Below are 72089 nucleotides of genomic sequence, written 5' to 3' on the forward strand. Positions count from 1 at the left end.
TACAAAAATATATCGCATTTTGCATGTAGGATTTAATTCTATAATTGTTACTAATTAAATTTGTTTACAAAAAATGAAAATTACAAAAATAGGCATCTTTTGCATTTTTAGCATTTAATGTCCAAATATACAATTTTATGCTTAATTATTACTTAATTGTGCGTTAATTGTTATTTGGAGTTAATTTGCACTTTTATAACTTAATTTAGTTCTTAATAATAGTTTAAGTATTTTTATAATTTAGTTTTAGAGAAATAAAAGAAGAAAAGAGAGCGAAAATATAAAGAAAGTCGGAATTGGGCCTCGTCTTCGATTTCAAGCCATAGGCCCAAAAAATGGCCCAATCTTCCCTACGACCCAGTCCATTTCGAACTGGGTCAACCCAGTCCATAACCCAAAAGACCCAAACCCCTTGTCTTACATTTTTACAACACAAAACAAAACAAAAAAGGAAGAAAAAACCCTAAAAACTAAGGAAAGCCATCCGCCCCCCCTCCCCTTATCTTCTTCTTCTTCCTCAAGTTCCAAGTTACCCTCCCATGTCCGCCCGTCGACCACCGTCCAACAGTTGACGCAGCAACAAAGCTGCTCTCCGACCACCCATGGCTACATCGTCTTCATCTTCTTCTTCTTCGTCCGAAATTCCTAGCCCTATCCGCCACTGACGAAGCTCGTCGAGTTCAAGCTTGAGCTCGACGCTCATGGCTGACCATGCTGCTTCTGTATCTCAACCAAACAACCAAACAAACACAACCCTCGACGAGTCAGCTATTGTTCGAAGTTCCCATCGCCGATGCTCGTCATGGCCAAGCCCGTCGCTGCCTTCGTCGTCCAGCTCATTCCGCCATGGATGAGCTTGAGGCCAGCTGCTTCTGTCGAGTAGTTTGAGGACAAAACAAGCCTCAGCCGCTGCTGCTCTTCTTCGTCTTCTTCAGTGAGCGTAGCCATGGAAGTCGTCTCCGAGTTGATTTTCTGGACGCCGCTGCTAGGTCGTCGCCGCTGCTGCTTGGTCGCGGCAGTGGCTTCAGCTGCCCCGACGCCGCCTCACCTTCGTCCTCTTCACTTCGGTCTCGCATACACGGATGAGTTTTGGTCGATGTCATTCGTCGTTGGTTAGTCATTCGTTGTTTCAATCCGGTTAGTAGTTTTTGAATTTTTATTTTTGTCCGTATTTTGTTTTGATATTTTTCGAATCTAAAATCGACGAATGTTTGTTTTATTCATGTCTATGGTTAGATATTTGATTTTTGGTTTTGTTCATGTTCATGTTGTTTGTTAAATTAATTTTCAGATTTCAAAATAGAAGTTTAATTAGTTGTTTTCATGTTTATTTCATGTTTGTATTATTGTTTAAGTAAGTATTTGTTAGTTTGATGTTTGTTAGATTCAAATTGAAATTTAATCAACTATTTCTTCAATTTGTTTCATGTGTTTATGTATTGTTAGAAATTGTTAATATTGTTAAGTTCAAGTTTAAGTTCATAATTGTTTCTTCGTCGATCTTGTTATTTGTTTAAAGAATTTAGTTGTATTAAAGGAATATATTGTTTTAATCGTTTAATCCGTCATGTTTTGTTGTCTTAAAATAGATTCATTCATGTTCATACTTTGTTTTGGATGATCTTGAATCCGAATTTTGTATAGTTTGATTTCTTGTTTACCATTTATGATTATTGCTTGAATTGTTCTCATAATCTTGTTTTAAGTTTAATATAAGAATTGTTTGTTGTAATGTTGTTAGAGTTGATTTTAAGTTCAATATGATTGAATTTAGAAATCTTCATACTTTGATTGTTGTTGTTGTTGAATCCGAAAATAGGATTGTTTGTTGCTAAAATATTGTTCAATCAAATTTTAGTTGTTCTTTGTTGTTCAATTCGTGTTCATGTGATTTGTTGTTGAAATGTTGTTAAAATCGTGTTCATGTGATATTGTTGTTATGATGTTCATCCATGTTCATATTGTTGTTTGAACATTGTTAGAAATTGATCATATTGTCTATATTTTGGTTAAGTTTGATTAATTGATGTGTTATAGCTGATGGGTAGTTTGGTAAATTTGTAGTACGTTCAGGGGTAGTTTGGTAATTTCAGTAAGGTCGGAAGGGGTAGTTTAGGAATTGTACATTTTGAAATTGTTTATTTGAAGCATGGGGGACAAAATGAAATGGGGTGGGTTGTGATATGATTATTTAATATAAAGGGGGGACAAGATTTAAATTAAAGGGGAATCTTGCATTATTTTAAATAAAGCATGGGGGACAAAATATAATGGGGTGGTGTGATATGTTTATTTAATGTAATGGGGATGAGTGGAAAGATAATGGGTTGGGTAGAGAAAAAGTATTGATTTTAATTAATTAAAAGGTTTATGGGATGTGTTATATATGTGAAGTCTTGAAGACAAATGAAGAAGAAGAATACAGATAGAGAGAAAAAAAAACGGACAGAGAATAGAAGAGAAAAAAAATTCCGAAAAATATTTAAGCTTTCAAAATAAAAATAAAAGCTAAAAAATCTACTGCTTTCTTTCTTTGTTTGAAATTAGTATTAATGGTTGTAGTTTCATTTAAAGCTTAAAAGCTTTTGTTTTTGGGATTATTACTCCACCGGTCTGTTACTGGGTTGTTACTGTTGCTGGGCAGTTGTTGCTATTGTACTGTTATTATTGCTGCTGATTCTCATCATCATTTTCTTTTGCTTCCAATATCAGGTACATATCTGAAAATTCATGTCATGAAAATCTTCAACATGGCAAGTAAATGAAGTTTGATTATAAGGATGTTTTCTACTCATTTAAATTTTATTAGTTTAAGTTTCAGTTTTGTTTTAGTTGGTTAATATAGTATTAAATCAATTGGTAGATTAGTTCTCTTTCTTAATAACAAATGGCTTAGTTATTTTAGGAACGCGATCAACTCATTTCTTTTAATATATGAAATAATGTCAATGATTTTTTACAAAATATAGAGTTAGTGTTTGCAAATATTCGCATAGGCAGAATATAAGAATTGGTTTATTTATCTCAAACCCAATCTTCGTAAGCAAAATTAACCAAACAATTATAACTTTGGACTAAAACAAATACATGAGAAGGACATGGGATTTATAAACAAATCGTGGCATCTTATGTAAAAGATATATAGAAGAAGAATTCGCCTTAAATGAAACAATGAAGATTCTGCGGGAAACTATTAATTTGTTTATCATTTTAAGTTCTTTCCCAATTTTATACACCATTCGATTTATGGACATCCAAATGTTGTATCCACAAAAAATGTTAGTTTTAGATACATATTGTCTGTTTTCTTCTTCACGCCATTAATTCTTTAAAATTTGAGATATATGATTCATATGTGTAAAATAAGGCTCGCGGTCAACACGTAATAACAATTTGTAGAGAACCTTATCAAGAATATTTTGCGTGATTAGGGATGCGTTCGCGTAACCTGATTATATTTCTAAAAGCAATTCGGATTATGCGTTCGCGCAACTTCGAACGAACATTTAATAAAAAGGGGGCTCTTCGGAGAATATCAATATTAATTTCATATAACTCGAGATGTGCGGTTCAATATTTAATTATACAAGAGCGACGAACGTTCTTAATTTTATTTTTAGCACAATTTCGAACTTAAGTCTTCTTTTTTATATAATAAAAAATTTCGAAAAAAAATAAATAATAATTATTATATTGTGTATACGTACGCGTGACACGATTTTCACGTTAAAAAATATTAATATATAAAACGAATACACGTACGCGTGATTCGATTCGAAGAAGGGTCTTTAATTATAAACAATTTAAATAGAAGCGGTAACAATAAAATCATGCAATAAAAATCTATTTAATAAATCAAAATAATCAAGCCAAATATAACAGTTGAGCGACCGTGCTAGAACCACGGAACTCGGGAATGCCTAACACCTTCTCCCGGGTTAACAGAATTCCTTATCCGGATTTCTGGTTCGCAGAATAATAAACAGAGTCATATTCTCCTCGATTCAGGGATTAAAATTGGTGACTTGGGACGCCTTAAAATTCCCAGGTGGCGACTCTGAAACAAACAAACAAATCCCGTTTCGACTGTCCTTTAATTGGAGAAAACTCCCTACGCACCCTCGCGGGGCGGTAAAAAGGAGGTGTGACAATCATTAACAGCCGTCAGAAGCAGCAGCCCAGTAAACTGGGGCAAAATTTTGAGAAGGACCCTCAAAATTCTGGAGCAAGAGAAGTTGCAATGGTTTGAACCACGTCGCAGTCGTTGGTTCATCTAAAGAAAACTATTCTTAATTATGTACTTATGTTATGCTTTTACTAAATCATGCATGTTTTTTACTAAAATTGCCTTGTTTAGCAATGCTACCCCAGTGATCTATACATCACCAGATCAAAGCCGAGCAGGTCCAGCAAAGCCAGCGGGGATACGAACTAACCTTTCCCCCTTTACAAACTCACGATTTTTTTGGATGCAGGCACTTGGGTTGCAAAATCATCAAATATAATATACGCTCACTCACAAAGTTTAGGAATACAACTCTCCGACCCGTCGCACTTGCTCACAACTTCTATCCGCACACAACAGTGTCCCAGCATGTACAATATCCCCAGCAATCACGATACTGCAATCCGCTATCAGCTAAGAAAACTCTATTGCCATTTGCCATTCTTACTTCCTGCATAAGGCTACCATTCTGCCTTCCGAGGTTAAGCTCTACCTCCACCCGCATTTTCTGCATTGCATAAGGCTACCATTCTGCCTTCTGAGGTTAAGCTATACCTCCATCTGCATTTCTTGCATTGTATAAGGCTACCATTCTGCCTTCCGAGGTTAAGCTCTACCTCCATCTGCATTTCCTGCATTGCATAAGGCTAATGTGTTAGAAAATAAACTCATAGATATTCAATTTAATGGGTGGAACACCCCATAAATCTAAGTATATTGGGAGAAAATTGCAGTTACATTTGACCCAAATTTTAGTAAAACTTATGAATGTAACTTGTGATGACTTTCATTAAATTTTGTTCCACAACTTGGTTGACTTCAAAACATAATGCACGGATATCATAAGACTAACATAACTCATAACATAACCTCATTATCATGTTAATAATCCAAGTCTCACCCCAAAAGTACATGTTATAACATTCCCAACATCTCGACTTTCGACGAAATATTATTTTCTTCAATTCATTTAGCTTCTGAACCTTCCAACCCTCTTTGTACTTGTTGTTCATGATCCTCATTATTTGTAACCTCCGAGGTTACATGATTAACTTACTTTATATACTTTCAAAGGTGATCTCATTTTTGGTCCTACATTTGTTTGCTTACAATGCACTTTTACGTACGAAAATACAGGGTATAACATCTACAAACAAAACCATACTCCAAAACCTTAAGAAAAGGTTGACCAATGCCAAAGGAAAATGGAAGGTAATTTTACCCGAAGTCCTGTGGGCATACTGTACAACCTCAAAGTCTAGTAGCGTGGCCACCCCATTTTTGTTGGTCTACGATGTCGGAGCACTAATACCGATCGAGGTAGGAGAACCGAGTCTCAAGTTCCGATATGCGACCGAAAAGTCAAACAGTGAGGCTATGAGCATAAGTTTGGAACTATTGGATGAAAGGTGTGAGGTCGCCCTCGTACGATTGGCCGCCCAAAAGCAATAGATCGAAAGGTATTACAACCGGAGAGCCAATCTCCAACACTTCAATATCGGAGACTTGGTGTTAAGAAAGGTGACACTAAACACCCGAAAACCTCAACGAAGGGAAGTTGGGACCGTATTTGGAAGGACAATACTAAATTATCGAGATTACCGGTAAAGGTTCGTACAAACTCGAAGCAGGGAACGATGAGCAGCTATCGAACAACTGGAGCGTGACCCACTTAAAATGATACTTCTGCTAAGGTACGACCCCATTCATTCTTTATATATATATTGCAAATTGGACTAACACTTTCAGGCAACAACCAAAGGATAATGAAGTTGTTAGGCCTGAAAGCACGCATTGCACTCTTATTTTCTTGAACTAGTTTTGTCCCAAATGGGTTTTCCGGCAAGATTTTTAATGAGGCAACAATGGATCATGCTAATTTAGAATTAAAGATCGGTTTTAAATCGGAGTCGATGATCACATTAATAGTATCCAAGCCCTCTCGACGATCGACCTCGAATACTAGGGGCCATCACCCTCGGGTAATGATTTTTAGCAAGGAAAGAAACTTTGTGCTTGAACAGTCTGGCTCGGTGGATAGGATTTATTTTAAAGGCCAAATGGTCGAATGCACCATGCCCGTATAGACCACCTAAGCCATAACATGAAGCTTGTACATACTTATAATCTTTAATATTATGCACGGGAATGAAAGAAAGTTCCTACCTTGCTGATACATATTTTGTTCTTTAAGATTATTACATTTTATTCCTTAAGAATATCGAACCCAAACGCCGCCTCTATCCGGATCCAAATTCCTTAAGGATATCGAGCCCAAGGTCTGCCTCTATCTATATCCAAATTCCTTAAGGATATCGAGCCCAAGGCCCGCCTCTATCCAGATCCAATATATTGCCCCCACTCGGGGTCTACCGTCTGAAACAAACTCGAATGGATCGGGATGTCAAAACCCGGAGGCACAAGAGCCTATTAGGTAGTGCTTAAACTTAACAGGCTACGACCACCCTAAAAATGGCTCGGAAACGTCCAAAGCCTGTAATTAAAACATAAGGACTTCAAAATTCTAAACCTATTCGAAGGTTACCCTCGGCTAGATTATAGTCTAAAAACATTTAAACGAGCATTTTAAGGAGAACTTTCGGTCATCCCGAGCCCCCAGAAGTTTCAAACAAAACTTGCATCGAAAAAAAGTCTTGTTCGGACCTCCGTAAAATGACTTATTACTACAGGCATTTGAAATCTTTGCAAAAGGGATGCTAGAGGTAATAAACTTGAAAATTGCCAAGAAGGGAGAAACCCCTTATATATATATATATATTCCAAAATGTTTTTATGAAGGACAATGAAAACGGCCTCAACAAAATAAGTGTACAAAATGCAAAAACAAAGACAAAAATTCCTAAGGCACTCATGCCTGATCTTCACCAGAACCCGCCTCATCACTAGAGCCGTTGGGGTCTTCTCCATCTTCGGATTCGTCGGAGCCCTCGAAACCTTCTTCATCCTCGGGTTCATCCATCTTCTTGGCCTCAACCTCGAGCCTATTCACCTCTTCGATCTCGGCTACCAAGTCGAAACCCCAGGCATGGATTTCTTCAACGATCTCCCTCCGAGACAACCGCTTCACATACTCAACAGTAACTTTCAGGCGGGCGTCGGATGCCTCAACATCAGCCGTATACTGGGCTACCATCTCTTCAGCATCAGCCCTGGTTGTTTTCAACTCGGACCTCATTATTTCGAGCTCCTTGCCAAGGGCATCCCGTTCAGTAATTGTCGATCCTAATTGAGCTTGGAGATCCTCATTTTGTCGAGCTCGTTCTTTGGCCTTCTCCTTCGCCACTTGGATATGAACTTCTACTGATGCCAGCTGCTCCAGGGCGGCCTCATTTTCCAAAGCCAGCCGGTCTATTTTTCCCTTTCAGACATCAACCATGGCCTTGACCTCGTTCATATTGGCCCGAAGTTGGTCGATCTGGTCAATCTTCTGCTGAACCTGCAAAGTTTGGTCGTTAGTTGACATGGCAAAGTCTTCATTGCCAACCTTGAAAACCTTTACCTGTTCCACCAAGTCGGCATGCTCCTTCTGAGCCGCGTCTAACTCGGATCGGAGATCCTTGATGGCCCCTTCGTGTTGCTCGCTAAGAAGTTTATACATGTATCTTTTCTCATCAAGCTCCTTGGCCTCAGCCTCGAGCTAGTTAACCTCAGCCCGATATTGAAGAAAGCTTTCATGATGGAGTACCGAGGGCTGCAAAAAGATAAAAGGAAGAAGACATGAGAAATATCAAGAACTAAGTTGGAGGATAAAAGAGTGTAATGATATCTTACCCGATTCAGCGCCAACTACGCTTCGTTAAATAGGCACGGCACGCCCACCTCATTCATTTTTGCCTGGTCATCTTCGGTTACCAGGCACCGGAGGTAACTTGCTAATCCCCGAGAGCAAAAAGAACATGGGCATCCTCCAGCACGGTGATGATTATCGACCTCTTACGTTTAGGATCCGTGCTCAGGGCGGGAAACTTGTTGATCAACTTTGGGCTCGAATTCAGCCCGTCAATTTCTGAAGACGGTTGCTTCCTCGGCAACTCTAGGTTGCCCAACCTGGTGAAGTCTTCCAAAGCGGTCGAGTCCACACCCTCGAAAGGGGATCGTCAGCACTATGAGTCCCTTCGTTGGATCGCTCCTTCACTGTTCGAGCCTCCTCAAGTATGGACTCGATATAGGAAGGCAACCTTGAAATATCTATAAAATCGAGCACCTCCTTCGAGGCGTGGCCGACATCCCGAGAAGTATCGGCCCCGATATCTTTATCGACCTTTCTAGTCTGAAGGAGATCGGCCTCATGAATCTCCTGTTCAACAACTACCCACTCCTCGGGGGAGCGTCGGCCCGTGGGCCACGAAAAAATCATCCTCCTCAGGCTCGTCTCTGAGCCGAAAGAGCAAGTCCAAGATGGGTGCTCGAAAGCTGGAGCTCTCCTTTGGCTTACGGGTTAACCTTCTCATTGTTTTCTTCTTATCTAAGATCCGGGAGCCCGGAGTCTTCCTTTTCTTCTTCTCTCTTGCTGCAGCCCCAAGCTATCCCGAAGTGGAGGGATCAACGAACAAATCCTCGTCCCTTACTGAAGGCCTAAGTTCAACAATCTTAGGCAAACCTGCGAAAGGAAAAGTGAAGAAAAGAAGGTGAGCACGATACGAATAAGAGAGGCATATGTTACCTATTTGAGGAAGGGTCTTACCATGAGAATGGGCTTCCTAGCGGCCCCTCGAGAGTTTGCGATCTATGAGCAAATACCCTCGATCCACTCCTTGAGCCGAGGGACAACGTTTGGGACTCGAGCAACAGCTGCACCACCACGAGTACTAGTAAGGAATGAGGAGATAAACATGCAATTAATGATTAACGGGAAGCTGTACTTACGAGATGCATTCCACTTCTCTAGGAATGGCATGAACTCGAGCGGGATCAGGCCTTCAGTCTTTACCCGTACAAAATGTCCCTGCCAGTTTCGGTCCCAGTCCTTATCGATACTCGAGAATGAGGCCTTACTGGCCCGGTGTGTAAGCTTTATTAGTCCTCCATGGAAGATTTGGGGACTACATAGGTGGAGTAAGTGGTCGATGGTGAACCGGCAGGATTCGGTCTTGTTCACGAAGTAACGAAGGAGTATCACGATCCTCCACGGTGATAGATGGATCTGACCGAGGCATACTTCGTACCTCTTGCAGAAGTCAAGAATCACCGGGTCCACCAGACCTAATGTGAAGGGATACGTATAAATACTTAGATATCCCTCAATACAGGTAGTAATGGCCTCCTAAGGGTCGGGACCACTATGTCCTTGCCTATCCAGTTGCTGTCACGATCCAAATAGAAGGGACCGCGACGGGAACCCGATGCCTTACCCAACCGAATACCAACGTGACGTATCTTTCTTATCATACCATCATGAGTAAATGGGTCGGAAGGGCCGTCATAATATAACCAGAATAAAACATAAGGGACTACTTGACATAAGACAACCCAATATGTAATACAAACTTATGCATGTGACATATGGTCCTATAAGACCAAAATGAACACTCGTACACTGAACATAGGCTGACAAGACCATACAATCTTTCATATATATGACATCCATCTACAAACCTCTAAGAGTATATACACATCATAAAGGTCGGGATAGGGGCCCGCCATACCAATCAATACATGTCCAAATCATACTAACTAAATAGGCAACTGCGGAGCAAGTGAAGTGCACCAATACCTTCCGCTAAGCTGATAGCCTACTAGGAGGAACGTCAACCTGTCTATCGGGACCTGCGGGCATGAAACACAGCGTCCCCAGGCAAAAGGGACGTCAGTACGAATAAAGTACTGAGTATGTAGGGCAGGAAAACATAAACAAGAACAGTAATGTAAATGAGAGATAGAGGAGATACAACCTGTAACATCTGAGTGTCTCTATCACGACCGAAACAGAAGGGGCCGCGACGGGCACCCGATGCCTTACCCAACCGAGTACTAACGTAACGTATCTTTCTTATCATAGCTTACATACAAAATAAAGTTTAAATTGGATAAACTAGTTATTTTATTATTTTTCTAATATTTAGCACTTTAAAATTAATTAAAATATGCTTAATAAAAATCTTCTTATTTGAATTACTACAAAGGAAATTCTAGTATTTAAGATATCAAAACCAATTAAAAATTACCTTATACAAATCAAACAATTTGTCCATAAATTTTCCTATCTTTTGTAGGTAAACCGTGCATATCATAGTTTTATAAAGCATTTCAATGTACACTTTTCTCTCAAATTAAATATTTAAACTATTGATATACATTATGTTATATAATTATTATCTTGAAAAATATACTTATGTCTGTAGGCATATAAAATTGTTGAATTTAAATTCATAAATTAATTTAGACTATATTTTAAATTTAAGATGTATATTAATCCATATAAATTTAATGGGCTAATATAATTTGATTAATTATATAAATCCAAAATATACATGAACTTAATAAATAAGTTCAAGTTTATTGGGCCACAAGTGATGATGCCAGTTTAGTAAGCCCAAGTTGTGATCCCCCTAGAGCTCCAATTTAGTGTTACGTGTCAAATGACGTGGCACGCCAAGTCAAACGGAAGAGCTAATAGGATCATGTCACATGTCAAATGATAAGGCATGCCAAGCCAAATAAAAAGGCCAATAAAACTGCGTCACATGTGCTTCTAGCCAATCAAATGTGGCATTGTCGTGCTTCAATCAATTGATCGGGAAGAGTTTGTTCTCCTCACAACTCTTCTCTTCCACAACTATAAATATGGGTCTTCATAACTCAAAAAGCGGACCGGAATTTATAACAAGAATCAAGAGAGAGCTCGTGGATCAAACACTGCAGATTTCTCTAAAAGATACAAACATTCAAGTGTTCTAAGGATTAAAAGATCAAGACGAAGATTCAAAAATAATCTGCAAGTCCTTGGAATAAAATACATCAAGATCAAGATCAAGATCAAGCTTCAAGCACTTGAATTAAAATAAAATAAAATTCAAGATTTCAGAGGATTCATAGAGATTGTAACATTCATATTGTTTAAAAAATAAAATACTACGGTTGTTGCAATATTTTTCGGTCTCAATTATTTTCTTGACGCAAATTTATTGTCTATAATATCATCAAAGTATAGTTTATTTTTTGACTAATTTTTTTTCATGTTAATTTTCCTAATATTCTGATCTTTAAAATCAACTAAAGTTTTATTTATTATTTTTTTGTATAATATTTCACAACTATACTCAATAATTATTTTAACCTGCAAACATCATACACGAGACAAATAGAAATATATTCTATATGAGAACTTACTTAATAATTGTAAAATATCATACAATTAATGCTTATTTTCTTGCAAACTCGAAGCAATGCGGATGAAACAATAAAAGTTAAAATGTATTTTTATTAACATTAGCATTAATTATTTTTCTTTTTTTCTAAAAACATTCCAGCAAATGACAACTTTCTATATTTTTCCTATATATTAAGTTATTTATTGTAATTTATTAACTCGACAGTAGTCATTTTTAAGTTTATATTAATTATCATTTATCAAATTTTTTGTAGGAGCTACACGCCAATTTCATTGTTTACCCGTAAAACGGTACAGTTGAATTTATACGTGATTTATAAATAAGTAAATCGATTTGATCCCAAAATGATAAATAAATTAAACAAGAATGTAAGACTTAGCGTTGAAATCAAGATAAAGGTAGCAAAAATTCTGGTTCCGGGAGCATAGCTTCCGCTTCGGACGTGATTACCATTTGCATTGCTTTTAATCTGCCTTCGGCCCCGAGTATCGCTTTATTATGTGAGAATTTATATGAACATATTTTACCGTATATACTCTTCATTCCTAGTGATAAGACCAAAAGACTCAAATTTTCAATTTGTATTATTTGACAAATTATCGTGATAAAAATATTATTTACTTGTTTTTTTTTATATTTAACAAAAAATTTCTATAAGATATACGTTTTTGATGGTCCGAAAAAAATTAGACGGGCTGGGTTCGGTGGCAAGGGCCCATACGGAAGGCGTGAGCTTATGTTCTGTCCTACTATATTTGTTGAAACGATAGAGGCCATTCTAAAAATTGTTTGGCCCATACGGAAGGCGTGAGCTTATGTTCTGTCCCACTATATTTGTTGACACGATAAAGGCCATTCTAAAAATTGTTTTAACATGTATACGCAGACTTATAATGAATATATAATAATTTTTTATATTATCAGGTCACCTTATCTTAGTGATATTTTAAATAAGATCACAACTCATAGTATTACAAAGTTATATATCTTATTTTTATTTTATAATTCAAACACATTATTCAAAACTATTTTTAAAACTATTTAACATGAGAACACACGCCCTAAAACTAATCTATATTATTATAAAAATACGAATAAAATGTTGGATTATAAAAATAACCTTTTAATATTAAGCATAATAAGTCATAATAAAATGACATAATCGGAATTCTAGACATTAGCCTTGTAATCTTATTAGTTTTAGGATATAATAATGTATTTTAGGAATCCTACATGATTACCTTTATGAATCCTATTAGTATAATAATTTTTGGGAATAGATATTAGCCTTGTAATCCTATTACTTTTAGGATATTACTTCTTAAAAAATTCATATTACTAATTTAATTTGAAAACGTATTATATTGTCCAAATCTATTTAAAAACAGGAGAGCCTATATATGATTATAAAAGCATTGATATAATATTGATAGACCAAAATAGCTCTAAAATATTAAACTGAAGAACTCATAGGTAAAGGACATAGCTATAATAACTTTTTTCTTGGACTACAATATTTTAAAAATTGACCAAAACAGAAATGTAAAAGTTAGCTTGCCACAATTATACTTATGATCTCAAATAAAAAATATTCAAATGACAAGAAATATAAAAGTAAGAATAGATCCAACATTCAGTGACTTCTTGCTTCGCGTAGAAACGAATAAGAGCATCCAATAAAAGATGATTTGGTTCTTCTAGAACACTTAGTTATCAACCCCAATGGTAATAGTAGTGCATTTAATAAGGAAAATATATATATTTTCATCATTAAAAAATGCAATTTGTGCAAATTACAGATAGAAATTAAAGAGCTATCTTAGCTAGCAGAAATGAATATGTTGATCAACTAAATAAAAGGTTCGTTGCTAAGTTTTATGGTAAAAATAAAATAATTTTCAGTTTTGACTCAACGGTAGATGATGCCAATAATAACTACTAAGAAGAATACTTAAATACTTTAATACCAAATGGCCTTCTACCGTACATGTTTGTTGTCAAGTTCATTATTTTTTACGTGTGTTAGTGTCGCCGTATATATAATAAACTAAATTAAAATTAATCTTCCATTGCATATAGGTTGATTTTGAAGAAATATGTATGTCATTCTACTGAAAACTTAGATCCGTTGAATAGCTTATGTAATAGTACACATATGGTGTATAGAAGTTTTGACAATAACGTCATACATGCAGAACTTATTATATGGGTCAATATGCTTCTAAGTATGTGTTTATCCTCGAATTCAACTTTCGTTTTCCTAAACTAAGGAATATCCTTTTAAATTTGTGTGAAAATAATTTTCAGTATATTTATATTTTGTAGTTATAATAAATAAAGCACAACGACAAATATTCTAAATATTGAACTATATTTACCACAATATATTTTCCTACATGAATAACTATATGTTGCACTTTCAAGAGAGATATCAATATCGACAACAAGAGTTCTAGTTATGACACAGTAACCAAAGCATTAGAAGGAAATATATACAAAAAGACACCGTCTATAAAGAAGTATTCGATAAGATACCATCGCATTAGATACCTTTAAACTACAATACATAATTATCTACTTAATATGACTAAAATTGATCATTTATGTTAGTTCTGATGATATCCTTTCATTTTGAATTCACGTATTATGCTAATGTAACAATATTTTTCGACATTTAGAAGATTATTGTAGTATTATATATAAAATTTCTCTCATTAATTTAATTTATTATTCCTTCATATAAATAAATATTTAAACTATTATGTGTCATTATTAATCTGCAATGCACATTTATAGACACTAGTATTTGTACAAATGTTTATGACTTTGGTTTAGATTTTTTTCTTTTTTAAAATACTTGTCGTCCGAGTTGAACCGAGACCCGGTTCGATATACGCTGTCTGCGTGACTGATAAAACCCGAAGGGACGAAGATATGCCCGAGTCGGTCCGGTTCTGAAGTTTTCCAACTGTTTAAGAATTCGAAAATAGGGTTTAGCCTAGGGGTTCTAACTTCTTAGTTAGCTGTATTGGCGGTTGAGTGAACCTTTTCAATGCTAGGGTTCAACTGAGGGATTTATGCAAGCAGTAATGCCTAGTCTCCGTGCGAATGCGTAAATTTCTCAAAAGTAAAGATTTTAAGGTTTTTATATGTACGAATCAACATCAATGGCGGATGATGTAATGATAAAAGAAGAGCTTACAAATCCCTGCTGTATATCTGTAAGCATTTCGAGTTAGGGTTTCTATTTGCTTTACATTCAATTTTCTTTTGTTTCTTTAGTTTTTGGTTGATTTTTGCACTGTGTTTGCAGTGGAAAGAGAAGTACAGTAAACTGAAAGACGGCTACGCAAAGCTTGAAGATAGGAGAAATGCGCTTCGTAAAGGTCTCTCCATTTACGAGGAACAAGTTTTGAAGATGCAATCTGAAAATCTCTCTCTCAGGAAAGGTATTTTTACTTGTTTTACTTTGGATTCACCCTTTACTTTCTGAAAATGAGTATTTTGAGTATTAATTTTAAATTAGAAGCATAGAGAAATTTATAAGTTACAAAACAAAAGGAAGCAAAGGAATAGTTTGACGGTAAAACTTACTCGCACATGGTCTTTACATCAAACTAGTGAAGGCTAGACATGTGTACTTCATACACTGATTTACAACTTAAACATGGTAAAATGATATGCATGCTCACTTTAATTTTTAACTGCTTTGTTTGGTTTGGTGTAAACATCGGTGCACGTAAATATTTACCTAGTTTGACTATACCGAGCTGCTTGGTGAATTTGTCGAGCTGCGCATAAGGTGGTCCTGATACCTCATTAAGAAAATCCCTAGGAGTTTTAAACCTTTATCTTTATTGGCATCATAGTATCTTGGTGTGTAGTACTTACTATACACAGTGAGAATATGTGACCTCCCAATAGCTTAAGTGTTTTTTGATTTTTGAAATCGTAGTAGCAAGTTTTGAGTTTATCTTCTGTCTGAAGGTTAGTATGTTAGGAGTTCTCTTTAAGCTTATCTAATTTTAGGCATACTCTCTCTGGTCTTGTTTATCTTTGCTAGTGGGGTTGTTCCCCTTGTTGATTACATGCTCTGTTTCTTGTCATTGACAGACATTGACTTGCTGCTGTATTTTGTTCTTTTTTTCCAGCTGTTGAGGATGAGAAACTTAGGGCGAACAATGAAAAGGAGGAAAACATAAAGGAATGTGCTTTAAGGGTTTCTTTAGAGAGTGAAATTGCTGGGTTGAAGAATGAGATTCTTTCCTTGAAGCAACAATCGGTGGCTAATGATGGAGGTAGAGAAATTAGAGAGCTTAAGGAGCATCTCACTGAGAGAGAAAGCAAGGTAAACGAGCTGAAGGTGCTTGTCGATAAAGAAAGAGTGAGAGCAGAGTCAGAGAAGAAGAAGGCTGAGTTGGTGAGGAAAAAGGTGGACGAGTTGAGGACAAAATTGAAGGTTGAGAAAACAAAGGCTGATGAAGAAAGGAGACTTGCTGATGTTGAAAGAAAAAGAGCCGAAGGAAATAGTCTTAATTTGGAAAATCTGAAGAAGGAAGCTGATCAAGTGAAATCAAAGTTAGCTTCAGTGACTTTGGAGTTTGAAGATGCTAAGAAGCAGCTGGAGGCAGAAAGAGAAAACACATCTAAAGAGAGAAAACGTGCAGATGCAGCAGTGGCGAAAGCTGCTGATCAAAAGAAGATTGCAGAAACCAACCGCAAGATGGCCATGGATGAAAAGAGCCGGGCTACTGATCTATATCGTCAGCTTGAACATGATAGACAAAAGATTGATAATTTGAAGAAAGAGATCGGTGAACCCATGGCATCTGGTAAAACGGTTAACATCATACCTCGTAAAGGGACAACTCTAGGAACTGCTCAATTCTCACCTGAGCTTGGTCCAAAGGCAGTGGAGAGAGATGTTACCATGGTAGATGTAATTGGGAATTCCGATGCAGACCAAAAAAGGCTCCAGGAAATGGAAGAAAAGGTGGTGATTGAGAAAAAGCGTGTCAAATCAGAGATGAAAAAAGTGGAAAAGCAAAGAAAGGCTGCAGAAGCATATAAAAAGAAGGCATCAGAAGAAAAAAATCGTGCTGATCAGCTTTCTGAAGAGGTCAAAAATTACAGAAAGAGGGTCGAAGAACTGCAGAAAGAAATTGAAAAGCTAAGTTCTGCAAGGTCTTCTGTTGATTGTCCTCTTCGTGCACTTGATAGTAGTGTGCATGTTGAAACTGCTAAAGTTAAGCTGTTGCAAAAGCAGTTGAAGCTTGAAAAGATGCTGGTAAAGCATGCTAAAAAAGTAGCTAAGTTCGAAAAAACCCGTAATTATATACTACAGCAGAATCTAGTTAGCTTAAAGCAGGAGCTTGTTCACTTCTCGAGACGTCTAAACATACTGGACGGTTGCTTCTTTCAAGGTGATGAGCATGCCCCAGAAAAGGTTTGTTTCTCTTGTTCTTGGCATTGTTGACGCTCATATATAGTAAGGAAGGTGTTTTTGATTATGTTTTCTCAAGAAACCTTGGGGAAGTATGTATTTTACTTGGAAATTTTCTACCAAAACTGGAGTTGGTAAGAACAGAAACTGTGACTGTTTGAACAATTAGTTTAACATTTTCAAGAATTTGTTGAGCTTCATTAACATTGACTATTTTTGAGGTCATGCACAATCTTGCAGAATGTTTGGCAGAATCTTGAAAATAGTATGTGATATGTTCAGAAAGATCACTCCTATTTACCTGCCCCATTTTCAGATAAACACCCATTTAATTTATATTTGGTTTGTCTTTATTCCTTTTTTCCCCCTCTAATTAAATGGATGCAAGCTCTATTTCGATGGTCTCTTAATGATATGATCTTCCTGCTGTGCAGGTTTGCAGCTTCAACTTGAAAAGCAAGTATTCTAGTTTGGTAGCTTGTGACACGCACTGTCATTTTGGAAATGATTCCGTGCAGTTAGCTGCTGTTGGGTCTGATCTGTCCGAGCAAAAGATAGAATGTAATGTACGTTTGCTTCCGATGTCTGGAGGGAACAACCCTGTATCATTATCAGGTATTAACTCTAAATTGGAGCCTTTACTTAGAGGTTCCAGCAAAAAAGTGTTACAGAGTTCTGCCATGAATTCCAGTTCGGCATCATTTTCTGATAGGCTATTGGTGGGCTCACAGGACAAATGTGCTTCCGTCACAACATCAGCTAAATCAGCTGAAGAAAAATTGGACGTAGAACTGACCATATCCAGTTTGCCTGGAGATGCAAGAAAAAAGTGCATTGAGAATGTTGTAGCAATTGCTGACAGTAATGTCAAGAGTCCGATCAGTTGTATTTCTACTGAGAGGAGAGGTCCACATTATAAGAGGATGAGGAGATCTGTTGATGCCACTAAATCTAATGGAAACTTAAATTCCGGGGGTAACAAGTGGCAAAGGCAGCTTTCAGAGAAAACCTCTCTACATGATGGTAAGTTGAATAGTAGAACAGATGGACCTGCTGTTGAGAAAAAGCATTTGGTAGCTGACATGCAACGCGATACGTGCAGCGAGCATTTTATATCTCGCAAGAAAAGAAGAACATCCTGTGAACTAGGCCTGCATCCTTTAAACAAGAATAGTGTGGAAAAGACAAAGCTTGACAGCTGTGGTGTCCAATCTGATGTCTGCACACGTCCATCTCCAACTGTCTATAGCCTTCCAGAAACTGCCCAGGATTGGAAGGATGGGAAAGATGATGATCTGGGAGATATTGATGAACTTGTCCGTGGTGATTATATGAAGCTTCTCAATTTGGATAGTGATACTGATGAAGAGTCTTATCGTCTAGCAATTGAAATGCCTTTATCGCCTACACTTCCTGAGATTCAGTGCCATAGCAGTGAGGCACTTGAATCGATTCGCTCACCTTTATGTCAGGGATTCTCAAATGCAATGGGGACTCTGGTTTCATCAGACAGTTTTGATGTCATCAATGTGGAAATCAATTCTAACCAGTTAAAACATTGTACCTTGGATCCTTCAGATAATTTATCATTTTCCAAGAAAAGAGATCAGGTTGATTCATCTAAGAGAATAAATCTTGACACAGCTTGTAAGTTATCCTGCAGTTCCTATGCAAATGCATCAGCATTGTGCAGATCAGATTTAGCTGCTCCTGCAAGTGAGGGGTTGCAGATTCCATTGGAAAGGAGAGTGGTCTCATTATGGGATGGTTTTGCCAAGTATTGTGTCATCTTTTCAAATAACAACGACGAAAATAGCATTTCCAGTATTTACCGTGCTACCAGCAATTCTCATGCTCAGTGCTCTGCATCATCAGATCCTTCTCTTAGGAGTATTTTGGTCACTCTTTTGAAACTTGAAGATATCTCAAACAAGTAAGCTAGCAGTTCTATTGTTATATATTCGCCCTCCTAGTTGGGTTTCATGCTTACTTTGCATTGGACATACCAAAATCGTCCACCCATACTTTTTTTTTTTGGATCAGGGATATCCACCTATACTTTGTTCTTCAGATATCAATATGGCATAAGCAAAGTTCTCTATGCTTAAAGTTGTACTTCCATTTTCTTTCATATGTTTACAAGAGCATGTTTGGAAAGCCACTTAGCCACCTTGTAATTGGATTTGGGTGTAATTACACAGTTTTGGACCGTTAGTATGGCCGGGTAATTAATTGGGTGTAATTGACAGGGAGCAATTACACTCTCCAATTTTCGAAAGAGGCGAAATTTGTTGGTAATTCCACGTATAATAACAAGGCAGCTTTTCAAATTGTCTTTTATCTTCTTTTCCAAATATTTTACTCTTTTTGCACTCATTCTCTTTGCTTCAAATATATGAGAAAGACTTGTAAAAACAATTTCATGTGCTACTTGCGTATTTTTCTATTAAGGGACACAGGGACCGGGGAAGGGCCGCACCCCAAGGGGTGTGATGTAGACAACAACCTACCTAATGCAATTATTAGTGACTGTTTCCACGGCTCGAACCTGTGACCTATAAGTCACAAGGAGAACTTTACCGTTGCTTCAAAGTTCCCCTTCTAAGCTTAGTTTTCTATTCATTGACATAATACTAATTATAGAAAAATACTTCATGTTTGTCCTTTGTTATTTAGAAAATACAAGTAGTCATGAATTTCATATTATATTCACATGGGTAGGAAGATATCAATTTTTCTTTATGATATTAATTACCAGTTTATAATTATTAATTACATTCAAAAAGTATGTATTCTGAATACCTAGTAATAAATAATAGTCAATATTTCCTTTATACATATATGTGTCACACACTAAAATTTATTTACTTGTTTATCTAAAAAGTTTATTTTAATTTTTATTGTTAACGTTTATTAATATAAAAAATGTCTAACTATGTAATTACACTTGTGCAACCAAACAAACCGGTCTTGTTAATTATTAGGCTGTTATACAATGATTTCCTCACACCCTAAGAGTTTAGAAGGTAAGATTTAGCCCAAAGCCTACAATTATAGAGAGAAGATAAAAAATGATCTAGCCTAAGGTCACATGGCCATGAATAAAATTTTCAAATATATGTCGCTTGACAGACTGAATTTTAAATGTGTGTCAATGGTTACAGCAGTATGTTTTATGCTCGTGCCAAATTTGATAGTCATGTTTACTTCATGGTAGTGGGATATCCCAAAATCATGTGCTTTTCTCCAGAAAGAAGTACCTTGCAACTGTGTATATATTTTGTTCTTGTAATATGACGCAATGATGTTACTCTTGTCAAATTTTACTTCCAACTATTAGAAAGAAATTAGAAGGCTTAGTGAGCTCACATCTCGGAGTACTTGACATCAATCGTACATATTATTACCTCTCATATGAATAATGGATGGACTGTACTAACTTTTTCTATTCAACTTCCGATATCGGAGTATATGTCAAAACTTATTCTGTATACTTGAACTGCAACCTCTTCGATAATTTTAGGTCATATAATTTATTCTGTTTTCTTTTCTAGCTGCCTTATTTTGTTTTGCAATCTGGAGTGTCTACATTTTTTAAGTTTGCATGAGTTTAAGATGCTTCGAACCAGCATTTGATTGTCATTCTTAGGCACGTACAATGCCCTTAGTTTATGTGGATTATTCTTGTCCTTTGTCCTTCTCAAGTGTTATTCCGCTGCTTCATTAGCATAGAAATGGGTTCAAATGTGAATACATGTTGATTTTGAAACAAGAGCTAACATTTTATCTTCTTTCTTGCCACCTTTTCCAGGGAGAAGACCTGTGTCTTCTTTTCACTCTTACTGCTCTACATTTCTGATACTGCAACGAGAGCCTTTGGAGATGATTGGGAGAGGGACCTGACCCTTTTTGTGAATTCTGTTGCTCAGCACATATATACAGGTTTCTGGCCTTATTATTTATTTGCATTACGATGTTTCCTCAAAAAGCTTACCTTGTGTATACTAAGCCTACTTTTAATTTTCCATATTTGCAGAACTTTCACATGTAGATACAAGAAGGATGTTTGTGGAATATTGCAACTTTTATGATGTACTTTCTCTTATGGAGGATTTTCTTTTGCATGATAAATTGCTGGTGCCTGCTGTAAGTTCTGATTCAAAGCTTGCAACCAATTCAGGAATCAATCTTATTTTGGATGGTCATAGTGTAAGCTTGTGCAAGCAACCAGCTCCTACTCAGTTGTTGCTAATTGGAGGCATTTTGCTCGCATCAGTATGTTCCGCGGTTGACCATGTTGGTTTTGTTTGTGAGGCTTCCTGCAACATCTTAAGGATGCGGAGGTCTGATGCTCTAAACATTCTTCATATATTTGCCTATCTATGTGGTTCTAAATACTTTATCCTCAAAGAGTATGGTTTAGCTATGACTGTGGTGAAGTCATTGGTGATGCTTATTCACAAGAATAGATCATCTCCTGATCCTCTTTCCTGTATAGGATCTTCAGTTGAGTCATTGTCTAGGATTTGTTCCGGTAGTAAATGCCCGTTTTCAGAGGGTGCAGCTACCATGGATATTGTTGCATCATCCCTCTTGGATAGTATTAACAGTTATGCTTGCTCTGCTGTGGGGTCGGATTTGATGGAATCATTGAACTCATCAAGACGCAGAGTCAAATGTGATGGAAGGAAAACTGGTGAATCCTCAGATGACGTAGATTTAGTTCAGTCGGCCTTTGTTATTTCTGAAAATTCATGCCAGTTAACTAATACCCTCGCACTTGTGGAGCTTGTTGCAGGTTTCATGGTATGATTTTTTCTTATTTTACTCGTTTACTCTATAATCTTGTGAACTTCTGTCCTATTTGTTGTTTCTCTTTATTTCTTTCTTGTTCCAGGTGCAAAAAAAGTGTGGATATTTGAGTGCTATTATAGGATGTTGGAACATAAAGTGGATCATACTTTTTACTTAAGTGAATGGCATTGTTCTACTGCAGGAAATAGTGTCATTTCCTTCATAAGTAAAAGAGTTCTGGCTGAAAATATTATCAATAATTAGTGACTTATGCCAAAACAAAATCTTATCAAAAGGTAGTGAGAAGTACTCGCATACTATCGGTTTTTCCGTGGTTTGTCAATTCTTTAATAAAATAATTTCTCTATCTAGAAAAACATAATTTCGAATAGTACTGTTCTTTTTATTGCGCGGAGAAGCTTGTAGAAAGGTTGTTCAAATGACTAGTGTGTTAAAGATAGTTAATAAAAGGTCCTAATGCATGACCTTAGATATTTGTTGCACTTTCAGTGCCTAATGATAGGCAGTTGTGTGATGTTGTAGTACGTTGCAGCATTTTGTACATTATTATAGAATGCTTCAGCATCTTGCACATCATTTCCATCATTTTCTAGCATCCATATTTAGGAAACTCCACTTGCAAGGAGAGAGCCAAAATCTATTTGTTGTAATTGCTGCTCCATTTCTTATAGTTGCAGATGGAAATGGAGTAATGCTTTAGCTTAACGATCAAATTAATCATTGATGCCTTAATTTGCTAGTGCTGGATATGCAATATGAACAGTCTGTAGGTCAAATGAGAAGCGCTTTAACATTTGATTATTCTTGCCCACAAATTGGTCCAAATTTACAGCCTAGTTATATTTTCATCAGAGAGCTCTCGTATAAACGTTAGTTACCATCCTTTGTTAATTGCTTTAGAGAGTTGTTGTTATTTTTTTAATTTTTTATTTATAAAAAAGGTAGAGCTACTTTTGGACATTTTAATATGAAAGCATTTAGCAAACAACTTGGGACCTAGCTTCATAGATCACCTTCAAACCTTTATGAGCATTTTTTTTCCAAACTTTTTGAGGTTCGACATGCAGTTCAGTCACTTCTGCTGAACGGGTCTCCTTAGATTTAGTTTTGACTTTGGATCTTGTTTGACATTGGTGCATAGGGTGCTGTGGCCACATTTCTTCTACTGGTGTTGCATTTGTTTTCCTTTGACACGTAGTTTTCCAGAGCTGCTCTGAGCTTCAGTAAATTATGGCATTTAATCCAGGAATGGAGATGATTAATGTGGTTATTGAAATGGTCTGTATGACCTCAAGATATAGATCGGGAATGAAGTGTGGGAGGGGAAGGGGGGCTGCTTAGTCAAGAGTTCTGAAACAGGAGTTATCCACTATTTGTGTTTGTTTGAGAGGATGGGACTGGATAATGGGTAGCATCCAGGATTATGAACCTCTTCTTGGTATAATTTTCTCCATCCCCTCATGGGATAAAAGGGGTGCTTTTACTCCTATGCATACTTTTCTCTTTCCTCCCCTCATGCAATCAAACCCACTAACCCCTCCTCCGATCCTCTCGCATGCCTACCAAAAACCCCTCCATGCTTCGCCACCTGTTGTCCCTGTACCCGCCATTTGTCTTTGTTCAGTATATTTGTTGCTTTTAATTCTTTTTCTCTGATTTTATTATAGATTATTTGATTCATTTAGGTCAAAGATTCCTTTGGCGCAAAGTTTGAATTCACTCCGATTCCTATTAACCCAAAATGAGATACAAATGCATTTACTTAAAAATGTGGTGCTGTTACATAACCGACCCCTATTTTGGCCAAAAACCAAGACTCCTGGACTTTGTGTTTGCAGTAGGATGGAAAAGAGAAAGAAAATACAAATGGATTTCATTTTGGAATGCTAAAAGTGTGTTAATGTGAATCTTATTAGGAATTACACCCTTTAATTGGAAGGGGGGACTAATATTTCTTTTCAGTTAGTTCTTATGCAATTTATCTCTATGCATGGTATGTCGTTTATTTTGGCTAGCAAGATGTACTTCTATATTGCAATGAATGGCTAGGTTGCATAGTTGCGAAATTCTCTCTGGTGATTCTATTCGTTTAGTAGACGTTTTGGAGAGCAATTGAAGTTAGTTAATGCCTATTACTACACCAAATTCTTAACTTTTGGAACTCCTAAATTGTTGTATTTGAATCTTCTTTAATGCTCACTCAATCTTGTGTTGGATCTTTTTCTCAATGGAGGATGTTATTGGAATATCTTTTTACTTTTAAATAGAATCTATGATAATTTGCTTGCTTAGTTCCTATTGGGAAATAAGGTGGGGTCTGGGCTAGGTTATTGCTTCCTACTTCTAGTTCATTCCTCAGAAGTTTTTGGCTAATTCTGTTTTTCTTTTTTGATCTCTCAAGCAGAGCTGGGATTGGATGTTTGACAAAATTGCCTGTCCACTATTGGATTTATTGGACTATTGTACATCGGAGCACAATGCTGCTGCTATCACTACTCTTCTTGGCCAACTTGGAAGGTAATAATCGAAATATGGTTAAATTATTTTCAACATTTATTTTACTCATAGGGCTTAAGTCTTAAATGGGGAAACGTGCGAGTGAGCTCTATTGGCATTTTGATTGAAGAGATGGCCCGAGCTGCATACTTGTTTTATTTTCTGATCATATGGGATGGGATAATATTATCTTTTTGTTTCTGTATCTTTGAAGAAGGACTTGCATATGGTGTTCATTGATCTAGAGAAAGCATACGTCAAAGTCTCAAGAGCATATGTCAAAGTCTCAAGGGAGGTTCTAGGGAGGTGTTTGGAGGCTAAAGGTGTACCTGTAGCATACAAGACACGAGTGAGGACAGTGGGAGGATACTCAGAACACTTCCCGGTTGTGATGGGGTTGCATCACGGATTAGCCTTATCCCGTTTTTAGCGGCGATGGACGCATTGACGTGACACATTCAAGGGAAGGTTCCATGGTGTGGGTTATCTGCCGATGATATAATTTTTGATTGATGAGACGGGGTGTGGTGTTAACAAGAGCTGGAGGTTTGGAGACAGACTCTTGAGTCTAAAAGTTTCAAGTTAAGCAGGACCAAGACAGAGTACTTGGAGTGCAAATTTAGCGACATTACCGAGGAAGCGGACATGGATGTGAGGCTTGATACACAAGTCATCTCTAGGAGAGAGAGTTTCAAGTATCTTCAGCCTATAATACAAGGTGATGGGGAGATTGACGAGGATGTCACGCATCATTTCGAAGCAAGGTGGATGAAGTGGAGGATCGCTTTCGGTGTCTTATGTGATAAGAATGTGCCACTGAAACTTAAGGATAAGTTATACAAAGTAGCGGTTAAACCGACCATGTTGTATGAAGCAGAGTGCTGACCTGTCAAGAACTCACATATCCAGAAAATGAAAGTAGCTGAAATGAGGATGTTGAGATGGATGTGCGGGCATACCAGATTGGATTAGATTAGGAATGAAGTTATATGGGATAAGGTGGGAGTGGCACCCTTGGAGGATAAGATGCGGGAGGCGAGGTTGAGATATTTCGTCATGTTAAGAAGAGAAGCACAAAAGGTTAGTTAGGAGGTGTGAGAGGTTAACCTTGGTGGGTATGAAGATGGGTAGAGGTAGGCCAAAAAAGTCTTTAAGAGAGGTGATTAGACGGGATATGACGCAGTTGGAGCTTACCGAGGACATGACTCTTGATAGGAGGGTGTGGAGGTCGAGGATTAGGGTAGAAGGTTAGTAGGTAGTCAGGCATTTCCCTTTGTACGTCGGTTCGATCGATTCGATAGCATTAGTGTTAGTTTGTTATCCCTTTATTCTTAGATTGCTATTACTACTGTTTAATTGCTACCTTGGCTTTGGTCCTCTTTTTATCTTGTTGTTGTTGATATTTGTTGCCATTACTTCTTTTTATCTTTTTTTTTAGCCGAGGGTCTTTTGGAAATAGCCTCTCTCCCTTCCAGGGTAGGGGTCTCAGTTCTCACTCTCTCCAAATCTCACTTGTGGGAATTCACATTTTTTTTTTCGGTTGTTGTTTCTGTATCTTTGAAGCAGCATATTATGAGGTAACATATTTATGAACTTAACCATTGGCATTCCGTATAGGACAATATCCTGATCCTATATTATATTTCTCTCTATCCTGAATTTTTTTCAGTGCTCCACATTCAAGATTATAAGTTGCATTGCTGATATTGGATGCTTTTATGTTTCCCTTTGGACATTCAGAAAGCCTTTTGACCAGTTTATTCCCTCCATACATGTATATGTTGGCAGTTTTATACTCTGGATGATCGAATTACATCTGCTCAGGGAGCCGAACAACCTCAAAATTGTTTCCCAACTGTTTCCCCATTGGTGGTCTATGCTATACCCTTGTGCAAACAAGAGCTATAATGGACATATCTATTGGCCTCATCTCTTTCGGACTGACAGTAAACTTACTATTTCATTGATTTGGTAAAAAGAATCTTGCATTAACTAGAGGCTCTTCTATGTTTAGGTGTTGCCTACAGAGAAAGCTTTAGGACGTGGATACGGATATTAACTGGAAACATTGAAGTGAGAAAAAAATCTATCTCTAGATATTTCATTAGATGATAGTGTTAAATATGATGGATTGAGAAAATTAGGTTTTTATTGCTTTGTAATCACCGTTTAAAATGAGTTAGAATTCTGAGGGGGGAGTTTGGAAAAGTTATCTAGGCCTAGAGAGATGAATGAGCAAATTTAGTCTTGCATTTGCCACAGATTATCAACTTCTTATCAGCAATATAAAAGATAAAATTTCACATAGTAGTTGGGTATTTGAATTTCCTTTGTTGTTTGTATGCATGATTTTGCAACCAGATTTTGGTATGAATGATTTTTGGAATACTACAATTCACTTTCTGTTTGGGCACCTGAATATTTGGTTGGTTAATTCTTTTAGATCTCGGTACCTTCTTTTAAGGTATGTAAATGAGTAGATGCTAATCATCATTCATCAGTGAGTTTGATGAAATAAATTGAACCTTTGGATGGAGGGTTAGTTTCTATGACCTCAAACCTTTTCTCTTAATTGTATTTATATTTTGGTAGGTATCTTTTAATTGTATTTATATTATGGTTAAAATGGTGTTTCTACTTGGATTTTTTTTTTGCTTATTCATTGCATGCTAACGAGCATTTTATATAAAAATCTCTTGCAGGTCTGGTCTTAATGCTTTTGGATGTGAAGATGTTAGGATTCAGAGATTAAGAAGCTCTTTGTGTGCATTACTTTGCCAATGTGACTCCAAAAGAAGGGGTCTTCACCTTCAGTTCTCCATTGGTATTTCTTTAATTGGCCTAATTCCTCTCAGCTTTGAAGAACTTGCTGAAAGTAACATTGAAGTTGCATCACCTGCAAATCAATGTGATCCAACTGATTGCCTAAGAAAGTGGTTTGCTTCATTGAGCAGCGAACAGCGGTTATTCATTAGGCTTGTAGATGCTGCCGGTTTGACTAGTTGCTGAACGGAAAATGTTCAGGGATGCCGAACAAAATTTTGGGAGAGCTATAAATGAAAAGTTGCCAGTTTGTGTCTTTATTGATGTAGATAATTTTTAGTAGGCAAGGTATGCGAGGAGTTGTAAAGAAATTTACAAAGGCAGTTTTTGGTCAACCTTTACCATTTCTTTTTCCAACAATCTGGTGTCATTTTTGCATTTGGATTTTACTGCGATTGTTGGATAATGCCCTTGTTCCAGTGATACATGGCTTACATTTCGGACAATGGTTGAACCGAGGAAGTTCATTTGCTATGTAAAATATATTGTGTAGTAGTGGACTGTTGCTCTCCACAACTTTCTGCTGTAATTTGCCTAAGAGTTGGTTTTTGTTTTGTTTGCTAAGCTGAACAAGCTGTTCTGCAGAGGAATTATGAAGTCAAATTTGATTAAAGCGACAATGTGACCGAGAAATGGTGAAAATAATTTCCATCTTTTTTGGGCGGGGAGAGGGATGTGGAAAAGAGTAGGATACCTTGTAGTAATATACAGTAAGTTCTGTGGACCTTCCATCTATATTTGAGGTCCAAAATTTTACACTATCACGTGATTCATTTAACTGTAAATTTATAGGAAGTTTGTTGCACATTGGAAATCTTTATCATTTCTCTTAGAATTTGGCATCGACAGGAAAGAAATATTCTGAAAATATATGATTGAACATTCTTTTGACATTGAGAACTTCCAAAAACTTCGTCTCAGTTCTTTATGTAAGAATTTGATAATTGATTCCTGCATTTTATATAAAAATAAACAAAGAAATGATATGGTTTGATTACTTTGCGTACGTGGATTCGATCTTATTTCATTTTGCTGTTATTTCTACTTGTTGCAATTATCTTTTCTTTTTCAATCGTTTTGTAGCCGAAGGTCTATCGGAAACAGCTTCTCTGTCCTTCCAGGGTAGGGGTAAGGCTAAGACTGCGTACATCTCTCCCCAAACCCCACTTATGGGAAACTATTGGGTTTGTTGTTGTTGTTACTTTACCTACGTAGTTAATAGATCTAGTTTTAGTTTATAGAATTAGCCAGTGAGCAACGAGTCACAATTATTTTTTTGGGAAACTACCAGTTATGTCCATTTATAAGTAGCTTATTACAAAAATTGGCCAATTCATAAAATATTTCTAATATTAGCCAATTAGCTATTTGTAGCAAAAAAAAGTTAAATTTTTGCTTTTTTGTTTGAGTGGGTATTATTATAATAGATTGGATACATTTTAAGGAGCTTGAATCTCAATTTTGGGATGATTTGGTGGAATTTTGAGGTGGTTTGAATGGAAAATTCGAAGTAGTAAGATGAACATGAAACAAATAATGTGTATCACACTGTGTATCATTTGTGTATCATATATGTATCATATTTGTATCAAATGTGTATCACATGTATATCCATGTATACCTGTGTGTGAGGTACATGCATAATACATGTGTCGTAAAGGATTTTTTGAACATGATTTTAACAACGAATTTTAATACCAAATCAGTCCAAATCACCTCAAATCTTTCTCAAATTTTGTATATTGACTTATCTATATGTATTCAATGAATTTCAACCATACCCATCGAAAAAGGTTTTTGTTTTTGCTCAGATTTTTAGAATATTATGTATATACATTTTTTTTGTATTCCATCACCTTATTTGCTACCTCATCCATGAAATTTCCTTTCCGTCTTGCATAATGTTACTGATCACGCTTAAAAATATGGAAGTGGATCTTTGCATGTGATTCTTGAAGAGAAAGAACCTTATTTATTTAGGTTTTCAATTTTTACATGTGCTTGACTTGTTTTGATAAATCTATAATTAATGGCTAGAGGTTGGTAAGTTAGAACTTATTTGAGATATTTTTGTAAGATTCCCTTATTTTTGTTCCTTATTTCAATGATTCGTATGTTATCAATTTTTTTCGCCCGAAATTCAATTTTCATCTCTTTATCCGTGTTTTCCCAGTATTTTTAGGGTTTTCAGATCGAATTGAAATGTTCTTTTCGAGGTTGAATTAAATTGTTAGATGAAGATTTTCTGAAATGTTTCACTTTTGGTAAGTGTTTACATGATAATTAAACTAAAAAAGAAGAAGAGTATATTAGGAAGGACAAATTAGTCAAGTTATCATATTTTATATTAACAATAATAGACAAAAAGAATTATTACAAAGAAAAATAAAAGAAAGGAGGTAAACATAATATTGTAAATCATGAGGGAAGTCAGTATAATAAAACAAAATGTGAGGGGGATTTCTAAAACTATCCAACAATTTTACCCTTGTCATTTAATTTTTCATTAACACTAGCTCTTCGACAAGGTACACGACCATTTTATTAAAGAAAATAATACTTGAAACAAACGAAGTTTAACAATCCAAACTTTACTTTGAAGGGGAAAATTGCATACATCTATAGACAAGCATATTCTAATAACGGAAAAGGTCCAAAAATATCCCTAAACTATGGTATATAGCTCACTTATGTCTTCCGTTAGTAAACTGGGCCAAAAATATCCTCCCCGTTAGCAAAATGAGCCACTAATGCCTTCAACCTAACGGCTCCTTCCTATCAGCACTTTGTATCCTAGATGGCATCCACATAAGCCATGTCATGACATCCACATTAGCTATTCCACATAAACCCGCTGAATCCAAATAAACGGATTCCAAAACAAAAGCGCATAGGCAGAAGGTCCAAACCCCATTCCCAAACAAAAACCTAAGTTCTTCCATGTCTGTTCTTCCATGGCGATTTGAGAGGTGAGGGGATGATACGATAGAGCAAGGTTTAACAACACAAATTGAAGATCATCTGAAGATATTCGGGTAATTTTGCCTTCTATTTATGAGGTCTCTGTCTCGAACTTCAATTTTTTTTTTTGTAATTTTCTAGGGTTTTGTCATGTTCTGGTATTTCTGATCCTGACTTTTAGTGTATAGTGTTTGCATGTGGGTCTTGTACTCTTTTTGTTTGTTATCTTTGTTGTTTCCTTATGTGGTGTCAATTTGTTCCCTAGGTGTACATCGTTTTTGGCTGCAAGTGTCCTTTTCACATATTTTATCATAGTGTGGTAAAGGTTGGGTTGTTGAAATCGACAGAATCATGTGCATTTCTTCTTAAAAACAGTGTTTTTTGGCTTTCCACTGTGGTTTGAAATCAACAAAACATGTGCTTTATCTCTTAAAGTGTGTGCTTTATTCTTTCCACTATATTATATGCAGTAATTAATTGTATGTTCAATATTTTATTGTCTAAGTTGTTAAATTATTCATGTGGTCTCTCTATGTTTTCTTATGTGTCTTTATTATAGATATTTCAATATGAGGGACCACAAAGAACCAATTTCAGGTCAATATCAGTGTGAATTAGGTACTGATTGTGAATCTGATAGTGATAAAAGTTCAGATTATGGCTCAGATGCTAGTGAATATGATTTTGAAGAATTAGAGTTACTTAGGATGCAAAAGGGTAAAGAAGTTAATGATAAGATTAGTTACTACAAAGAGCTTGATAAGTCTATGACATTTAAGGACTTAGAAGAGGCCAAAAAAGTCATGAACTTCTATGCTATTGCAAATTCCAAACCTTTGAAGCTTAGAAAAAGTGATAAAATAAGAGTAAGGTATAGATGTGTAGTAGGGTGCCCTTTTGTATGCCTCATCTCTGAAGATAAGAAGGGTCCTGACTTTAAGATAAAAACATTGAAGACAGAGCACAACTGTGAAGATGCATTTGAGAATCCTAGAGCCAAAACAAAAACTTTAGCTGAATATTTAAGGAGTAAGGTGCAGAATAACCCCAAGTACAAGATAAAGGATATGAAACTAGATTTGAAAAATCAAATTTCATTGAATGTACATAACTCCATATTGAAAAAGGCTAAGAGGATGGCACTTCAACAATTGCAAGGAAGCTTTTTAGATGACTATAACAGATTAGAAGCATATGCAAATGAGATTAGGGAGAACAATCCCGTAGTGATGTGGTTTTCAATTTATCAAAAGATGCCATGACTGAAGGTAAAAGAAGATTTCTTAGAATGTACATATGCTTCAATGCAATGAAGTTGGGGTTCAAACAAGGGTTGAAACCATTCATTGGACTAGATGGTACTTTCTTAAAGGGTCATTGCAAGGGGCAATTATTGGTGGCTGTTGCACAAGATTGTCAGAATCATTTCTATCCCTTGGCTTGGGCTGTAGTTGATAAGGAAAACACCTTGACATGGACATGGTTTCTGGAGCTGCTGAAGTACTCATTGAATCTGAAAGATGGAACTGATATTACCTTTACGTCTGATATACAAAAGGTAAAACCTATGATTTTGTTTAACTGACTATTCTAGTTACTTTTAAGTTATTATATAGTTAATTCTGTTTAAATTTACATGTGCAGGGTCTGTTGGAAGCAGTAAGAACTATCCACCCTCTCTCAAATCATAGGTTTTGTCTGAGGCATATTGAAGCCAACTGGAGTAAGAGGATCAGAATTTCAGGAGAGATGAAGAAATACCTATGGTGGTCTACTTGGAGCACTTATGAGGAGGACTTTAAAGATCAACTAAAGAATCTTGGTGAATTGTCTGTTGATGCTGTCAAGGAGTTGCTTAGGTATCCACCACAGAATTGGTGTAGGTCCTACTTTGATACATTGTGCAAAAATCAGATGGTGAAAAACAATTTTACAGAGTCCTTCAACTCTTGGATCTTAGAAGCAAGAGGCAATCCTATCCTGAAGATGCTTGAGGATATTAGAATCAAGATCATGAACAGGTTAAGAGAGAAGGAAGAAGAAGTTAGAACATGGGGAGGTGAGTTTAGTCCTAACTGCTTGAAGTTGTATGCTGTTTATTTGAAGGTAGCCAACTTATGTACTGTTCATTTCAATGGTGAAACTGGTTATGAGGTCTCTGAGGGTGGTGATAGACATACACTGAACCAAGTGGAGAAAAAATGCACTTGTAGATCCTGGCAGTTGACTGGCATCCCATGCCCTCATACCATCAGGGCACTAAAATACGAGAAAGAGGATCCAATGACTGAAATTAGTTGGTGGCACAACAAGGAAGCTTACCCGATGACATATAGGGACAAGTTGATGCCTGTTAGAGGTGAAAAGTTCTAGAAAGTATTACCAGAACATGCTATGGACCCTCCTCCACTTTCCAAAACTGTTGGAAGGCCAAAAGTCAAAAGAAATAGGGAGAAAGATGAGGCTAACAAGAGACAAGGAGATTGGGCTGCATCAAGAAGGGAAACTAGAATGACATGCAACATTTGTGGTGAACTGGACCACAATTCAAGGACATGAAAGGTACTTGCTTCTTAACTTGTTATCTTTCTTCTTATATAATTGCAATTATTCTTAACTTAATAGAAAGTTTTTCTTTTTAATAGGTTGGTGGTGAAGGAAATGTTGAGGATGTTAGTTGTTCAGTCCCTCAACCAACTCAACCAACACAAGAAGGTGAATGTGAAAGTGAATTTGTGTTTATGCCTACACCAAGAGTACCAATACAATAAGCAGAACCCTTTGGTGATGGTAGTGAGCATGAAAATGACCCTGATTTAATGCCTAAGATTATTTCTGAAGATCAAACACGACTACTGATGACGTAGCAACAATTGGCCTCAGCAGGGACAAGAGTCATCTCTTTCAGAGGAGATCATACTAGTGTCAGTTATCCCACTGATCTTCCTTACTCACCTACTAAGCTCACTTGGAAAGGCAAAGAAGCTGTGACGAAAATCAATTGGAAGTGGCAAGACAAAAGAAAGTCGAAAAGTTGAAGTGTAGGAAACTCAATGGGAACTCACAAATCTAGGAATCTTGGTTATTGTATGTAGTTGCAAATCTGTAAACTCACAGAACCCTTTTGTTTCGATGTTTTGGTTGGTACTATAATATTACAGCAGTGCTGTTTGGTTTAGTAGTTATTTGTAAACATGTTTTGATGGATAGACAGTGTTGTTTTGTAGCAGCAGTAAACTAAAATTTTGATGCAGTGCCATTTGGTTTAGCAACAACAAATTAATATTACATCAGTGCTGTTTGTTTTGATATTTTGCTAGACAATGTTATTTTGGTTTAGTTTGCACAGCAGTGCTATTTTGTTGCAGCTGTTTTGACGGTGTTTGTTTTGTTGGTAGCAGTGCTGGTAGTTTGCTGGGCAGTAGCAGTGCTGATAGTTTGCTGGGCAGTGCTATTAGGATAGTTTGATGGGAAGTGCTGAACAGAAACTGTTGTTATGAATGACCTTTGTTGTGCTAGATATAATAAAGGGGTGAAGGGGATATAGTTGGTCGAGACTTAATTACATCATTTAAATATTTGGCTACTGCATATGGTTGATGTGTATATGTTTGACAAAGGTTTAAATATTTGGCTACTGCATATAGTCGAGACTTAGCCATATTTGGCTACTGCATATGGTTGATGTGTATTTGGCTACATCATTTAAACCTTTGTTTAGTGTTCCCTAGTAGTCTACTGCATATGGTTTATGCGTATATGTTTGCAAAATGCTTGTTGAGTTGCTGAGTTGCAAAATGCTTAGTTTAGTTGCCAATTAGGAATCATTCTTGTAAGAGTGGTCCTTTTGCAATAAAAACTGATTGTGCTTTAAAGTCAACGTGTAACATGTATTTAACAATTTCCTGAAATGTCAATTCTGCTAATTTATCTCGGAAATATCATAATCCCACTCTATCATATTAAAAACAACTTTAGTGGAAAGGACTGGGCAATACATTCCTTGACATAATCAATGATTACAGCAATGTTTTTTTTTTGCAAAATTTGACAGTGTATTTGTGAGGTAAAAGCCTAAACTAGAGTGAACTACAATGTTATATACTCATAGTCCTTTTAACTTATAGAAGTGGTACTCACAATCCTTTTAACTTATATACTCACATTATTGGACTCCAGAGAAATAGAGTGCTCCCTTTTTAGCCTGCTTATTACTAGTCAGCAGGTTTACTATAGTCAACAAAAATCAATTATCATTATCCAAATAAAACAACAACAAGAAGCCTCCTGCATTCTAACCATAATGCTACTGTAGTCATACTAGCGCATAAAGCAAGAACAAGTTCTTGAAGTAACAGAAGAATAACCTGCATTCTAGTTCTGTCCCACAAATGGTTGAAGAAGAAACATTGATACCATCACTTTGAAGAGTTGGAAACATACTACAACATACTACACATACATAGATTAACTTCATCACCCCTATAACTAAACCAAAATACTACAAAAACATATTAAAACAACATACATTTACTTCATCATCCCTACGACAACCAAAGCAAATAATAAATCCCATGAAACCAAAATGATATTTTTCATCTTCTTCACTTTGACCTCTAACTTACTAGCTTTTTCAGCTTCCACAAGTTGAAATTGCTCCATTTCGTCAAGTTTCATCTTCAAAGTATGCCTTTCAACCGTCATAACATCTTCCATTTCATCAAACAAGTTCTTAGAGCCTCTTTGAACCATCGTAGCTTGTTCCATGAGGTAAACTTTATTCCTCAAATTGTTCCTCTCAACCTTAGCAACATCAAGTTTAGTTTTTAAATCTTTGATCACCATCACCGCTCGACGAGGGAGCTCTTCGTCAATTGATTCAAAATACCCGCAAGAACTAACCTACACCATTATTAGAATTCACAGCAGTTCTGCAGGTGCTGCCCTAGCTGTTCTGACCCTACCATGACCACGGCCGCATCCTCGGCCTCTAGTGGACACAACCGGTGGTATTAGTGGTCGTCCATCCTGACTGGTAGCGCGTGTCCTCACCATATGTGAGAGAATAGAATAACAGAAGTTTAGTACTCGGACCAACAGATTCGCACGATAAGAATTTCAAGAAATGAAGTTTTTCCTAAAGGTTCTGCACCCTCTCGAGGATAAATACAGACATCTCCGTACTGATCCGTGAGACTCTACTAACCTGCTCATGACTCGTGAGACCTATGTAACCTAGGCTCTGATACCAACTTGTCACGACCCTAAACCTGAACCCGGTCGTGATGGCACCTCTCGTGAAGACAAGGCCAAACAATTAAACCCAATTCACTTTTTAAACAGTTAATCAGTAATAAACAACCTAAATATGTGTAAATAAACCAAAGTCTAAGCAAAAGATAGTATAATATGCAGAATACAGCCCAAACACAGCCCGATACTAGGGTGTCACAAGTCACGAACATCTAACACAGAATACCCAAAGTAACTACAAAGTTTAGTACAGAACTAAGACCATAAATGAAAAGAGATAGGGAGGAGATATGGGCTGCTAACGCCAACAGCTACCTAGAGACTCCTTGGATCCGAGTGAAGCTGGAAATGATCAGCACTCGGGAGCGGGACCAGCTATGCCTGAATCTGCACACAAGGTGCAGGGAGTAAAGTGAGTACTCCAACTCAGTGAGTAACAAATGTAAATAAATACTGAAAGCAAGAAATCACGTAAGGCACAAAGCATTCTATAATGAAGCAGTAAAACCATTTCAAAACAGTAAAACAGTGAAAGATAGGTAAAATCCTTTAACTCAAATTTAACTTCATGAAAAGCCTATTTTAACAATTAAACAGGTAATTGGCAGTCAATTATGAAAAGTAAACACATAAAGGTTCGCCCATCGGGCACAGTATCAACAAATCCGCCCCTCGTGCAACATCTTAGAACAATACCAGCCCCTCGGGCTCAATCTCAAAATAGTACCAGCCCCTCGGGCTCAATCTCAAAATAGTACCAGCCCCTCGGGCTCAAATCTCAGATCACAATGGGTACCCGCGCTCACTGGGGGTGTGCAGACTCCTGGAGGGGCCCCTTACAGCCCAAACGCAATAACAAGCCATCTCGTGGCATCAAAACTAGGCTCTCAGCCTCATATCAATCAAGCCACCTCGTGGCATACATATCTCAGGCCCTCGGCCTCATAATCAGTATCAAATGTTTCCTCACAATATAGGTCCTCGGCCTTACTCAGTCAAAAATCCTCACAAGCCACCGGAGCAATAGTAAAATAGTGTTTATCAGCCCAAACATCATTTAAAATATCATTTAAGTATTAAAACTGAGTAAACATGGCTGAGTATAAAAACAGTGGAAAATAATAGGACTGAGTTCAAGTATAAAGTCAAAACAGTGAGGAGATATCATAAAAATCCCCGAAGGGTTCACAATACCCAATAGTGCTCGACCCCACGCTCGTCATCAAGCATGTGTCTCACCTCAATATAGCACCACGATGTGCAAATCCGGGGTTTCAAACCCTTAGAACATCATTTACAATCATTACTCACCTCGAACCGGTCAAATCTCTAACTCGCGATGCCTTTGTCCCTCGAATCAGCCTCCACGCACGTTGAATCTATCTAAAATCAGAACGAGGATGTCAAAATAGGCTAAGGGAATGGAGCCCAAGCAAAAATAATCAAAATACGACATAAATCCCGAAATTACCAAAACCCGACCCCGGGCCCACGTCTCAGAATTTGATAATTTTTACATCAATAGATTCGTTATCTCCCCACGAGCTCATACATATCAAAAGTTATGAAATCTGACCTCAAATGGTCCTTCAAATCCTCAATCAAAGGTCTAAATTTTCAAGCCCTAGTTCTTCAATTTTTGGCTTAATTTCCATGATTATTTAGGTGGAATTCACATTAGAATCGAGTTTTAAGTCCAAGAATCTTACCTCCAAATGATTCCCCTTGAATCCCTCTTCAATCCCCTTTAAAAAGCTCCAAAAATGACCAACAATGGAAGAAATAAACCCTACATTCGCAGACAAGACGACCTTTTAAACCTTCTGCCCAGGCCTAAGTTCCTTCATCGCGATCGCGGGACATCCTTCGCGATCGCGAAGCACAAATCCTTAGCTCCCAGAATTAACCCTATGAGAACGCGTATAAGCCTATGCGAACACGATGATCAAGCTCCTAACACTATGCGATAGCGGACAGGGGACCGCGTTCGCAAAGAACAAACTCCCAGTCAAATCCCTAGTCCACTTAACTCTATGTGAACGTAACCTTCACCACGCGTTCGCGATCAACAACTTCTTCACTTTATGCGATCGCGACTCAACCTTCGCGAATGCAAAAAACAAACTGGACTACCCCTAAAAATCTTCTACGCGATCGTGAGACCCCCTACTCGATCACGAAGAGGAAATCTCTACAACAACTAAACCTGCAAATCTGCAACTCTAAACTTCATGAAGTGGTCCGATTGACCACTCGAAACTCACTCGAGGCCCCCGGGACCTCAACAAAGGAACCAATATATCCTAAAACCCTATTCAAACTTGTACAAATCTTTAAAACACCTCAAACAACATCAAATAAACCAAAACACATCTGATTCAAGCCTAAGTTTCAAAAATCTTCCAAATTCCGCTTTTGATAAAAAACCCGACCAAACCACGTCCGAATGACCTGAAATTTTGCACACACATCCCAAATGACACAACGGAACTACTTCAACTCTCGGAATTCCATTCCGACCCCTATACCAAAATCTCGCCTACCAACCGGAAATTGCCAAAATATCAACTTCGCCAATTCAAGCCTAAATCTACTCCGAAACTCCAAAACTCATTCCGATCACGCTGCTAAGTCCCAAATCTCCTCCCGAAGCTAACCGAACCATCGAAACTCACATTCGAGCCCTCTAACACATAAGTCAACATCCAGTTGACTTTTCAAACTTAAACTTCCTTAAAAGAGACAGTGTCTCAAACCTTACCAAAATCTGTCACGCCCCAACCTTGGGAGGTAGGACCGGCGCTCAATCGAGTGAACACAACTGAGCAAGCCTCATAAAACACTACCCATCCAACTCAATATGAATAGGGAAACCATGCTTTCATTTATTTAGACAAGGAAAGATAGTACATCAATCATTTTAGTTCATTTTATATCACAACATTAAATCGTAGTTAAGTGTCCAAGATTCCATACAGTTATAGTTTAAAGGAAAGCAAGAGTACAAGGTTACAACATGGTTCATTGACCTATCCAATACCCGTACATAACCCACACAAACATCTACGGAGCCTCTAAGGATACAAAAGACAGTGATAACAACACCGGCAACAAGGCCCCGGCTATACCTCAAAATGGATGTCTATAACAAAAGGTGTACTACATGACCCCTTGAAGGAGGAAGGGCTTACCAAGAATTTGAGAAAAGGATGCTTTGCTACACACGATCGACACTATCCGCTATGGAGCCACCTACATTCATTTAAAAATGTAGCGCCCCCGGCAAAAAGGACGTTAGTACCATGGAATAGTACTAGTATGTATAACTAAACACCATCTTGTTAGAAAGAACAACCATTCAAGAGTAAAGAGGAAATAGTAAAGGCAACAAAGTTTCAAATAAGCACCATGCCAACAATATAAGGAGGTTCATATGATTTCTACATGGTTCTTGTAATTTTAGATTGGAGCACCCCACACTATTGCATCATTATCCATATTACCACTGCTTCTGTGAGCGGAGTCCGATCATGGCCCGATCGGCTAAGCCATCTCCCCAAGACGTTATCATTATTTCATTCACACTTTCCAGTTTCAATCATCAATACATTACCACCATGTGTGTGTATATATATATATCATGGCGTCCGATCACGGCCCGATCGGCTAAGCCGTCTCCCCGAGACGTTACCATTTTCCGTTATTCATCTCATACCAATCTTCGGCTACACATGTATTAGTTTACCCGCGCTTGGGGCCACAATTTCCACGTTTCATAACTCACGTTTCACATTATTCCCATTTCCAACATTCACCTTGACACTTAAAGTCATAGGCATATACAAAAGCAATTTAAGTCATAAGCATAAAAGTAAATTCATCAAGTTTGGCATGTTAGTTCCAAAGTAACCTTGGCATGACAGTTAGGCATTTAGCACATAAATCATGTTCTCCACACATATTCCATTTACAAGAATAGCACATTAAACACATAAAGAAGTACTTGCCACATACATTTTCACAACATCAATTCACTTAACATAACAAGCATTGCATCAGTCACGTTTCAAACTTACAACACTTACACGGGCACCATGGGAGATCAATTTCTAAGAGGAGGGTTTTTTAGCCATACATACCTTGTTTAAGCTTTCCTTAAGTTACTACGACGTTCCGGAAATTCTAGCAACCCCAATCTACTTTGAGACATAACAAAATTGAATACAAATTAGGAAGGTATTCATGGTTTCAGCTCATTTGAGCATTTTATCAAATACAAGTTGTGCATCTTGATTTCAAATCTCTTTTACAAGGTTTTCTTCATTTCCCAACCCAATCTTTACTTATTTATGTTCAACAATCTTTCCACAAACCTAGTTTGTACATGCATGTATACATAATAGTATTACACCCAAGAATCATACCTCAATACCCCATCTTATACCCCAAACTCGAAATTAAAGTCTAATGGATAGAATCTTACCTCTTAGATGAAGAACTTGTGATTGAGTTCTTTGATTCTTGAAAATTGATGCAAGATTGGATGATTGAATGTTGGGTTCCTCCTTCTCTCTCTAAAATGCTCTCAACTCTCTCTAAAATCAGTAGAAAAATGACCCCAAATGAAGCCCCAAAGACTATATATTAAAATGGGGTCGAGTTATAAAAATTTAGAAAATTGGAGCCCGAGTCAGGTCTGCGATCGTAAATTGGAAATGCGGCCCGCAGAATGGACCGCCAAAATGCTCCCAAAATCTAAATATTCTGTCTGGGTATGCGGCAGAAATGCTGTCCGCATACCCGTTCTGCGGTCGCATAATGCACCGCAGAATTGCTCCTTACAAAATCCCAAGGAAATTATGCGACGACTATGCGGTCCGCATATCGGTTATGCGATTGCATAATGGACCGCATATTTATCCTTAAATTTGACTAACACACTGACTCACTTTGCGGTGATTATTCCCTCTATGCGGTCCGCATACTTGATATGCGACCGCATTCTCGATTGCAAAATCGTACTTCTCTGGAAAATATTATTCTTTGACTTTTTAATGCACTGTTCAATCCAAAGGGGTCCGAACTGCGGCGAGCTTGTGAACCCTAACACATGCTCCTAACTTGGCACCATGGGATTCGGGGTTCTGATTAGGAAATTCACGGGCCTTACAAAATCATTCCGGATTCGATCCGACTAACCTGATACCACATAACACAAATAAACAAAGCATAAAGAAGCAGAAATGGGGGAGATGGAGAGGTGACTCATGAGACGACTGGCCGGGTCGTCACATCCTCCCAACTTAAACAAACGTTCGTCCTCGAACGAGTCAAGAAACATACCTGAAGCCTCAAACATGTGAGGGTATCTGCTCCGCATCTCCTGCTCGGTCTCCCAGGTAGCCTCCTCCACGGGCCGACCTCTCCACTGCACTTTCACTGAAGCTATATCCTTCGACCTCAACTTCCAAAATTGACGATCCAAAATAGCTACTGGCTCCACATCATAGGTCAAATCATCATCCAACTGAACCGTGCTAAAATCCAGAACATGAGACGGATCCCCAATATACTTCCGGAGCATAGAAACATGAAATATCAGATGCACACTTGACAAACTGGGTGGCAAAGCAAGCTCATAAGCCACCTCCCCAATCCTCTGAAGCACCTCACAAGGTCCAATAAACCGCGGACTCAATTTCCCTTTCTTCCCAAATCTCATAACACCCTTCATGGGCGAAACCTTCAACAAAACCTTCTCACCAACCATGTAAGACACATCTCGAACCTTCCTGTCAACATAACTATTTTGCCTCGACTTCGCTGTACGAAGCTTCTCCTGAATCACCTTCACCTTCCCCAAAGCATCCTGCACCAAATCAGTCCTCAATAGCCTAGCCTCACCGGGCTCGAACCAACCAACTAGAGATCACCGCCTCCCATAAAAAGACTCATATGGAGCCATTTGAATACTCGACTGGTAGCTATTGTTATAAGCAAACTCTGCAAGTGGTAGAAACTGATCCCATGACCCTCCGAAATCAATGACACAAGCACGCAACATGTCCTCCAATATCTGAATAGTGCGCTCGGACTGCCCGTCTATCTGAGGGTAAAAAGCTGTGCTCAACTTAACCTGAGTACCCAACTCTCGCTGCACAGACCTCCAAAACTGCGATGTAAACTGAGTACCCCTATCCAAAATGATGGAAACTGGGACACCATACAAACGAACAATCTCCCAGATATAGATCTCTACCAACCGCTCTGAAGAATAGCTACTACACACAGGAATGAAGTGCGCGGACTTGGTCAGCCGATCCACAATCACCCAAATAGCATCAAACTTCCTCAAAGTCCGTGGAAGTCCAACTACAAAGTCCATAGTGATCCTCTCCCACTTCTACTCGGGAATATCTATCTGTTGTAGCAAGCCACCCGGTCTCTGATACTCATATTTCACCTGCTGACAATTGAGACACCGAACTACAAATCCCACAATGCCTTTCTTCATTCTCCTCTACCAATAGTGCTGCCTCAAATCCTGATACATCTTTGCGGTACCCGGATAAATGGAATACCGCGAGCTATGAGCCTCCTCCAGAATCAACTCCCAAAGCCCATCCACATTGGGCACACAAATATGGCCCTACATCCTCAACACCCCATCATCATCAATGGTCACATCTCTGGCATCATCATGCTGAAATTTGTCCTTAAGGACAAGCAAATGCGGATCATCATACTAGCGCTCTCTGATGCGATCATATAAGGAAGACTGAGAAACCACACAAGCCAATACCCGACTAGGCTCCGAAATATCTAACCTCTTGAACCGATTGGCCAAGGACTGAACATCAACTGCAAGAGATCTCTCCCCAACTGGAATATATGCCAAACTCCCCATACTCACCGCCTTTCGGCTCAAGGCACCGGTCACCACATTGGCCTTTCCCAGAGGGTACAATATAGTGATATCATAATCCTTAAGCAACTACAACCATCTCTGTTTCCTCAAATTAAGATCCTTCTGTTTGAACAAGTGCTGGAGGCGATGATGATTAGTAAAAACCTTACAAGACACACCATACAAGTAATGCCTCCAAATCTTCAACGCGTGAACTATGGCAGCGAACTCCAAATCATGAACGGGGTAGTTCTTCTCATGGGGCTTCAACTGACGATAATCATAAGCAATAACTCTACCCTCCTGCATCAATACACAACCAATTCCAACTCTCGAAGCATCACAACACACGATATATGAACCCAAAGCTGATGGCAAAACTAACACTGGAGCTGTGGTCAAAACTGTCTTAAGCTTCTGAAAGCTCTCCTCACACTTGTCCGTCCATACAAATGAGTCACCCTTCTGAGTTAACTTGGTCAAGGGCAATGCGATGGATGAGAATCCCTGAACAAAATGGCGATAATAACCCGCCAAACCAAGAAAGCTACGAATCTCTGTGGCTGAGGACGGTTTGGGCCAACTCTAAACCGCCTCTATCTTCTTCGAATCGACCTAAATACCCTCGCTGGACATCACGTGCCCCAAGAAAGCCACTGAACTGAGCCAAAACTCACACTTGAAGAGTTTTGCATAAAGCTTATCCTCTCTCAATCTTTGCAACATAACTCTTAAATGCTCCGCATGCTCCTACTGACTACGTGAATATACCAGAATATCATCAATGAAGACTATGACAAACGAGTCAAGATAAGGCCAAAACACACTGTTCATCAAATGCATGAACGCTGTTGGGGCATTGGTCAGCCCAAAAGACATCACCAAGAACTCATAATGACCATATCGGGTCCTGAAAGCTGTCATAAGAATATCCGAGTCCTTGATATTCAACTAGTGATAACCCGAACGGAGATCAATCTTGGAGAACACTCTCGCTCTCTGAAGCTAGTCGAATAAATCCTCAATGCAAGGCAAATGATACTTGTTCTTAATCGTTACCTTATTCAATTGCCTATAATCAATGCACATCCTCATAGTGCCATCCTTCTTCTTCACAAATAGAACCGGAGCACCCCAAGGTGACACACTAGGCCGAATGAACCCCTTATCGAGGAGTTCATGAAGCTGCTCTTTTAACTCTTTCAACTCCGCTGGTGCCATACGATACATCGAAATAGAAATGGGCTGAGTGCCCGGCACCAGGTCAATACCAAAATCAATATCCCTGTCCGGTGGCATGTCCGATAGGTCTACAGGAAACACATCGGGAAAATCCCTCACAACTGGAACAGAATTAATACTAGGAGTCTCAGCACCGATATCCCTCACAAAGGCTAGATACGAAAGACAACCCTTCCCAACCATACGCTGGGATTTCAAGAATGATATCACTCTACTGAGAACATAATCAGTCACACCTCGCCACTCAATTCGTGGCACACCCGGTATAGCCAATGTGACTGTCTTAGCATGACAGTCCAGAATAGCATGATATGGAGATAGCCAATTCATGCCCAAAATGACATCGAAATCCACTGTACACAATAATAGAAGATCCACACGGGTCTCCAGACCCCCAATAGTCACCACACACGACTGGTACACACGGTCTACAATAACAGTATCACCCACCGAGGTAGATACATGAACAAGTGAAGTAAGAAACTCATGGGGCATACCCAAATAACGAGCAAAGTATGATGACACATAAGAAAAGGTGGAACCGGGATAAAATAATACAGAGGCATCGCTGTGGCAAACTGAAACAATACCTGTAATAACAACATCTGAAGCAATAGCATCGGGTCTGCCTGGAAGTGCATAGAAACGGGCCTGACCGCCACCTAATCTACCTCTCCCTCTGGGGTGGCCCCTAGCTGACTGACCTCCACCCCTAGCTGGATGGGCGGGTGGTGGTGAAGTGACTGGCGCCGAGGCCAATGACTGACCCCTCTGCTGAGATGAACTCGCAAGACGACGAGGGCACTGCCTCTACATATGACCCATCTCACCACACTCATAACAACTCCAAGGTGCTGGAGAAGGGGACTGAAGGGAACCCCTCGCACCGGAGTAACTAGCAGATGCACTCAGCATAGAAGAGCCATGAGCTGATGGAGCACGGGACGAACTCTGAGCTGGAAGGGCACTAAGTGATGACTGGCCCTGATGAGAACTGTGAGAACCATGACCCGATGATGCCCCATGATAACCTGGGCGAGCTGGATGAGCAGGCCTAAATGGATGGCCTCTGCCGTGCTGAAACTGACCTTTCGAAGGAGCAGCACTATAGCTACTAGATCCTCGAGGCCTCTTGGCCTCCCTCTCCTCTCTCTCCCAGCGATGAACAGACTCAATCTCACGGGCGATATCCACAACCTCCTTGAAAGTAGCACCAGTCACCCTCTCCTTGGTCATGAGAATATAGAGCTGATAAGTGAGGCCATCAACAAGCCTCCTAATCCTCTCTCTATCTGTCGGAACCAACTAAATGGCATGGCGAGCTAACTCGGAGAACCTCAACTCATACTGCGACACGGTCATCTCCCCCTGACATAACCACTCAAACTGCCTACGCAACTCCTCTCTGTGAGACTGCGGCACATACTTCTCTTGAAAGAGAATAGAGAACTGCTGCCAGGTAAGGGGGTGCTGCACCAACAGGCCTACGCCTCTCAAAATCCTCCCACTAAGTGAAAGCAGCTCCTCAAAACTGATAAGTAGTGAAAGCGACCTCGCTGGTCTCCAAAATACCTATTGTATGAAGCATCCTCTGACACTTATCCAAGAAATCCTGGGCATCCTCACCCTCTGCACCACTGAATGACGGAGGCTGAAGTCTACCAAACCTCTCCAACCTACGCTGCTCGTCCTCCGGCATGGCAGAAACTACATAGTTGTGAGCAGATACAACCGGCTGGGTTGGATGCGCCCTTGGTGTCTGAAGTCCTTGCACGACCTCTCAGGTGTGCGAGCAGCAGGAGTCTGATTGCCTCCCCCGACCTGAGAAGTAGCTGCGACTGTAGTGGCTGAAACCGCCTGAGCTAGGCGAGTGCAAACTGATAAGATTTGAGCCAAGGCCTCCTGAAGATCCAGAATCATAATAGGCACAACTTGTGCCTGAGCTGGTGCTATTGGAGCATCCATAACTGGGACCTGATCTTGAACTGGGGCAGCTGGTGGATCTGCAGGTGCTGCCCTAGCTGTTTTGCCCCTACCACTGTTGATACCCAATTTTTTTCTGTATATTTTTATATGCAAAATGCTTTCAAAATAGCATATGTATGCATATATAAGTATTTAAAAATATTTTTGTTATTTTTCCTTAATTTTAAAGGCTTTTAAAATCAATTTTATTGCCTTATTTTATCAAGAAAAATTCAATAAGTGCCCAAAATTATTATTTTTGGCGATTCACTTGTTGAATTCTCATATTTATGCTAAACTACAGCTCAAATAAATTTTGCATGTTTTTACAAATTTATTTAGTATTTTTTAAGCTCAACTGCATGTAATTGCAATATTAGCCTCATTTATGATTTGATTGCATTTATATTTATAAAAATTAAGTCCAACATTTTTTAATTGATAATTATATGTTATAAATTATTTTAGTACTTTCAATTTATTTCCAGAATTTAATTTGCTATTTTGTATAAAATAAATGGGAAAAATGGCTATTTAAAATCTAGCCAGATTTTATTTCAATTGTAGCCCAAATTCTACCCCAATTAAACCCAATTGAACCCCAGCCCAATTCCTGAAATTACCCGACCCACAACCCATTTGAATGACCCGCCCGACCCCCTTTAATTCTAGGCCGTTGATCGAAATGATCAACGACCACATTTCAACCTTACCTTTTTTAATTCACCAACACCCCCAACCCTAATCATTTCCACCTACCAGCCACCTCTGAATCCCCCCATTCTCTCAAACTCTCTCGAAGCTTCTCAAACCCTAGCCACCTTCCACCGCTTCCGCCCTGAAAGCCACCGGAATCCATGGCTTCCAAAGCTATGGAAACCCTACACCAGCCTCCTATGGCTCCCACGCGCCTGATTTCTGAAGATTCAAGGCCTGACCATGAAGGGTCGTATCTAGACCTCTGCCGATTCGAAGTTTCATGGTCATCTCCGGCTTTGCTGTGGCGTACCATGGTTGTTTGAGCCTGATTCTGACCTCTCCGACTCAGATCGGTGACTTTTCAAAGCCTTTCTCATTTCTAGGGTTCCTCTGAAGCCCTAAACCTTCGAGGTTTTCTCCGATTCTTTTAGATCTGTTGTGTATCTATGCTTTCCCTAAGTTTTCAAACGACTTCTCTAGCTTTTCTTTCAAATTTACTTTCGGAATCATTTCTTTTCCTATCTAGGGTTTTCTGAAAAAATGTTAAAGTGTTTCTCTGACTTTTTTTCTTTTTTCTTTTGTGTGCATCTGCCTCTACTATGTTCTTATATTTTTTATTCTACCACGTTCTTGTATGCTTCTTCTACTGTGTTTTCTATATCCTGTTCTTGTATGCTTCTTTTACTGTGTTTTCTATATCCTGTTCTTGTATGCATCTCCTACTGTGTTTTCCTATACTATGTTCTCGTATGCTTTTCTGCTATGTTCTGGTACTTTCTTCTACCATGTTCTGATATGTTTCTCCTGCTATATTTTTCTACTGTGTTTTTAAGTGTTTTACTATTTTCCTTCTACTAAGTTCTGTTTAAGTTTCTTCTAAAAAATTTCTCAGCATGTTTCTGCTACCGATCTTATCAGTCTTTTCCATTATGTTTCGTGTTAGCTTCTTCTACTCTATTTTCTTTGAATTCTTCCGTTATGCTCTATATGTTACTTTTCTATCATGTTTCTCACGAGTTTCAGTTGCTGAGAGGAACATGGTAGAGGTTTCAGTTCTTTCTGAGACCTCTGAATCTATTTTGAATCTCTAAAATGAGTTTCAAAACATTTGTTCTTCATATGATTCCAGCTCTTGCTAAACTCTTCTGCACTGGATCTTCTACTGATTTTACAATGACACCATAGTATTTTTCATGCTTAACATGTTCATATGCTCCTTATATATGATGAGTTTCCCTCTAAAATTGTTTTCAAATTTGCAATTAGTTCAAACCTCCTTTTGAATATGGCTTGATTGATTTCTTTCCATTGTTTGCTAGTTTTCTCTGTGACTTGGCCTAAGTTAAAACCCTTCTTCATCTTTTCTGACTCGGTTCATTCATGCAAAATCTCAGACCCTTTTGATTTACTACTTGTTAATTTATTTGTTTACCTTATTTGCACAAACCGTGTATTTCAAAACCTTGTACTTAAATAACCTTTTATGTACTTGCCCCTAATTGTATGCTTTGCACAAAGTGTTTATTCAATTTCTTTCCTTAAATGGGTTTTACCCGTTTTGAATCTGAATACCTTAATTAAAGGGAGTCTTGTGTAATTGATTGACAATCAGTTCCTCAACTATTTTCTTACCTTATTTCTACCTGATTTTACAATATAAAAGGCACGACCCTCTTCACAAACAATAAGACACTTTCACAATCCTTCTGAACTCTTACTTACACATAATAGTATTCTCTCTTCTTGTCTGCACTGTGGCTTTTACAAGACTCCTGCATTTTCTCTATTTTGTTTCTTTGAAACTGGTATGTCCTAATTTAAGCTTCAGCATCATCATAATGTTTTCATTTACAACATTTATATCCATGTCTACTTTACTGTTTCTGTTGTGAATCCTTGCTCCCTATCCCCATTACCCCTATGTGTTTAAGAGTTGTGACTTAAAGCATGGCAATGTGAGTTGTTGCCCATGAATTAAGTTTGAACCAATGGGGTCTTAACCTCTAAGCAAACAGGCTGGAGGGTGTGCCAGCATCTCTCATTGCTGGGTGTGCCCATCAGCCTGCTTTTCTTTTGCTCTTGCGAATTCCCCCATTCCCCTACACCCTTATGTGTACTAATTTTAAGTTATTCCCCTTTTCCCTTTCCCCTTTCAGAATGCTACTTTAGCATTTGCACTCCCTCTTAGTTCCTAAGTTCTGCCCCCCTCTTGTGAGCCTTGCCCTAGGACCTTGAGTTCCCTCTGAACTTGGACACTTGAGGGCTGACACTTCCACACTGCACTATGGCTTAATCTGGTGATACATTTGGGTGTAAGCACTGCTTGGAGTTCTTATGAAACTCTTAGGGAACTCTGACACATCGAAATGGGAGAAAGGCTTTGAAATAAGATCTCTTGGAGTTGGTTTACTTCATACTTCAGACAGGAAGTCTGAATCAGGCTCTCCTTGGTTGTACTTTTTCTGATTGTATTTTTTTCTTTACTTTACTCTTTCTGGGCTGTAATAACTTTGTAATAAGATTCTCAGGGATGGCTAGTAAAAAGGGAAGGGTAACTATGTATTCAAAAAGGGGTAGATAACCTGCCTATAGGAGTTTATGAATTCCTGCATTCTCATATAAACACCATGTCTATAGGAATCTTGCATTCTCATATAGATACCATGTCTCTAAGAATTTCTGCATTCTCATGTATAGATACCATGTCTATAGGAATCTTGCATTCCCATATAGATACCATGCCTATAGGTTATTTCTGAATTTCTGCATATCATATAGATATCCCGCCTATAGGAATTTCTGAATTTTCTGCGTATCATATTGATATCTTGCCTATAGGTTCTTTCTGAATCTTGCATATGCATTCCTCATTAGGCAAACATGTTTCGAGGTCTTAAATAATCAACCGCAATTAGATATCATGTTCATAGACTTTAAACGAAATTCAGTATCTAAATGCCATGCCTATAGGATTTCTGCATTTTTTACCATGTTTACAAAAGTGTCCAAAATCAACAACACATAGAAAGCATGCCTATAGGAGCTTTAATCAAATCTGAACCGCTTCACTCGCTTATAATTCTAAAACCAGTAACAGTGACGCATGCTCTTTTGCTAAAACTCGCCTTTCTTTAATAACAGACGATTTTTTCTTAAATTAGTATGTATTCATGTTTACTTCATTGTTTCTGGAATCAATAGATATCATGCCCATAGGGTCTTCGTCTAACACTTAGGCAAACCATAGGGTGAGTTTATAAACTGAATCAGATTTTATATGCTACAACCAGCAGGCAGGCCTGATTCGGGCTTCTTATCTGAACTATGTAATAAATCAGTCTGCCTCAACCTTTTAAGTTTTAATCAGACCCTAAACAGTACATGCAAGTCATGCTACATTATGTGCTTTCTTTGGTTTAAAGGAGGTCTATTTAAGCCCTTTTATTTGTTTATATGCTTCCCCAAACTTGCTATAAGTGTTTTGTTTGTCGCCTTAGTGTTTTACCTTTTGAAACCACAAATAATCCTGATACCTCCTCCCTTTAGGATTAGTAGTTCCAAGTGCCTCCAGGGCTGATAGGATTGGGGCGGGTGATAGCATGCAATAAGTAAACGAGACCATTCCGCGCTTTAATACCTAAACGGGGTGGGAAAAGGTAGATATAGATATGATGACCACGCGATAACATCACGTGTAGCCCCTCATTGAGGAGTGATTACCGGATGTTGTGTGGGGTGATCCATATTATTAATAAACCTAGGACCCCCTTCCCTTTGTTTTCTTTGTTTCTTTTAAATCATTTTTTAAACCATTTCTTTTAAGAAAATCAACTCCTTTAGTTCATTTTTCTTACTTTTGTTTATTTGTAACCATTACATGAAAATCTCCTCTTATTTAAAGCTTTTATTTGCCTATGTGTTATTTGCACTTAAGTCACAATAATAGTTTGGCCGGGAACCACACTAGTGGATCCTGCGGGGTACCTAACACCTTCCCCTTGGGATAATTTCAAGCCCTTACCCAATCTCTGGTTACTCAAAACAAACCCCTCCTAGTGTCTTAATGCACTTTAATCATTAGGTGACGACTCTTCACTTCAAAACCCAATTCCCGAAAGGGAAAGAGTTGTCTCCCAAATGTCATAAACCCGATTTCACGAGAAAAAAGGGGCACGACAACCACGACCACGACCACGTCCTCGGCCTCTAGTGGCCACAGCCGGTGGTACTGGTGGTCGTCCATCCTGACCGGTAGCGCATGTCCTCACCATCTGCGAGAGAATAGAACAACAGAAGTTTAGTACTTGGACCAACAGATTCGCACGATAAGAATTTCAAGAATATGAAGTTTTTCCTAAAGGTTCTGCAACCTCTCAAGGATAAGTACAGACGTCTCCGTACCGATCCGCGAGACTCGACTAAACTTGCTCATGACTCGTGAGACCTATGTAACTTAGGTTCTGATACCAACTTGTCACGATCCTAAACCCGAACCCGGCCGTGATGGCGCCTCTCGTGAAGACAATGCCAACCAATTAAACCCAATTCACTTTTTAAACAATTAATTAGTAATAAACAGCCTAAGCATGAGTAAATAAACCAAAGTCTAAGCAAAAGATAGCATAATATGCGGAATACAACCCAAACACAGCCCGATACCGGGGCGTCATAAGTCACGAGCATCTAACACAGAATACCCCAAAGTAACTACAGAGTTTAGTACAGAACTAAGAATATAAAGAAAAGAGATAGGGAGGAGCTCCGGGCTGCGAACACCAACAGCTACCTAAAGACTCCTTGGATCCGCCTGAAGCTGGAAATAATCAGCACTCGGGAGCGGGACCAGCTACGCCTGAATCTGCATACAGGGTGCAGGGAGTAAAGTAAGTACTCCAACTCAGTGAGTAACAAATGTAAATAAATACTGAAAGCAAGAAATCATGTAAGGCACAAAACATTCTATAATGAAGCAGTAAAACCATTTCAAAATAGTAAAACAGTGAAAGATAGGTAAAATCCTTTAACTCAAATTTAACTTCATGAAAAGCCTCTTTCAACAATTAAACAAGTAACTGGCAGCCAATTATGAAAAGTAAACACATAAAGGTTCGCCCCTCGGGCACAATATCAACAAATCCGCCCCTTGGGCAACATCTTAGAACAATACCAGCCCCTCGGGTTCAATCTCAGAATAGTACCAGCCCCTTGGGCTCAAATCTTAGATCACAATGGGTACCCGCGCTCACTGGGGGTGTGCAGACTCCTGGAGGGGTCCCTTACGGCCCAAGCGCAATAACAAGCCATCTCGTGGCATCAAAACTAGGCTCTCGGCCTCATATCAATCAAGCCACCTCGTGGCGTACATATCTGAGGTCCTCGACCTCATAATCAGTATCAAATATTTCCTCACAATATAGGTCCTCGGCCTTACTTAGTCAAAAATCCTCACAAGCCACCCGAGCAATAGTAAAACATTGTTTCTCAGCCCAAACATCATTTAAAATATCATTTAAGTAGTAAAACTGAGTAAACATGGCTGAGTATGAAAACAGTAGAAAATAACAGGACTGAGTTCAAGTATAAAGTCAAAACAATGAGGAAATATCAATAAAAATTCCCGAATGGTTCAAATAGTTGGCGCGAAGCCCAAATATGGCATTCAACCCAAATAATGATGCTAGCAAATAGATTTCAGTCAAATACGCGGTAAAATTATCAATCGGGACGGACCAAGTCACAATCCCCAATGGTGCTCGACCCCACGCTCGTCATCAAACGTGTGTCTCACCTCAATATAGCACCACGATGTGCAAATCCGGGGTTTCAAACCCTCAGAACATCATTTACAATCATTACTCACCTTGAACCGATCAAATCTCTAACTCGCGACGCTTTTGCCCCTCGAATCGGCCTCCACGCATGTCGAATCTATCTAAAATCAGAACGAGGATGTCAAAATAGGCTAAGGGAACAAAGCCCAAGCAAAAATAATCAAAATACGACACAAATCCCGAAATTACCAAAACCCCGACCCCCGGGCCCACGTCTCAGAATTTGATAATTTTTACATCAATAGATTCGTGATCTCCCCACGAGTTCATACATATCAAAAGTTATGAAATCTGACCTCAAATGGTCCTTCAAATCCTCAATCAAAGGTCTAAATTTCCAAGCCCTAGTTCTTCAATTTTTGGCTTAATTTCCATGATTATTTAGGTGGAATTCACATTAGAATCGAGTTTTAAGTCCAAGAATCTTACCTCCAAATGATTCCCCTTGAATCCCTCTTCAATCCCCTTCAAAAAGCTCCAAAAACGACCAACAATGGAAGAAATAAACCCTACATTCGCAGACAAGACGACCTTTTAAACCTTCTGCCCAGACCTAAGTTCCTTCATCGCGATCGCGGGACATCCTTCGCGATCGCGAAGCACAAATCCTCAGCTCCCAGAATTAACCCTATGAGAACGCGTATAAGCCTATGCGAACATGATGATCAAGCTCCTAACACTATGTGATCGTGGACAGGGGACCGCGTTCGCAAAGAACAAACTCCCAGTCAAATCCCTGGTCCACTTAACTCTATGCGAACGTGACCTTCACCACGCGTTCGCGATCAACAACTTCTCCACCTTATGCGATCGCGAGTCAACCTTCGCGAATGCAAAAAACAAACTGGGCTGCCCCTCAAAAGCTTCTACGCGATCACGAGACCCCCAACGCGATCGTGAAGAGGAAATCTCTGCAACAGCTGAACCTGCAAATCTGCAACTCCAAACTTCATGAAGTGGTCCGATTGACCACCCGAAACTCACCCGAGGCCCCCGTGACCTCAACCAAAGGCACCAACATATCTTAAAACCTTATTCAAACTTGTACAAATCTTCAAAACACCTCAAACAACATCAAATCAACTAAAACACATCGGATTCAAGCCTAAGTTTCAAAAATCTTCCAAATTCTGCTTTTGATAAAAAACCCGACCAAACTATGTCCGAATGACCTGAAATTTTGCACACACATCTCAAATGATACAATGGAGCTACTGCAACTTTCGAAATTCCATTCTGACCCATATATCAAAATCTCGCCCACCAACAGGAAATTACCAAAATATCAACTTCGCCAATTAAAGCTTAAATCTACTCCGAACCTCCAAAACTCATTCCGATCACGCTCCTAAGTCCCAAATCACCTCCCGAAGCTTACCAAACCATCGGAACTCACATCCGAGACCTCTAACACATAAGTCAATATCCGGTTGAGTTTTCCAACTTAAACTTCCTTAAAAGAAACTAAATGTCTCAAACCTTACCAAAATCATTCCGGATTCGATCCGACAAATCCGATACCACATAACACAGATAAACAAAGCATAAAGAAGCAGAAATTGGGGAAACAGAGCGGTAACTCATGAGACGACTGACCGGGTCATCACAAGTTCTGATTTTATGCATAAACAATAAAAATCAAGAACGACCTAACTTGACAAAAGAAGATGAATCCCATAAACCGACCAAAAATAAAATAAAGTCAAAACTAACCTTGGATCTTGGACATTTGTAGAACCTTCTCCCAGCATTGACATCTGACCAAGCTGTCAAATATAGCGCAATCAATCCACAATGACACCTTCTTGCATATTGAATTTGATGCGCATTCACAAATAAATCAGACATTGAACAGAAATGTGAAAATTTGAGCTTCAATTTGTGTTGTTAAACCTTGCTCTATCGTATCATCCCCTCACCTCTCATATCGCCATGGAAGAACATACATGGAAGAACTTAGGCTTTTGTTTGGGAATGGGGTTTGGACCTTCTGCCTACGCGTTTTTGTTTTGGAATCCGCTTATTTGGATTTAGCGGGTTTATGCGGAATAACTTATGTGGATGCCATGTCATGGCTTATGTGGATGCCATGTAGGATGCAAAGTAATGATAGGAAGGAGCCATTAGGTTGAAGGCATTAGTGGCCCATTTTGCTAATGGGGAGGATATTTTTGGCCCAGTTTACTAACGGAGGACATAAGTGAGCTATATACCATAGATTAGGGATATTTTTGGACCTTTTTCGTTCTAATAATTGTACTACATTTTTTTCCAAATGTGTACCATCGGAGGATTGTGCTACCTTAGTCGTGGGATTATTTTTTGTAGGAAAATTGGGTCCACCCATAAGGGGTGCTTTAAGGCCTAATAGGGTTATTAGCTAACCCTAATATTCCCTATATAAGTACACTTAGTGTGTACATTTACACTCTACAGTATTTTTCTACGCTCTTCTCTCTCAATTTCAGTTAGGGTTTAGATTATGATATAGGGGTTGCTCCGTCACAACGTGACAACCACCACCGACCAGTGATTCCAGCCGCGGTTCAATTCGTTTTCGCTTCCGCTTCACAAAGAACAAGTAAGTTCTCGTTTTATGATTTATGCGCTATCTAATCTGGTCCGAATACATATATCCAATAGTTCTAGATTTATATGTAAATCTAGAATGTCATATACATGTATCTTTGCTATGCAATTGAGACTGTTAATCTGTTTGACATATCTGTTTTATCAGTAGAAACAAGTTTTCAGATCTGATAAATAAATATATGTATAAAAAAAAATTCGTTAGTTGATTTTTGAGTGAATCAATTGCGTTTTTTTATATATGTCTCACTGAATTGTAAATCACATTTAGACAGTGATTGAAACATTTGGAATCGATATTAAATCAATATTCAATATGTTTAAAAACAATCTGGAATTTTAGTAAATCTGTTTTTTTAAACTGATTCGATTTTTTTTGTATTAAAAAACATATATTAATAAATAAAGAAGAAGAGAGTATCGATTTCTCTTGTTACAATTTATTCCAACAAAACTGTCCCGTTGCCTGAGTTTTACGCCATGCTTGGTGGCTGACTTCCCAGAGACCCAACGGTTTTTGGGTATAGCCATGGCCGAAAATTGGAGCTTGGTGCTCCAATGCTGTTGACAGCGACTCATAAGAGAAGGAAGAAGAGAAATAAAGTTTTTTCCTTCCTAAATCAAATAATAAAAAAAAATATATGGAGCTTGGTGCTCCATGGCTATGGGAAAAGAAGAGAATTAGAAATAATTTTTTTCAACTAACAGGAAGGCTAGCAGCGGCTAACTTTGTAAGAGGAGCATCTTCCTAAAACCCTACCCCTTTAATACTTATAATTTTTATAAAAAAAAAAATGTTTTTTCTCTATTTTTAGAGAAATTTTCATAAAACACTATCTTCTAGTGGTAATTAACTATCTATAGATACCATTTGCTATATTACGGATTGTAGATACGTTTTTTGTTGCTATAAGATGTATTAGATGTATTAAAGCTATTGTATTTATGAATACAGTACAGTAGTAAAAATAGGCGTGAATCAGGGAAGTCCAGCTAATCAGTTGTTGTATTCGAGTGTATTTGACTGTATTCATAGCGTAAAATATGGGATTGCAGCTGGACAAATTATTGTATTCGACTGTATTCACGGCGTGAAACAGGGGATTACACTGTTTTTAAACGGAAAGTGAATCAATTAACATAATAGACTCCTAATATAACTCAACAAACTCAATTATAACACACAAATTTTGTATTTTCTTGTATAAAAAAGATTCTCAACCGAAAAATATCCCAAAACATAGCAATCTTCAGATAAATTATATAATATATCTGAATACATAAATTACATTAATTAAAAAAAAATATATGAATACATTCATGGCATATAGCGAGACAGTGAATACAATGAAATACATAGAATATAGGGGGATACATTGAAATACAATGAAAAAAAGACAGTGAATACAATGAAATACATGGAATACAGCGAGATACATTGAATTACAATGAAAAAAAGACAATAAATACAATAAAATACATATAAATACATTGAAATATATTAACAGAAAATCAAGTTGCTCAGCCCCAAACTCCGCCGTCTTTGTTCAAGAACAAACCTTGAATCTCACCAAAAAGGCCCTTCGTATTCAATCAAGTGCCCTTCGTATTTGATCAAATACGAAGGGCCCTTCGTAACAGAAAATCAAGTTGCTTCTGACCCTTTGTATTCAATCAAGTGCCTTTGTTCTCTTGTGAGCAGAGTCAACACGAATCCTTTTCATAACACAATAAAGAATATGCTATTGCAGCAAAAAAATCTAAGCTTTTCCCAAAAAACTCACTTTTGCCGGAAAGAGAAACTTTATGAGTTAGTTAGGGTGCCGATAGAGTGAAGGATGGCGGAACCGGCGAGTCCAGGCGGTGGCAGCGAAAACCATGAGAGTGGCGGCGAGCGGAGCCCTCAGTTGTGTTTTCAGGGAATGGGGGAAGAGAATGACATGTATCAAATTAGAGAGAGAAAGAAAATAGTGTAACTGAATAACGTATTTAGTGAGGAGGTAACCAAAATTACATATTTTGCTATAAACATTAAAAGGCATCTATAGAATATAATTTTTGTAAATGATATGTATTTAAAATAAATAAGGTGTTAACCTTTGTTACAGGAGGTAAAAATTCCTTATTAATTTGTAGGTCTTGGGCTAAAAGTCCACTTCAAATTGGCCTTAATTTTTTGTTTTTTTTTGCTATCAGATTGAAGTTGGGCTAGAGGCCCAGTTTTAAAGATTGCTTTGTCATTTTATGTGGGCTCGTGCCCTAATTGAAATACAATTTTTTTTTTTTTATAAATTCCAGATTATTAAAATAGTCTTATGGACTTAATTTTCAGAATATAAATTTAGTATTTATATTCTTTTTTGAAATCTATAATTGTTTTATTGTTATTAAGTTTAACAATATTGACATCGTTATATATATTGATATGGTATTTTGGGTGGAACTTTTTCTACTAAAACAGTCATCGTCACAAAAAAGGGGTTATTATAATAAAATAATTTGGTATATATATATAAATATGTGTGTGTGTGTACATGTAATATATTCACACGCACATGTACTCTGGCTTTACTTCCATATATCCTACTCATAACTTTTCCCTTGTAAAAGAAATAAGTGGGATGATTATTTTGTAGCCATTACACGAAACAATTCACATTGTTTAAACTTTAATATTAATTTATGATTGCATTTTTTTCTCCATAAAATAAAAAGATTTTCTAAAAATATGGTATAAACGATGAAAATAAAAATGAAAAACTTGATACAATTTACGTAGCGGTGTCTGAAAGAAAAGAAGACTTTAAACTTGTATTAAAGTCATAGAAGTTTATGTACTTATAAATTATTTCATTAAAAATAAAATAGAACGTTACAAGTATAATTTTGGATAGTTACCATTATTACTATTTTCGGATATGATAAATTATACACCTAATATGAGAAGGTTTATGAGGTTTTCTTTATTGTAAAGATAGAAACTATTTTGTTACAAGAAAAGAAGGTTATCTTTTACCATTTTAAGAATTAAGCGAACGAAAATTTGTACTCTTTATATGTAAGAAAATTATAAGTTGAGAAAATATATGTATTTTTACATGGATGTCTTAATGATATAATAGTGTATGAATTTATTTACATGGTACCACATGACCATAATAATACGGTGTATAAAGTGTATAAAAAAATAATTTTTTTTTTAAATAATTTGAAGCAATTCTTAATTATGCAGATAATTGGTTAGTTACCGGGTAGCGGGATATTACCTTATTAATTAATTGATTATGAGATAAGATTAAATCCCAAAAACGTGGCAGCAGCCTAAGATATCAATTAACAGCTTGTTTGGATGGTTGTTACCCATTGTATCGTATCGTATTGTTACTTTAAATACAATGTTTGTTTTGATTGTTACTTAAATTTTATTGTATCGTATCGTTAAATCCATCGTTACATAACGACGAAATGTGCCACTTTATGTAACGACCGTTTTGGTGTGGTCGCGTCGTTACCTTGTCTTTTTCTCTCAGTCTCACCCTTTATTATTATTAAATTATTTTATTTTATCATTTACCCTACTTTTTTTATATAGTAATTTTACCTTGTATCATAATTTTTCTTTATAATATTGCAAGTTTATTCTTCATATTGTTGGTGCGTGATATCATGAAACGATGGCAAACGACACAATCTATCCAAATATTATATTTATCAAACGATACAATACAATATAATACAGTACGATACGATACATTATGAAACGATGCGTAACAATCATCCAAACAAGCTGTTAGTGACTCTTACAATATATTTGCAAGGTGACTCTTACAATATATTTGCAAGGTGGCAACATAAAAGTGCCTTAAGAATCTGGTCCTTTCTCAATTGCAATTCACATTTATTTTTATCAAGAAACGTGAGAATAAGAACGCAGTGGAAAAGAGAGAAAGCCATTTCATATAACAAGAACTAGTTTCACTAAGATAATTTAAGAAACTTACAGATTCAGGTACATTTTCTTAATTTAAGAATGTTATCTAATATTTTGTGAGAATCATTAATTTCCACGATCTTGTAATTATGTCGAATATGCAATTAAATTGTTTATATCTCACAATTTATATAACCGTGAAATTCCTTGCGTTTATTCTTTTACATAGATAATAAAATTAAAAAGACAAAGTGGTACTAGAGCAGAATTTATCTTTTGCACAATCGGAGACCTCGGACATGAAAAGAGTCTTCGATAAATCTCTATAACACTAATTAAATTTGGAGAATTCAAATATATAGTGGAAAAAGCAGTAAGCAATTAAAATTCAAGGGTCTTTGACAAAGAAAACTGTTTATTTGATGAAAATAATGACGATTATTCAAGTTTGGATGGTGAAAGCTTGGATTTTTTTGGTTATCTTGGTTATCAGTTTGATGTTATGGAAAGGTCTAAGTAGGAAATTTTGTTTTTTTGGAGGAAAGTTGTGATCTTGATGATATGGGAAGTGTGATTCTGATGTTAAAGGGTGCATAATTCTTGTGGAGTGCAGAGTGAAAATTTGTTGATAAAGAACAATAAACTTTGGTACATGGCTAGTTCAGGTATGTTAAGGCCCTCCCTTCTTTCTTTTGGCATGATTCAAACTATACTGAAGAAACGAGCAAACACACAGTTTTCATAAATTACTCCATTCATAGAATTATTAGGGATGTTTATATTCTTGATTCCCCATGAAAATTATTATTATTTTCTGTTCATGTGTCTCAGAATAATATGCAGTTGGAAAAGTTTATCCAGAAGGAATATTGAGATTATTACGTATTTTTCATGCATTTCACTCATGTGCATTGACCCATGACCAGATGACGTTATATACGCGTATATATGTAAATATATGTATATGGGATATGGGAAAAGGTTACGGCGTTATATAAGCACCACCACCTGATCAGCCGGTATACGTTGATGATTTGCCCATAGTGCCTGGAATGATATGCTGGGATGCCCTCAGAGGCGTGATAATGATATGGCGTTATATACGCATATATATATATATATATATATATATATATATATATATATATATATATATATGTATATCTATATGTATATGGGATACGGGAAAAGGTTATGGCGTTATATACACACCACCACCTGATCAGCTGGTATACGTTGATGATTTGCCCACAGTGGCCGATATGATATGATGGGAAGCCCTCAAAGGCTTGATGATATTATGTACGTACAGACCTATGCATTACATGACATTCACACACATATGCATGATACTATAAATATTTCATGATTTACGGAGTTATCCAGACTTACAAGTTGAGTCCTTTGCTTCATGTTTCTTTTATGTCCTTAATTAATGTTGACTTACTATTATGTTTCAGTTCTGCCTTACATACTTAGTACATTATTCGTACTGACGTCCTTTTGTTGGGAACGCTGCGTTCATGCCTAGATTATTAGCTTGACGAGCCCTCATAGTAGACGAGATCAACATTTAGCGAAGGATCAGTAAGACTCCACCTCATTCGGAGTGCAGCCGAGCTTTATAAGTCATCGTGGCAGAGTTTGCTACAAACTTATGGGTAGGCCGGTACCCTGTCCCATTTGATATCAAACAATCCCTAGAGGCTTTGTAGAGAAGTTCAATTTGTACAGGATGTCAAAGGCCTTAATGGCCCACATGTATTCATGATTTAGGGAAGATGATTCATTAATATAACATTTGCCCACTTACAATTGTACATCACGAGTTGTGGCCGTTTTGACCCATGATAGTTACAAAAGGAACGAACGAGTTATAGAGTGGTTCGCTCTGGCCACTACGGCACCGAGTTCCAGCCACGCCTCCCCGGGTTTGGGGCGTGACATTTATTATCCCAATTGCTTGTAATGTTAATTTATTTAACATTAAATTTATTTGTTAATTTGTTTAACATGCTTGAAATGTTAATTTGTTTAACATTAAATTTATTTGTTAATTTGTTTAACATGCTAAAAATGTTAATGTATTAGTTCGTTTAACATGTTTAAAATGTTAATTGTTTTAACATTACCTTGATTAATTAGTTAACACATGCTTTATGTTAATTTATTTAGCATGAAATTAATATTAATTATGTTAATATTAAGAATACTTGTTAATTTGTTTAACATGTATACTATGTTAATTAGTTTAACATTAAAGTAAAATTTATGTGAATTTGTAAAGCATGTAATAAATGTTAATTAGTTTGACATTAATTGTATTTGCATGCTAATATAAGTTATTAGTTAACTTGTGATTCACATAAGATTATAAAATCATGCAAGATGATTATGTTGTCTTAAACATGATTAAGACACTTAGCTAGATAATTGAATATGTCAATTTTCATAATATTTTAATTCTTGGACGATGATTGGGAACATAGTGAACTTTCCACTCCATAATTAATATAGGTGTTTATTAACTTAATCAATTGATGCTTAGTGTCATAATATGTATGTATATAGAACATCGTGCTTTGCATTTTTTTTACATGATCCTCATTTTATTTTTATTTTGTTAAAGAACAAAATGACTACTGCTTCGAAAAACGTTGTTGCTGAGCTCAACAAAGGGTTGAAACTCAATGGTGATAATTATGAAACCTGGAGCTTGAAAGTCCAGTATGTGCTAGAGGAGAAAGAGGCTCTGGAGGCCATCAACAATGTCATGAATGAGCCTGAGGAAGGCAACACTGCTCATCATAGGCGTGAATGTGAAGCCTATGACAGTTGGAAGAAAAAGAACACTATTGCTCGCATTACGTTATTGGGCACCTTAGATGATGACATTCTAAGGGAGTATAAGGATCACCAAAGAGCTATGGATCTTTGGAATGCTTTGAGGAAAATGTTTGCTACCTGTGTCACTGCAAGACTGAGATCCTTAACGATCAAATTTGACTCATCTAAGAAACGCCCAGAACATTCAATAAAAACACATTTGAGGCAAATGACAAATATAATCGGGGAGTTGAAAGATGCTGGTCATGTGTTGACTGATGAACAACAAATCCAAGCTATCATACACTCTTTACCTAGTTCTTGGGATCATATGAAAATGCATTTGACCCATAATGAGCGAATCACAACTCTAGAAGGTATGTCCGGAGACACCTTGAGTTAGAGAGGAACGACTTGAGGCTGCAAAGCCAATAGCTGAATTGCACATGACAACAACCTCTAAAACCAAGAGTGATTCAAAGAAAAGGAACTGGGGAAAGAAGACAGGGCCACCTCAAGTTCAGCCTGCTAAAAGAGCAAAGACTGAAAAAGGCAAGAACAGACGTCCCAAACGTATGAAAGTTGCTAAAGTGTAATGCTATAATTGTGACAAGAAGGGTCACTATGCTAGAGATTGCTCTGAGCCTCTTAGAAAGGTATCTCACGATGCTCGAAATAGTGAACTTTGTGTTTCTAGTTCTGTTTTTCTAACTGAATCTAATCCTTTGTGTATTGTAGACTCAGGAGCAACGGACCACATAGCCTGGGAACACAATGCCTTTGTTGAATTTCGGCGAGTTCCACGTGGAGCAAAGTGGATATATGTAGGCAACAACAATAAAATTACCGTTGAAGGGATTGGTACATGCAAGTTAGTCCTACGTGGTGGTCGAGACCTAATACTACACGATGTTCTCTTTGCACCAACAATTCACCGGAATGTTATTTCAGTTTCAGTTTTGCTTAAGTTAGGATTTGACTTGTTTTGTCATGGCAATTCTGCCAAGTTGACTTTTGGTTCAACTATATTTGGTTTTGGTCATGTGACCGGAGGTTTAATTATTATGAATTTGGATTATGATTCATTTAATAATAATGCTAGATTTTCTATGTTTGTTTCTTCACATAAATATGATAGTGATGTAAACATATGTCATGCTAGACTTGGTCATTCTTCTTCACAAAGAATGCAAAGGTTATCACTTTCCAGCATTGAACATGTGGAATTGTCCACTTGTGAAAATTGTCTAGCTGGAAAATCTGTAAGAAAATCTTTTGGTCAGGCGACTAGAGCCGAATATCCCTTGCAATTAGTCCATTTGGATATCTGTGGGCTTATGAATGTTAGGGCTAGGCATGGAGCAAGTTATTTCATCACATTTATTGATGATTTTACCCGTTTCAGTTATGTCTATTTGATTTCCCACAAATCAGAAGCAATAAATTGCATCAAAAGCTATATGAGCTTAGTGGAAAATCGAGTAGACAAGAAGATAAAAGCTCTTCGAACTGATCATGGTCATGAATATTTATCAACTCAGTTTAATAATTTATGTGATGAAAAGGGAATAGTTCATCAGTTGACTATCCGAAATACTCCACAACAAAATGGTGTTGCGGAGAGAAGAAACAGAACGCTCCTAGAAATGGATAGGTCAATGATGGCACAAGCTAACCTCCCAATTAGTTACTGGGGTGATGCGTTGCTTACTGCCACCTTTGTACTTAACCGAGTGCCTACAAAATCAGTTACTACCACTCCATATGAGTTATGGACTGGAAGACAACCTGACTTAAGTGTATTAAGACCTTGGGGTTGTGCTGCCTATACAGATGATTCCTCTCACAAATATGGAAAATTGGGCCCGAGGGGAAAGAAAAGTATCTTTATAAGATACTCTGAAACCTCAAAGAGTTATGTGTTTATAGTTCAACAAGACAATGGGAGTGTAACTGAATTTGAATCACAGGATGTCACATTCTTATAGGATGAGTTTCCTAAGAAGGGAGAGGTAGGTCAAGACCTAACCTTATTTGAGATCATGGATCAAGAAGTACAAGGATCACTTCATTCGAGTGGGAGAATTTTAGAAGATGATGAATCAGATGCGAATGAAAGTAATCCTTCTACTTTTAGTGGAAGTGACCAAATGGATCTTGTTCCAAGTGGGAGCGAGATGGTCACCGATCTTGTTCCAAATGGGAGCAGGATGAATGATCTTGATCCGAGTGGGAGCAACATTGATCCAAATGGGAACAATGATGAATCACAAGTAAGACGTGGTTCTCGTAAAAAGATTCCCCACCGACGATTTGATGTTGAAGGCGGAGAACTATTTATGATGCTCCTACAAGAAGAAAACGAGCCTAAAAATATAAAAGATGCTCTCTCATTCCCTTCTAAGGATAAATGGATAAAATCAATGGAAGATGGATTGGAGTCTATGAGAGTCAACAAAGTTTGGGAACTAGTTGACCTCCATGAAGAACGCAAAGCAATTGGGAGCAAATGGATTCTCAAAATTAAGCTCAAGGCTGATGGCACAGTTGAGAGACATAAGGTTCGACTGATGGCGGAAGGGTATACACAGCAGAAAGGAATAAACTACGAAGAGACTTTCTCGCCTGCTGTACGATTTACCTCGGTTCGCCTGGTTCTAGCAATTGTTGCAAGCCTGGATCTTGAATTACATCAGATGGATGTAAAGACTGCCTTTCTCAATAGAGAACTAGGTGAAGAAATCTATATGGAACAACTTGAGTGTTTCATTGAAAAGGGCCATGAACAAAAGGTTTGTAGACTTTTGAAGTCTATTTATGGCTTCAAACAATCTTCAAGGCAGTGGTATATACACTTTCAAAATGTTCTTGTATCCAATGATTTTACCATGATAGATGAAGACCATTGCGTTTATACCAAGAGATCAAGAAACAAGTTTGTGATTTTAACATTGTATGTAGATGGCATACTTATAGATGGAAATGATAAGGAGTTTATAACCGAGATAAAGACATGGTTATCGTCCCAATTTGAGATGAAAGATATGAGTGAAGCTGCATATATCCTTGGAGTTAAGATTTCAAGAGATCGTCTAAAGAAACTATTGTATCTCTCTCAAGAGAATTACATTAGAAAAGTTCTTGAATGATTTAATATGCAAAATAGTAGCCCAGTTGAAACTCCTATCAGTAAAGGCCATACCTTGGGAAGTAAGATGTGTCCTAAGACTCCTGAAAAGATAGAAAGAATGAGCCGAGTTCCTTATAGGAGCGCGGTCAGAAGTCTAATGTATGCTATGGTGTGCACTAGACCTGATATCTGTCAAGCAGTTGGCTTGGTAAGTAGATATCAGACCGACCCAGGTTTAGCACATTGGCAAGCAGTAAAGAGGATCATGAGATATCTGAAGGGAACTGCCGATTATGCCCTTTGTTATTAAGGTGGCAAGGATCTGCGATTAGTTGGATACAGTGATGCTGACCATGGAGGAGATCTAGACAAGAGGAAGTCTACCTCAGGATATATTTTCTTACTCAGTGATGGGGCCATATCATGGAGTAGTAAGAAACAATCATGTGTATCACTATCTACGATGGAAGCCGAATACGTGGCTCTCGCACCAACAACACAAGAAGTTGTTTGGTTGAAAAAGTTCTTGGAGCACTTGTTGGATATTGCTGAAAATACTGAACCAGTATTAGTCTACTATGATAGTGAGACTGCAATATCCTCCACCAAGGACCCAAAGTTTCATTGTAAAACCAAACATATAGATATCAACTACAACTATGCGAGAGACATGGTTAGACGCAAGGTAGTGAATGTGAAGTATGTGTCTACAAAAGATATGTTAGTAGATCCATTAACCAAGCCTTTGTCTAGAGATGCATTTGTGAGACATTCTAGGTCTCAAGGCTTGCGTAGTCTCTGAGATACTTTATTTTATTATTTATTTTCCCGTGTTCTCAAACTGATGTTCTTTGATTATCAATAAAGTTGATTTACATACATACATATTTTTATTGTTGAATGTTATGTACATTCTTTGTTCATTTTTTTATAAGTATGTCGAGTAGACATGAGGTTGGCCTTCTCACACAGGAAACCGCCTCCTTATCTTAGTGATGCGAGGAGATGAGACATGATTTTAAGTAAAATTATCATAAGGATAATTTGAGAGCTATTCGCTTAAAATTAGAATGTCGCGTAAACAATGACATAAGGTCATTAGGGTAAAAAAACATTCACCTAGTCTACTTTGAGAGCTAGATGTGAGTTAAAAATGATATTGTAGATGAAAGAACTCAAATTTAGATACTTATGGTGTCTAAATATCATCTTTACAACATTCTTTATGAGATAAAGATATACGCTCCTTGGGAAAAGGGAGAAAATGCTGTAGCACATGTTTCATACCATGTGTGCTAATGTCGACCAATTGGGTTAACATAAGTCTATTCTCAACTTATTGTTGTGTGAGGCCCAGAGCTTTTATGATAGCTCACGATTTTGTACCCTTAGAGACTCTGATCAGATACTTGAGACTTAGTATGATGTTAGCTATCTTAGTGTATTTTCAAAAGACCACGAACACAGTTCGGTCTAGCGGAGCATAACTAGAAAAGCAGTCATACTAATGTTACGGGAATTGTGAGAAGAGGAAGATCATGGATGGAATCTCATTTATTTGTATTCACTGGTGCACCAATTGTGACTTATGAGTTATGATTGTGAATACAAGAAATAATGATATATGAGATTTTGAGACTATATCAAATGTGATTTTGAGGAGATTGAGAATATGTATCTCACATTAGATGAGCACTTCCATTATGTGTGAGTGGTAGATATAGGAAAATTGGATCCACTCATAAGGGGTGCTTTAAGGCCCAATAGAGTTATTAGTTAACCCTAATATTCCCTATATAAGTACACTTAGTGTGTACATTAAAAATACACTCTGCAGTATTTTTCTACGCTCTTCTCTCTCAATTTCAGTTAGGGTTTAGATTGTGATATAGGAGTTGCTCCGTCACAACGTGACAACCACCACCGACTAGTGATTCCAGCCGCGGTTCAATTCGTTTTCGCTTTCGCTTCACGAAAAACAAGTAAGTTTTCGTTTTACGATTTATGCGCTATCTAATGTGTTTAGATTAACGTGTTCCTTCATTTTTCTTTGTCTTATTGATGTTTTTTATTATTTTAAAAATAATAATTACTTTGTTACCTTTTATAAGATCATCGCATTTGCACCTTAATCTGATTCGAACATCAATTTAATGGCAAAAAAAACCAATTTTCTACAAGTTAGATGACAAAATTATAGACTTCGAGTGGCAAATTAAAGTGATAAAGGCAAAAAAAACATAGATTGAAAAAGACATAAAACTAATTCAGCTATAGAACTAACTTAATTTTAACACAAATTATATATGTGTGTATATATATATATATATTTCGAATTTATCTACATTTTTTGGATAAAAATTCATTTATATCTCAATTATATAGTTAACAAAAGAGAAAAAAAAGAGAAACTAAACTTGAAAATTCTTCAGCTCGATCTCTTATCCACCAAATTTAAAAAATTTATGGACCAAGAGGTGGAATACTTTGCTCATTCCTGAAGTAATTTCCTGGATCAACACTATATTTCACCCGAGCCAATTTCTCAAAATTACTTCCGAAATACATTTCACCCCAACTTTTTGCTTCTGAGTATTTCTCATTCCCATTTAATGTTTTTCCCAAATCCAAATCTCTGCTATTTAGATATGCTGTTCTTGGCTTAGAAACAAACTCTCCCATGTAATCATAAATCCCTTTGATCCAATCCAATTTTATCTGTTCTACAGTTTGGTTTGGTTTAAGCCACATTGCAAAATATTGTATGTTATATAAATAACCCTTTCTATGTGGAAATGGAGTTGCATCCTCTAATATTTCACTCACTTTTCCACCATGAGGGGTGAATATCATTAGTCCAAATCCTGAATTGAACACATTCCATAACCCTTCTACTGCTTTTTTAGATAGAGGCTTTGTTACATAGTCTGACTTGACTTTGTAAAATGTTGGTCTCTTGTCTTTCCTTTCTAACAAATCTTGAATTGTTGATCCATTTCTGTAATGATCTATCCTTATTGTTGTATCAATCCAGCTCATTTCTTCACAATCCCTTGACTTTAATTTCAATTCAGGGAACTTCCTTCTCATTAATCTTCGAAGTTTGCGTCTTGTCCCTAAATATAACGAGTTAAATGTAGCCTCTATCGATGGTTGCCCTAAAGAATTCTTTTTAGGGTTTATATTTATTCTTAGGAAAAGCTCTTTAGGGAATTCATTTACTAGCTTTTGCCATTTCCTAACAAGCTTTGTAGCACCTTTTTCTTGAGTTCGAGCTATGTTGAAGAAAGTAACAACTGGGGGAACTTCGACTAATTGTAACTTCCAAGATAGAACCACCCCGAAACTAGCTGCACCACCACCTCGAATGGCCCAAAATAGGTCTTCGCCCATGCCACTACGATCAAGAATCGTACCATTAACGTTGAGGATCGTTGCATCTAGCACGTTATCCGCTGCAAGGCCGTATTTCCTCATCAATGGACCTTGTCCACCACCACTAATATGACCTCCAATACCTACAGAAGGGCAAGTTCCAGCTGGGAAAGCTAGGGTTTTGCTTTTGTTTGCAATGTTGTAGTAAAGTTCCCCTAGTGTCGCTCCAGCTTCCACCCAAGCAGTCTTTCCTTGCACGTCGATATCGATCCTTTTAAGGTTTGATAGGTCAACTAAGCAATAGGGTTTGTAAGAAATGTATGAAAGACCTTCATAATCATGTCCACCACTTCTAACCCTAGTTTCAAATCCAGAATTTTTGCCACAAATCATGGCTGCTCGCACTTGTTCTTTATTTTCTGGCACGATTACGAAGTAAGGTTTCGGGACATTGGGATTGTTGAACCTAGCATTATGTATCGAAGATTCGAGTATAGATTGGTAATTCTTTGACCATATAGTATGAACAATGTTGTAAATGTGTGGTTGATTTCCAGATTCAAGGGAGAGACAGCTATAGAAATTAGCATTGGCATCATCAAGTTTACGATGATGTATAGACCTGACTAAGAAAGGAAGAAAAAATAGGGTAAAAAATATTGAACCAAGAGTGACCATTTCTGGTCACTTTAATTTGTTACGTTTGATGATTCACGAAATAGAAATTTGTTCCTCGTTTCCTATTTAAATACTAGAAATTTGTTTGTTCAGATTGTGTAACTGATAATTAAGTTGTCTTAGGAAAAAATTTACTTTCACTGAACCTAATACGACTACCATTAATAACCTTCTTAATTAAAACAAAAAATTAATGCTGGTCTTTGTTAATTTGCTTATTTGTTGGTTTTATTTTGGGTAATAAAAAGAATCTTCAATTCCGTTTTACTTCGATGTGTTGTGCATGAATTAATTAAATAATAGCTTGTTAAAGGACGACATAGCAATCGATGTACCATTGACGTTATATCATGTATATTTATATTTGTTCTTTTTTACTATTGAACAAATAGATTCATTGAAAACTCTCTCTTTTTGGGTTTATTAGCCGGAAGCAGTGGCGGATGTACATGGATATTTATGGCTTTTAATCGGATTTAGTAAATTTGCATAGGCAATTATAAAAATAGTTAGATAAATATTGAGTGAGCACCCATAACTAAACTTTTTTCCCTTTTTTTTCGGACTTTTTATTGGCGAGCACCCATCACTTTAAAATTCTGGATCCGCCACTGGCTGGAAGAGTCAACTAGAACTTTAATTTTCATATCAACAAAATATGTAACTTATGTTTATTGATAGTGTTAAGAATTTTTAGTGTTATTTAACATATCATAGCCTGTTTTACGATTTGATAGTATAAAAATATTTTTAAACTGTCGGCATATAAAAATTAAACTCATTAATAAAATGCGTTAGATATTAAGATTGCAGCCGAGAGAAAAACGTATAATATGATAATGTTCTTATTGGTTCTTTATAACAACCCGACCGATCGTTTTGAGAATTAAAGTCCCGTTCGGCGGCATAAGGTCTTAAGCAGCTTCGTATTATGTGCTATGTATTGCGTGCGTGGTCGAGGTCAGTTACCGAATGATTCAGAGTCAATTTGTAAGAAGGACTCTAGCTTTGAAAGTTTAAGCGGTAAGAGTTGACTGGAATTGACTTTTGTGTAAACAACTCTGAAATGGGGTTTTGATGATTTCAAGAGCTTCGTATGGTGATTTTTAACTTAGGAGTGCGTCCGGATTTGAATTCGAAGGTCCGTAGGATAATTTGAAGTATTTCGGCGAAAATTGAAAAAGTTGAAGTTTTGGAGGGTTGAGAGGTTTGACAAATAGTTGACTTTAGTGATATCGGGGTCGGAATGCGATTCCGAGAGTTGGAACAACTCCGTTATGTCATTTGGGACTTGCCTGCAAAATTTGACGTCATTTCGGGTTAATTTGATAGGTTTCAACGCGAGTTTTAGAAGTTGGAAGATTTGAAAGTTCATGAGTTTGATTCATGGCGTGATTCATAGTTTCGACGTTGTTTGATGTGATTTGAAACCTCGAGCGAGTCTGTGTTAGGTTATGGAACTTGTTGGTGTGTTTAGACGGGGTCGCGAGGGCCTCAGTGTGTTTCAGATGGGCTACATACCATTTCCTTCTATTTTTGGATTGCTGTTCTGCTAGTTCCTGGTTTCCTTAATCGTGATCGCGTAGCATTAATTAGGGCGGTGTTCATTTACTCTTCGCGATCACAATTGAAACTCCACGATTGCGATGTATTAATCATTGGCAGAATATAAAAGTACTCTATTCCAAGGGATAGCCATTTTAAACATTTTTGGAGTTCTAGAGCTCGGTTTTGAGCAATTCTTTGTGGGGTTTTCAAGTAAATCAATTGGGTAAGTGTTCTTCACCTAAAATTTAATATATTCCATGATTATATCTTTATTTTTATCATTTAATTAGTGTTTTTAGTTGAGGAAAAATGGGGAATTTTGAAGAAAATTTTCAAAATATAAAATGGTGATTTGAGAGACGAATTATATCGAAATTTGATAATTTTAGTATGGTTGAACTCGTATCGGAATGGGTGTTCGGGTTTTGTGAAATTGTCGGGTTCTGAGGTGCCGGACCGGGGGTCGACTCTTGGGGTTGATTTTTAGCTTTTGATAAAGATTGAAGCTTTATTATCCGGAATGGTTTCTTATGAGTTTTATTTATGCTTTGAAGTTATTTTGGTTAGATTTGAGCCCTCCGAAGGTCATTTCACTCGAGGAGTTCATTTTAGAGTGTCGGTCTATCTTCTTTGAGCTAAGTATCTTGCCTAACTTCGTGTGGAGGAAACTACGTACCCCTTAGGATTTGAGTCTTCTATGCTTATTGTATCATGTAAAGTCTGTGTACACGAAGTGACGAGTACGTGCTCAGGCTTATTTGTGTAAAGTTGACTTTCTAGGGCTCTTAGGTTCTTATGTTCATTAGATATGAGGTTGTTTTGTTATGTTAAGTTTCCTATTTACTAGTTTCACCTATGGGTGTCTAACGGGTGGGCCGAGCCGGGTTGGGTAGGGAAAATTAGTAACCATATGGGTTGTGGTCCGGGCCGGTTACGGGTTGGGGCTTACCAGGTTTAACGGGTTCGGGTTCATTTGGGTAAAAATGAACCATAAGGGTTATGGGTACAAGGGGCCGGTCCGGGTCGGGTTAATGTAATTTTAATTTTTTTTTTGTATTTTGTATAACTATTGTAAGTTATATTAATATAAAGTAAAAATATAAAGACTACAATGAAGATGGGAAAAAATTACACTTATAAATTGCAAGTGCTACATTTATTTCAAAATTCAAAGTTTCAAACTTAAAAATTGAAAGGTTTACATTTAACAACAAGTAAATTAACCAACAAAGAGTAAATTCAAATGTTTTGAATTGCCTTAGTAAGTTCGTCATAATCAATATGAACAGAGTGGCCTTCTTCTGGAGTGTTAAATTCGGATGGATTACCATGTGTTAATATATCTCCAAGTTCCTCGTCTTTTGGGCTATCAACATCTTCACGTCCTTGATTTCTTTGTTCCGATCTAATCCAATCTCTAAAACATACTAAAACTTCCAAGGCATTGCTTCCCAATGAGTGACATGTGTCTCCAAGTTGTTGTCTTGCTTGGCTAAATGCACTCTCTGATACAACAGTTGAAATTGGCACATTCAGCTCGTCCCGAGCCATAGCGAAAAGAACAGGAAATTGCTTTCCATTCTCATGCCACCATCCCAACGGTAAAAATTCCTTTGTGCGAGGCTCTTTTGCTTGTGCAAGTAGAATTGAAGTTCATTAATGTTCCCGCTACTGGTTTGAGTGTTATAAAATGTAGAAAAAAAATATTAAAACTATCAAGGCCTTCATCATCATCCACAATAGTAGAAGTGGTACAGTGCATAGTGGGATTAACATTGCCTATATTAAGAGAAACATCATCAATTACATTTGCATAATAATTATATAATTGTTGTAAAGAATCATTTAGCTTGTTCATACAAGCATATAAATCTGGGGTTTCAGTTGATCCAATCTCCATATAAGTATATAAAGCATTCATTAGTTGGTGACAATCAGACATCTTAATAGAGGGATTTAAAACAGCACCAATCAAGTAAATCGGAGGAATTGGAAAGAAA

The 72089-nt window shown here is 37.5% G+C and overlaps 4 protein-coding genes across 5 annotated transcripts; 2 read left to right on the forward strand and 2 right to left on the reverse strand.

Annotated features, from left to right (window-relative positions):
* Positions 1–7094: 7094 nt before the first annotated feature.
* LOC138885989 (uncharacterized) lies at positions 7095–7844 on the reverse strand. Its single transcript, XM_070167009.1, has 2 exons — positions 7683–7844; positions 7095–7604 (listed from the first exon to the last, which is right to left on the reverse strand). The coding sequence occupies exons 1-2, from the start codon at positions 7842–7844 to the stop codon at positions 7095–7097; spliced, it is 672 nt and encodes a 223-aa protein (XP_070023110.1).
* Positions 7845–14526: 6682 nt separating this feature from the next.
* LOC104250150 (uncharacterized) lies at positions 14527–27744 on the forward strand. 2 transcript variants are annotated; one of them, XR_011405553.1, is made up of 9 exons: positions 14527–14798; positions 14891–15026; positions 15729–17023; positions 17455–18953; positions 20832–20962; positions 21057–21112; positions 21201–21826; positions 24240–24352; positions 27034–27744. XR_011405553.1 is itself a non-coding variant. In XM_009806720.2 (8 exons), exons 1-8 carry the CDS (start codon positions 14727–14729, stop codon positions 27338–27340), a joined length of 4323 nt encoding a protein of 1440 aa, XP_009805022.1. In that variant the 5' UTR covers positions 14528–14726; the 3' UTR covers positions 27341–27744. The 2 variants fall into 2 exon arrangements, 1 of the variants encoding a protein (XP_009805022.1); XM_009806720.2 differs by having other exon boundaries at positions 14528–14798; positions 21057–21826.
* Positions 27745–31373: 3629 nt separating this feature from the next.
* LOC104250149 (uncharacterized) lies at positions 31374–33583 on the forward strand. Its single transcript, XM_070167010.1, has 5 exons — positions 31374–31673; positions 31760–32467; positions 32761–32871; positions 32983–33125; positions 33484–33583. Exons 1-5 carry the CDS (start codon positions 31374–31376, stop codon positions 33581–33583), a joined length of 1362 nt encoding a protein of 453 aa, XP_070023111.1.
* A 33368-nt stretch (positions 33584–66951) lies between these two features.
* On the reverse strand, positions 66952–68541 carry LOC104232485 (tetrahydroberberine oxidase-like). The gene has a single exon (XM_009785709.2). It carries the CDS (start codon positions 68539–68541, stop codon positions 66952–66954), a length of 1590 nt encoding a protein of 529 aa, XP_009784011.1.
* Positions 68542–72089: the final 3548 nt, after the last annotated feature.

The sequence above is a fragment of the Nicotiana sylvestris genome, chromosome 2 (assembly GCF_000393655.2).
Source record: "Nicotiana sylvestris chromosome 2, ASM39365v2, whole genome shotgun sequence".
Lineage (NCBI taxonomy): Eukaryota > Viridiplantae > Streptophyta > Magnoliopsida > Solanales > Solanaceae > Nicotiana > Nicotiana sylvestris.

What these genes read in the sequence shown, in the direction of transcription:
- LOC138885989 (XM_070167009.1), bottom strand. Translation starts at nt 7,844, where the DNA reads ATGTATAAACTTCTTAGCGAGCAACACGAAGGGGCCATCAAGGATCTC. An exon ending in CTAACGACCAAACTTTGCAG is followed by an intron (nt 7,605 to 7,682) that starts GTTCAGCAGAAG and finishes GATGTCTGAAAG; the next exon opens with GGAAAAATAGACCGGCTGGC.
- LOC104250150 (XM_009806720.2), top strand. Translation starts at nt 14,727, where the DNA reads ATGTACGAATCAACATCAATGGCGGATGATGTAATGATAAAAGAAGAG. An exon ending in ATGAGCATGCCCCAGAAAAG is followed by an intron (nt 17,024 to 17,454) that starts GTTTGTTTCTCT and finishes CCTGCTGTGCAG; the next exon opens with GTTTGCAGCTTCAACTTGAA. An exon ending in TGCTCAGCACATATATACAG is followed by an intron (nt 20,963 to 21,056) that starts GTTTCTGGCCTT and finishes CCATATTTGCAG; the next exon opens with AACTTTCACATGTAGATACA.
- LOC104250149 (XM_070167010.1), top strand. Translation starts at nt 31,374, where the DNA reads ATGACTGAAGGTAAAAGAAGATTTCTTAGAATGTACATATGCTTCAAT. An exon ending in TTACGTCTGATATACAAAAG is followed by an intron (nt 31,674 to 31,759) that starts GTAAAACCTATG and finishes TTACATGTGCAG; the next exon opens with GGTCTGTTGGAAGCAGTAAG. An exon ending in TGTTTATGCCTACACCAAGA is followed by an intron (nt 32,872 to 32,982) that starts GTACCAATACAA and finishes CTGATGACGTAG; the next exon opens with CAACAATTGGCCTCAGCAGG.
- LOC104232485 (XM_009785709.2), bottom strand. Translation starts at nt 68,541, where the DNA reads ATGGTCACTCTTGGTTCAATATTTTTTACCCTATTTTTTCTTCCTTTC.